Consider the following 69473-nt stretch of genomic DNA (forward strand, 5'->3'; position numbering starts at 1 on the left):
CTTTTAGAACCATTTGCCGGAAAAGTGGTGCTTTCTAGGACCATTTTGGAAAGAGTTCCGTATATATAGGACAAAATAGGTTCTTTAATGTCAAATCCTTTTTTCTAAGAGTGAAGAGATTGCTATTTTTTCAACTACCGTAAAACCTCGTCTACAAGCATATAGAGTGGTTTTGATGAAAGCTAAATTAATCCAGGCGCTATACATCGATAACAAAATCATTACATAATGGAGTTTGAGCAAATAATTACCGATACAAGCATTGACAAACAAGTATTATTGCAAGAACAATCTATTGTATTGGCATTTTGAAGCTGTTACGTATTAACTGAGCTTTCATCAAAAGCACTATATATAGGCCTACGCCTTGGCCTTTGCTTGTAAACGAGGTTTTACGGTAATCCCCAAATTTTGAATCTTGTATAAATTTAATTGCAATGTGCAAAATACATACCTTCCAAATATATCATCTGTAGTTTCAGATCACAGATCTTGAAAGCCTATGATCAGATACTATGAACATTTTTACCAATATTTTGGGTAGGCCTATAGGGTTGGGTGCAAGTACCTAGCAAACACAAAAACGTTTTGAAAACGTTTTAACGGATTTTTCGTTTGCTCAAAACATTTTAATGACATTAAATGCCGGGTTATATAAAAGGTCATGAAAACGTTTTAAAACGTTTGATTGGAAGAACACTGCAACAACATTAGTTGTCAAAATGTTATTATAAAATATATTTGGCAAGCATTTTTGCGAAACATTTTGCCAGCACTTACCAAAATTACATTATATTTATTAGAATGTTATGCAAAGTTAGCAAAAATATTTTTGAATGTTATTACAAAATACGAGTTTTCGAAAACACGAGTGCCTGCATTCATGGGCGTCAATCCCGGGGGAGGGGGACAGGGGGAACGTGACCCCCCCCCCCCCACCTTTCGGCAAAATTACCCATTTTTTGTTCTTTTCAGCCACTTTTTAAACAATTTTGACCGGGTGTCCCCCTCACACTTGCAATGGTGGTTCTTGGGAGTGATGACGTATCGGTTTAAGGGGTCTTTTGGAGCAGCATCCGAACTTTTTTCTCAGAGGGGGAGGGGGATGGAAGGGGGCGAGGAGAAGGTAACTTTCAAAGGGGGAATTTTTGATAAAATGAGCTAAAAAGTACAACAAGGCATACAAATCATATATCAAGGCAACTAGCATCCCACCGGAAGGCAAGGGGGAGGGGGTCACACTTCTCATAGGGATGGCAGCTGCCCTCTCCCCTTGACTACACGCTACTGGTCAAAAGGTCTGACTTGACCTTTTATGGTTCAAAATCGCCTTCAATAATAATATAAAAAAGTGAGCGGGTGGGGCTGAAATGATCAAACTCACGGGCCTTTTTTATTTAGTGCTGTTTTGGTCAAATTCAGTGGTCCAAAAACAGGGCACAAAGCTGACACTGGTCTTTAACTTTCCGGGGAACGTACCCGCATGGTCATTTATTTTTAGATTTAGATAGGGATTTGAGGTGGACAATATACCGATTTCAAATTTCATTTCATATTGACCGCTTTAGCTCGATCTACCGGACAGGAAAATTTAATACAGAAGGCAATAATATTAAAATAAGAAAATAATTTAATACCATGAATACAGGCACTACTAAAAGTATTAAAACAAATCTGCTATAGGCCTACAAACTTATTCTTCACTCAAAATTGGCATAGGCCTATTCCTAAATCAACCAAACCTACAATCTGCGGCACGGCAGCACTAAACATAAGGGTGGGGTGGGGCACAGTTAATCTTGAGGCGAGGGGATGCATACTAGTGTTTTTTTATTAAATTCCAATATAAGGTATTCTCCTCTCCCTAAAGTGGAATTTCCATGATTGTTTTTTACTTGAGGGTTGGGGGAAACTGAGGGAGGGGGAAGAATGAGGAAATTCCACTATTTTACCTGCAAATGCCTATTAGGCACACATGTTAGGCCTACAATATACACTATTGCAATCGTATAGTTCATTATTACAATGCAGAATCGTCACCGATTTTCAGATATACACAATTAAATTCAATCAAATTTTCTTGAGATAGCAATATTTGCCTAGGACACTGTAAGAACCCGCATCTTGCCCTGTATTCTACAATTTTATCACGTGACCGAATACAGAATACATCACACATTTTATGTCATTTAGGGGTCTATGGCAAGATTGACGTTATTGCAAGGACACGGCACTTTTTGAAAAATCGTATGAACACCACCATGCTTACATGCAGAAAATAGATTCAGCGTTATTACCCTGAAATATTTACAAATCGGTTTTTTTTGTGTCATTTTTCACAGGCAATAATATAAAGTACGAAAATTTAATATAAACAGTATCAAATATTAATAATAATAATAAAAAAAAAAAACTTAATATAGGCACTAAAGGCCTAGGCCTACTAAAAGTATAAAATTCGCTATATATTTCCCACTAAAAAAATAAACTCCTAAATGAATCAAACCTGCATTCAATAGCGGCATTTAGGGAGGGGGGGGGGGGTCACAGTTAATCTTTAGTCACGGAGGGGTGCATTTTTTTTTAATTCCTAAATTAAGGCAATCCCCCAAACGTGGAATTTCCATTACTTGTTTTACTTGTGGGTTGGAGAAACTGGGAGGGGACAGGGTAGCATGTTCCTCCACGACGGCTGCCATTACATGCAATATTTAAGGGGGAAGGTCACAGCAATTTTTTAGCGAAGGGTAGGAGTGCAATTTTTTTTTAAATTCCTACAATAAGGCAATCCTCCAAAAAGTGGAGTTTAAATTATTTTGTTTTATTTTTGGGTTAGGGGAAACTGGGAGGGGACAGGGTGGCATGTCCCTCCGTGAGGGCTGTCATTACATGCCGTATTTATGGATGCATATTATGTATTTATACACCAATAGGTCATTATTACAATGCAGAATCGTCACCGATTTTCAGATATACACAATTAAATTCAATCAAATTTTCTCGAGATAGCAATATTTGCTAAGGGCACTGCACTTTTTGAAAAATCGTATAAACACCATGCTTTCATGCAGGAAATGTACTATTTACAAAGCAAATCCTTTTTTTCTCTCTTTTTGTTTTTCACAGGCAAAAGGAACATTCCATCTACGTTTTAAAAGGTGAAATCAATCAATGAAATAGATAAATAAAATCGAGGTTACAATAATTAGATCCACAACTTTTTAATCGTGCAATTATGCTCTGCAAATTAATGCAGAGTTTAACCAATTAAAGGGGCATTTCGTGATCCACGGCCTCATCCCCCCACTTTTCCCAAAAAAAGTTGAGATTTTTACACCACTGGATACCTCTGGCTACATAATGTTTATGTACCAAATATTTCTTGCAGATTAATTCGTTTAGCAAAACGAAATTACAGAACGAAATTACAACACATTGTCTATGGAGCAGTGTAATACACATAATCATGCATAACTCGCAAACGCAAAATCGGAATCAACTGAAATTTTGGAAATAAGCTTTTTCGTGGATATCTACTGAAAAATATCATAAAAAGAGGATGCTACGATCACGAAATCCTCCTTTAATATGGGAAAAACTTGCGAGGGTCCGGGAAAGCAAGCAATTAGCCAAGTTTTTGTTACTGTGCAAAATGTAGTTTTTAGTTGACCTTAATTTTTAAATCAGTGGTGTGCCTGACCGGTTGCACTTACCCACTTCTGGCACTGAGCAGTCGTTACAAACATGTCGTTTGGTCCAATTTGGACATACGATTATTCACAACTTCAACATGTATAAACACGTGAACTCAGTATTTTTTTATCTTTGGTTTTTGACATGAAGAAGATAATGATCAAATAAAATTACCCATACTGACTTTCTTAAAACTTGAAGGTAAGGGTTTTTTCCCGGGCGTTTTTTACAACTTTTGTTCCTACATGTAGTCAGTGCATTATGGATTACAACAATGTACTGTCACAGGGTAATGATTTTAAAGCAGGACGGCTGTTAATTACAGCTGGAAGTTCGTGAAAATAGTTCTAAGGGCCTTTGTGTGTAGGTTGGGTGCTCCTGTGCGTACAGATAACAGTGCAGAATGTTGTTTGGCATCAGAGCCTTTTTCAGCATATTCTTGTTCATAAAATAATGTGGGGTACTCTGTAAGTTGCAGCAATAGCTTGTGGGGAACAATTTCTTTGTGGGATATAAATCATGGGTCCCACAAAGGCCATTAGGCCTGAAATGCACCGAAATGCAATTTTTAGAGGTACCTGATGGGCTGAGACTAGTATAGGTATACTAGTCTCAGCTGATGGGGGGTAAGGTGGTCTGTGTAAAAGAAACATACCCTACCAACTATTGGTGGTACGTTCTTTGTACCCCACAAGAATGGTGTGATAAGAAATATACCCCAGATAAAGAACCACTGGTCTATTTTATACACTCATAATGCTGTACCCCACGAGAATCCTGGTGTAAGTACGGGTATGTGTGTTGTATACTATCAGTGGAGATGTCAGTTCCTTTTGGAGACTTTATTTCCCCACAAAGTCATTTTACTAAATCATACTAATTTATGCATTTTTATGCATTATAGTAATGCCATTTTTATGTGTTATAGTAAATTTTTATGCATTTTAAATTTAAATATTCACATATAGGCTATAGCTCTATTCTGTGAAAATAAATATTTTGACCCATTGCTATACCAAAAGTCAAAATATTCGGCCAAATTTCATTGAAATTGACTAATTATTTACAACTTTCCCCCAATAGTTAGGCAAAATTGGGCAATTTTTCTAGAAAAAATGTGATAAAATGACCAATCAATATACGAAAATTGGCTTAAAAAAATGGGTTATTGATAATAGCAAATGGTTGAAAATGCGACTTATGCACAATTCTACCCATATGAACATAAAAACATTTGTCATCCCACTTCAAATTATGAAGGATATAATGTGAAACGATCTGCTCCATGGGGGCCAAAGGAGGCATTTTTAAAAATTGAGTTACTATAATTATTACCTTATACAAACATTAGGCTATCATATACTGATCACACCAAATGTCTAGCATACTCAGTTCTCGAGTTTTGTGATGTGTATTTCTTATGCATTGTTTTTACTCCATGTTTGCCTTTATCTCAATTTCAAATTTGTCACCTTTGGCCCCCATGGACCAGATCATGTTACATATTAGTGTTTTTTTAATTTATTTTTTGGGTGGAGGGTGAGGGTGTAATCTTCAGTGTTAAGCACCCCATGCTTTTGTAAGTAAGACACAACATTTGACAAGATTCGTTTTTCTTAAGTGGATGTGGTACGCGAATGCAAAAACCTCTGCATTTAGCATTATTTTCATAAGAAATGCCTGGTATACTGAAGTATCATATCCATAGTGCAGAGGCTCACTAGCAGGTCTATATTCTCTTGTCCCAAGGTCTGCTAGCCACAAGGTTCGCTAGTCCTAAGGGCCACTAGTCTGAACATCGGGGTTGTAGCTAGGATATTTTTAGTGCTGGGTGGCATTTGATGAAAATGTTGCATATTTGGCAATTTTTGCCCAAATGGATCAAATTCTTGACTAATTCAATCAAATGGTGCAATTTTGGCCTCTGAATGGTGGGCTCCAGTGCTAAAAATGCAGCTGAGTGGTGGGCTCCAAAACTAAGTGGGGGGGCTCTGCCGCCCACCACCGTCCACTGTAGCTACAACCCTGCTGAACATTCACTAGCACCCTAACCCTAAACCTTAACCCGTAACTTATGGACTTAATTTTTTCACACAAGCGAACCATTTCTTTGAACTAGCTAACCTTATTTTCGGACAAGCGATGAACCTTGGAGTGGTTAGCCGGGGCAGTCACTCCCGGATCTACATTTCATTACATCACAAAATGTGCTATTCCAGTTGAAATCCATTCACGCCTATGGAAGACACAACTTTTAACATTTTTACAGGGAGTGTGATTTTCAAATTGGGTTACCTGACTCCATTTGAAATCGGCACTCCCTGTGTGGGAGATTAAAGTCGTATTTTCCACACGAGGTGTTTAGAATTCAACTGGAACAGCCAAATTAATACTATTAATGACACATAATGATGTACCACGTCCACGTACCAAAAAACCCGAATCCCGTCAATTAATAACACATCAACGACTAGTATAAATACCATGCAATCATTTTTCAATGTTTTCACTTTTTTATTATTTCTTTTCAAGGTAGGTCAAGTGTTAAGGAAAAACACACAAAACAATTTTCTTGGTACATACAACAAAGTGCAAATTATTTCATACAGGCCCATAACAGACACACTGGGTATCAACAGGGCATGTTATGTAATCAAGGATGAGAGTAAGGTGGCTCAACCAGGAGCCACCCCTGGTGGTTCATAGCCATTTCATGTGAACCAGGATTCTGTTCATGCACACAACGATCGGAGGAGCCAGTCCATTTCAAACTAACTGAAATGACACACACTATATTTTTGCTTAGTTACAATCCAAGCTGATAAAATTACTTAATTTAGTTCCACCTTCCAAAGTGGACAAGTTGTTTAAATCATGGATGAAAATTAGAAATTGACAACATTTCTGCCAAAAAAAATGCCTCCTGGTTTTCAGGCTGATTGACAGGAGCCAGGAGTCATTTCATGGGAGCCGAATGGCTCCTGGCTCCCACTTATTTTCACCCGTTCAGTTAGCTTCTGCATCCAAGTGAAACTCAGATACTGGAACAGTTACTAAAGAGAACTTTAAACAAAAAAAAAAAGGCTTCCTTGATCAGCTTGTAATCGGCGGGCCTCATAACATCACAGATTAATATCAATATATTTTCTTTCAAGAATTGCCTTGTGACATCACAAATTATTAATTCAAGGACTGTACTTTGTCTACTTTTTTCAACATGCACATTATAGACCAGACAGGCCAACTATATCACTCTTAATGTGGGTCTTTTTTCGTCGTATTTGTAAAGTGTAACAATTCCTGCCGATTACGAGCTGATCAGACTATAGGATCATAATGCCCTAATCATGTCGTATGAAAAGTTGACAATATTATGAACATCTTATCGTCGTCTGCATATCTCAAAAGGCTGCCTTGTGTGAATTCTATTATCATTGTTGTATTTCATATTATTTTATATTTCAGCATAATTTTTTCTTTTAATGAATGCACATGAGATTGTAATATTGTGATAATACCTCAAAATTAATATATCAGGTTCATTTTACAGTTTATCTCATCACAATTAGATGAAAATAATAATAAAAATCGCACAAGGCAGCCTTTTGAGATACGACAGTATGTGGTGCAGACGACCATATTTCCATTTGGTTTGTTCCCCTGTATAGATGGTACTTCTAAATCAGAGTAGATATCTCACCCTTCCCAGAATCCTTTGCAACATGATACATCACCTTATTTTAATCAAATGATACTTCCATTACTTTGTACAGGTTCCCTTTGTTTTCATGTTGAGAATAGACTAGCTAAACATGGGTCGATAGTCAAGAAACAAACATATTTTACAAGATCTGAAAGTGCTCTGTTCATTGAAGTACATTTCGTCACTATCGACCCATATTGCACTAGATAGCAAACCAGTATAGAAAACCGAAATGGGAGAAATGCATTATGGGAAGGGTATGGTATCTTCTGCTTCTAAATATCTGCTATAGTTATTATCAAAATGTTATAGCACCGCAGCTTGTTCACTACAGTGAATTGAATATGGTTCAATTTGAGATCCATAACTACAGAATTACAGTTGCAAACTTCAATTTTAATCCAGCGACTTGTTTTGAAGGAACACAAAATAAAACACAAAATAAAAAAAAGCAAAAGTTTGCATAGAGAATTTAAGCACCAAAACTCTCACACAAAAGAGCATTTGTAACTGCATTCAAACTGTGGAGGTACATGTGTTTTGCCACATACCAACTGTTGAGCCTGCTCGCAACTGTGGAGCTCCACAGTTGGAGATAACCTCAAAACGAGGTCTTTGAGCCATAGAAGTGAGTCTACCACCTACTATTTTCTGATTTGTGTACACAAAATACAGTTCTATTTCTTATGGAAATGTTACAATATGGCTTTAAGTGACATGTAGCCGATGCCATGCTGAGGGACGATAAGTACCATCTACATAGGAAGAAATATGACTGCCACTGGTTAACACTTCATGAACCATTACGATACAATAGTTATTTGCTTACATGTAACCTGTTTTACACTGTAGCCAACACAATATTATTCAAAACCTGCATTAAGAACTATAAAACATACACCATGCATGTTTCAATGTCCCCACAGAAGGAAACTACTGCAGCTCTTCATTACTCTAATGCGCATACAATGTTCTTCCACTAACATGACGATGAGTTACGTCGTTGGGCAGGAAAAACCTGTACTTGTGGCCATTGAACATGTTTAAAAAACATAACTGCCAAGAGGTTACAATAGGAGGTTTTGCTTTAAACATGTTCAGGGGCCAATGACACATAGGAGGTTTTTTTCTATATGCCACATGTCACTTTATTTATGGGAAAGGTAAAGGAATCCCACACTCTTCTGTATTACTCACAGAGTACTACAGAGTACGTACCACCAGTCAAAGTCCCCGTGTATTATATGATGTAAGTTCTCGCATATTCATGAGGGCCGATTGTTCGATCGTGCCGTGTCTAACAATCACGCCAGCGCCACGTGCCTTCGCGTATACGCGATAGAGCGTTGCCTGCTTTCGCGATTACGCGATAGACCATGTAAATACGCGGTAATTGCGTAGCTGTCTCGCCTGTCGCATTTCATGGAACAATCGGCCCTCATTATCAGATGATGCCGAGACTTTGACTGGTGGTACGCTCTCTGTAGTACTCTGTGGTATTACTGTAAAAATTTTCGCACCTCATTTATTTTCGCCCTTTTTGGATCCTGATTGGTTAATCGAAACAGGTCAAGGGTCATCAAGATCCTAATGGCTAATCAAGCCAATCCACACATCATGTTTAGGCCATTTTGGGTTTTTTTTGTTCTCTTTGTGATGATCAGGGCAAAACATGCATTGGTCGTGCAAATATCTCTTGGGAAAAATTGAAAATATTAAGATGTTTTGAAGAATTCCTATAAGTAAGCCAGATTTATTTTTAAACAAGACACACACAAAACCCATTCAACATATAAAGTGCTTTGAATGACAATAAACATGGCACGGTATGACTCAATAGTTGCTTTAAACACTTTTTTTGACCATAAATTTTTGCACTCATTGTACAAAGAATCTTAAAAATTTTAAGGTGACTAAATATTTTTTTTCTCTTATCTACTTTTGTTTTTACATATTTCCATATTTATTAATTATCTACGTCTTCCATAGGGTTACTATTGCTAGCTTCTTCCGGTTCTACCGGAGTTTCTGATTGGCTGCTTTCGCCTTCTTGTTTATCTAACGACTCATTTGATTGGCTACCCTCTTTACCATCTATGCTCTCTTCCTCAGGCTTGCTGTCTTTGCTAGACTCTTCTTCTCCAGTCACTTCTGGATCCGATTGATTACATTCTCTCGTACTTGTTTCCGATTGGCTGTCCGCTGCGTCCAAGCCTGGCAGTGGCGGGTCAGCAGGGGGCGGTGTTGATGCTGTTGACGGTGGTGGTGGTGTGCTAGCCTCAGGAGGAGTTTCGGCACCTGTTAAAGTTGACAAAAATCTGTGTCACAACTATTCACATATTTAAAACTCTGTAAAATCTTACTTCCGGTTTTTCGATCTCTCTGGACCACCTATCTTTTAGAATACCCTACCATTTTTTACATTCACAGTGTATGTGTCATTGAAAATCTACAGTGGTAAGGTATTCCAAAAGAAATCCCCACGCTGAAGGGGCACGCTCCAGGTGTGGCTAAGCGAGATCGCATAGGAAGTATACAGCTACAGCACCTGTAAATGGTTTTGGGCATGGATTTTTTGAAATTTTGCTTAAAAGATGTGTGACAATTTTTTTTTCTTGTGAATAAATTACTAGTGCAGCACCAATTAGCAATTGTTAGCAGTAACTACACTTTGCTTCGAGGAGCAAGCGCTACATGGTCAAGTGGCCAATGTTTCACCAGCCGCCATGCCAGGGCTTCTGGACATCACTGTGTGTTGGGTCAAGAATATTGAGCGATTTTCTTTCTCCTCAATAACGAGAACCCAACAGAGAGGAAGTAAGGAAGGAGTTGATTGTGTATAATGCAGGCTCACACTCCATACAATGCGCAGTGCTTTTGGCCATGTTCATTTTTCCTTGCGGGTTGCTGCATTTATATTTGCTCGCAGGTTCCAACATTTTTATTTACAAATTTTGTGATAAAATTGCACAAATCACAGGATATTCTTCTCTTGTATGAAATAGGTTAATAAATTTCACATCACTTGTTGCTCGAGATACTGTCATAGGCATAGATCCCGGGGGATGGGGGATAAATACCCTCAATATTTTGCCTGGTGGGGGGGGGGGGGGTCCATAAAAACATCCCCCAATGTTGATGCCTGTATGTGGGTTTCTGATCAATTTAGCTTCAATATGGCCATTTTAGCCCCCAAAGTGCAAATTTTTGCACACTTTGCACGAATTTATTCTACTTTTGCACCATATTTATCAATTTAGCTTCAATTTTTCTTGCGCATTTGTACCATTAACTTATTCCATCACCAAAAGGTGCTGAATTCACTATACTTCCAAGAAATTTTTCCAACCCCATTCCCCCCTATGTCCAAAAAAAATCTATGCCACTGGATACTGTACAAAATAATGCACTTGTACAGAGATGTTGATGCGTCTAATGCACTGCCCTCGCGGTGTGGGTGCATAAGACGCAGTAATATCTCAGTATACATGCTCTATTTTGTACAATTTCACTCCCAACAAGTGATATGCTTAAATACAAACCTATAACAGGGATGTAACTGGGCAACATATCAATTTCTTGAAAATCCATCTGATCCTTGGACAGGTGGCCATGGGCTTGCATGCGGTATTGAACATTTGGGGGTTTGACCGGGGCATAGGCTACATGGTATCAAAACACTCCTAAAACAGTTTTTTTGGCTATTTTTATCATTAATTATCATCATCCAATTCCAGAAATGCATTTTTTTTTTGTACATTTCCGGATTTTTTTGGTGCCAAATTTCCGGAATAATTACATCCCTGCTATAAGTAAAATGGCCTAAATTTGGTACAGCGCAATATCAACTTCTCCCTTCTCGAATTCACCTACCTTCCTCGGCCCTTGCTTTGCCTAGTAGTGCATTACGTTCAGCCTGTAAGGCACGACATAGTTTCTCCAGTCTCATGATTTTCGTTCGTTGATCTCCCAAATCTTTGTCTCTTACGGTTTTCTGAAATGAAACAATACAACAGAAGTGGTCATAAAACAGATGTAGATAATCTTAGTATAATAGAAATAAGCCACTATTTTCAAAAGCTAATGTTGGGCAATTTAAGTTGAAATTCATACACCCTGTATGGAAGACATGACCTTATTATCTCACACAGGGGATGTAAATTTCAAATGGAGTCATCTATTCAGGTAACCCCTTTTGAAATTCATATTCCATGTGTGGAAGATTAAGGTCATCGCGGATTAACAGGTGTATGGAATTACTGGAAAAGCCTTTGGCCTCAAAAATCTATGTCCACTATACCTTGTATCGTGATTGCACCATGTTATTTGCTGTGCATGTGCGTGCACGAAAATGCTACACCCATTCTGTGCCTCTTGCCCTATATTTTGTCAAGCAGTCTTGAGATCTTTCTCGTAAACATATAGGCACCATTGAGATGTAACTAAAACATTAAATACAGCTCCATGATAGGCACAAGTGGCGGCACCAGGAATTTTTTTTTGGTGGCGGGGGGGCATGGCAAAGTGAATTTCTGTGGGGGAATCGCCGAGCGGAAACTTACGTAATTTGGGGGGTTTTGCCAATAAACTGGGGGGAAAACTGAGGGGGCAAGAAAAATATTTGGGGGGAAATGCCTCCTTGCCCCCCTCCCCGTAGCGCCGTCACTGCAAATGGCATGCCTGTATGTGATTTGTTTGACACGCGTGATAGAATGATTGGACTTCGAGAATATGTGAGAGGGTGCGTTAGCAAACTCCAAAATAGCGCAAATAGTGTGAGGGTACACAAAAGGGAGTTCGCGTTGACAAGATGAGCGCTCCGTGTATGCTCTGATGAGCAATGTCACCAGTCTGAACGCTGTACCGGCGACAGCTGAATTCCAGAAAGCACATAACTTTCAAATCTACAATCTACACACAACTCTCTCCACACAAAAAGTTTCAAAATTTCAGAATTGTACATTTTCATGACCATATTTGGAAACAGCAAAAAAAAATGGGTTATTCCAGATGTATTCCGCACCCCTCCCCCCATGGAATACACTTCCGAATTCAGGGCTAAATTGACAGCCGGAATTCACATGTCAGGAAAACCCGTGGAAGACCCTGCGGAATTGTGGTAATATGGCCAGCGAATTCAAGTAAATGTAAATGTCTTCCATAGGGTTCCAGCTGGAATTAGAACATTTTTCAGTTTCCAGCCAGAAAATTGTAAATGTCATTCATAGGTTAATCGAGATGGCAACCTTAAGTGAAGATCCTGCGAATTGGAGCATTTTGACCATTTTCCAGCGGAATATTAAGAAATATGAATGTCTTCCATAGGCACATCATGACCTTTCACAATCCCCACTCTTGTTTGTTTGTTAATTTTAGCAGCCGGAATTTCACCTAATCTCAATGTCTTCCATACCCTCCAGCCGGAATCTGTGTTAAAAATGACTGCTGGAATTCTAGACACATCTCAATTCCAGCTGGAATTGTATTTTTTTTAAATGTCTTCCATAGGGGAATGCGGAATACATCTGGAATAGCCCAATGCATTAAAATGAGAATCAACAAGCCTAGTATTAGTTCAGTGGTTCTTGAGATGACTCATGATATTTTGAGCAAATAATCTCAAAACTTGGGACTCTTTAGGTTGAAGCCTATGGCTATCACACAGAGCCTTTAAAATAATGTAAGCTTCTCACCTCTTCAGCCATTTGTAATAGTGACTTGTTACTATTCTCCCATCTCACCCTCCACATGTTGGTTTCTTTCTCTAGTTTCTTGATTTTCTTAGTCATCTGCAAATAATCAGATACAATTATTCATGAAGTTATTATCATCACAGAAAATACACAAATCACCAGAAGTATTTGGACACCTTGCACGAGAGCTAATAAGATGGGCTTCCTAAACTGTGGGTCACAAGCATTTCTTTAGGGGTAGCGAACCTTGACTGAAAAAAAGAAAGAAATGAATTACAAGAGGACGATGTATAATAAAAAAAAAAAAGAAGAGATTTGCCTCCTTAAGGTGGGTACACCTGTTGATAAATTTTGTGACTAATTTTGCATTTTTCTCAAACACAATGGTAACAAAATCAATTTCAGTGATTCAAGACCAGTGGTTCATTAAATATGTTAAGAAATGAGGTACATTCAAGCGGTATCTCTTTTCTTATCATAAATAACGTACCGCTTGTCTTGAGTCACTGAAATTCCAGTGTAGTAACTGGATTCCTTGCCCCTATACTTTTGTTACCATTGTGTTATTATTTTTGAGAAAAATGCAAAATAGTCACAATATTTATAATATGAAATTGGTTTATTTTTTCAAACCTGATTTCATGGCATATATGTAATGTTAACACATGTGCCAACTTGTACCTAAATGGAATCGGCAAATTGTGTTATGTTTGTAGGTCAACAGAACAATTTTGACATAAAGTCATAATTATGACTTTATGTCCGCCATAGAGGACTCCATGTTAAACGACCAAAATAGCAAGTGGGTTTTTTTTTTCTTTCCCTCGTTACTTAACCAACCCCCGTAAGATTTTTATCCGTCCTAAAAAAATGTACATATTTACGCCCAAACGACCCAAGCTAATCGTAGATCCATCCTTTGCACTATTAAATAGCTATTTTTAGCCTAAAATCAATTCTGCCTTAATAGCCAGAATTTCCCAAATTTTCATGGGTGCTCTGACATTATAACAACATAGCGACATGTGGAGAATTTATGATGTTAATAATTGAAAACTGGGGTGGTTGATACAACCTCCCCCCCTTCGCAGTCTTACAAAATATGGCTCACCAAATCTAGGGTTAAGCTTAAAATGGACAAAAGCCTTCCCGCCAGTTATACTAATATCATCATGGGTAAAGAATAACAAAATTAAAATCTGATGAAAATCATACATTAATATGACTTTAAAAGAGGAAGTTGAATAAACTTCCTGCAGCTGTTGTCTCTCATCACCGTACATTTAAATGGAGGGTACTATGGCGTTTTGGGTCAAGCTGGGAGAAAAAAATCCCAGGTCGACCAAAAATAGCGTATCCCACACGATAGACCACCTAAGTTATCGTAAATCGGTTTCTCCCAGGTCGACCGTAAATTTTGGGTTGCCCCATTCGGCGCGCAAATGCCAGGATCTTTAGCCAGGTCGACCCATGACAAGCATGAAAATAGCCCTACACGTGCCCCGACCATGGCGATATACATGTGATGAGTATAAACCATTGTACGCATGTACGGCACGATTCATTCATAACTTTGTTCAAGCGCCGGTGTGACTTTTACGATATGAGTTTCAGTGTCTTGGCATCTAAATTAATTCAGTCATAGGCCTACTCTCATTTTCGTATTTATTTAATAGAGTAGGCCCTATTCTTGTTTTAGTTTGCAAAATACAGAGGCAGATATAGTCCCGGGATATAGTCATACTTCCAAGTTGTCTACTTTCTTGAATTTGCGTCAACATGTAGGCCTAAGCGCTTAAAAGCAGCGCTTAGTTAGATGCGAACTTGGATGCCCGGCTTGTTACATCCAAGCCGGGCATCCAAGTTCGCATGGACGGTACTACGACTCGATGTTTCATGAAAGTAATAAATTATGAGAAGAGGTCACAAATAGGATCAAATAAAATAATCCAACAAAGAATCACCCTGCCTAAGTGCCGGACATAGGCTATGCCTACATGTTTTAAACTTTATTATTTAATATCCACCACGAATGGAGTGCCAATTTCTATTAGCCTAGGCTGTCTTTCTATCAACAAACGTGGAATCTCCCAGCTTGACCAATTTGGCGGTACTATGGTACTGGTCATTTAACCCCATTTCAGCATTAGGCCAAAAAAAAAAAGGTTCGTCTCAAAGCTTGCGCGCGCATTTGTAAAATCCCACGATTTGACGAAAAACAAACGCGGAATTTTTTTTAAATAGTTTTTTCCAGAAAAAATCGGCGAAAATCAGACTTTTTTCTCAAAATACCATGAAAAAAAGTCGGGCATAAAAAAAAATAAAAAAATATCGCATTTAGCATTTGTTTTTAAATTTCTCGTGAGCTTTGAGACAAACCTTTTTTTTTTTTTGCCTTATATCATACATACTCTTAGGCCTAGGTCTCAATTTCATCAGTTAGGGGGTCATAACATAGGGGTGGGGAGAAGAGAAGAGAGAAATGCAAATCAACATTGATACCGACCTTATCCATTTCCTGTTTAAAAGTCTGGAAGACTTCATTGCTTTTTGTCAAGGTGTTCTGAAATTCCTCAAACTTCTCTGTGTACACTGACAACTGAAATAAATACACATAAAAAATGCTGGTCATTATAGAATGCACTTTCCTGTACAGTAGAAAGGGCTACAGAGTCATTTAATTTTGACAAACAAAAACACAAGACGAAAGTAGCAAGTTTTCTGTTCAGTAATATGCTCCCACGGATGATCATAAAAAATCATCAAAATTCAGATTTTGGCACCTTTGTCATTGTCATAGATGTGCTAACATAGCCTGCTAGTGCTAGTTGTATTCTTGCATCTAATTCACCTTGAGTCATGCTATTTGTTTAGATAAACAGTTCACATTCTTCATTATAAATGCTTTGTATCTAACTCACCTGTGCTTTGAGTTGTGCTTCTTGCTTAGATAACAATTCACATTTTCTTAGCGCATCTGCCGCCTCGCTCAAAAGCTGTGAAACAAAATAATTTACAACATCATGTTATCACAAATCATGTTTGTTCTCTATTTTAAAGGTTTATGACCAGATTGAGTCTCATACCCCATTTTTTTCTCATCAAAACTAAAAATTTGGATATCAGAAGGAATCTCGCATTTTTCCTCATAACCCCGGTAAAATTTAATGCCTGACTTATTGCCCGTTGGATGGCCAAACAAAAACGATGAAATTTGCGATATAATAAAAATTTTATAATAATAATAATAATAAAAAAAGAAATTTATTAATAGCGCACTATTGCACACAAAGCGGCCTCTAGGCGCTGAATACATAATAGAAATAATAATGAAAATAATACAGCATTTATAAAACTACAATACTTATCAATATACAAAATATGAATTTACCTTAAAAATTAAACAATAAAAACTATGCATAAAAAAAAGAAGCAGGCCAGCTGCACAGAACACAACATCAAGGGCATAAAACAAAGCAAAAAACACAACCATCTCCATCCAAGGATGGAGACGCCTGTGTAAGAAGCATGAGAGACCCACCGATATAGCACAAGTGCCAATCCGTGGGCCTCACATGCCCCTCAACATAATTAAATATATGACACTGATAATAAAATTACACAGAAAAGAAAACACTATTCTCATAAAATAAATAGCATGGCAAATTATTAAATTATTTGACATAAACAGTCCTCGAAGTAAACTTTATAACTCTAATGATATGTACTTGAAATGCATGTAGCTGGAATTTTGACCTTTCGTATTGAAGATAAAGTTTCCCAAAAGACCTAGGTCTTTTATGAAATTCAATCAATGCGCTTAGAAACAGTATAATTATGATGAAATTGGACCGTCCATTCCCCTTTAAAACAAGAGTAAAGGAAAGCAATATCAGTATTACATTACCTAGGACCCTGCCAAGTAAGCAATAGATTAAAACATGACAGGGCAAGGAACCCTGGCAAGAAAAGCAATAAATTAAAACAGGACAAGCTAGAAGTATCAGCCTCAGGCCCCCCAAAAAAAGATGTTTGCTTGCCCTCAACCGACCGACCCTAATTTTGGAAATCAGAAAAAAGTTTTTTTTTTCTATTTACTGTACAAAAGAATACCGACCTTATTTTTGGAAATTCCCGAAAAAGTTTTTTTTTTCTTTTCAAATTTTGCATTCTGAAGATGTAAAAAAAATGGTTGTGTTCAACATTTTAGTTGTTTTGTAATGTTAGTTGATTCATTTTGACACCAAAATTGTCTGATTTTTCATATTTTGAGCATTAATTAATACAAACAGTAGAATTTCAAATTAATAATAAAAAAAAAAAAAAGAAATCCCGACCGACCGACCCAATTGTTAAAATTCAATTGAGGGCAAGCAAACAATTTTTTTTCTTGGCCTCATCAATAAATGACCGCAAAGAAATACATTAAAGGTGGACGACTCAATTGACAGTCTCATCTCCCCAGTTTACCCCGTCAGAATTATGATTTTGGCATCACCCCAGTAAAATCTAGCCAAGATGTTTCCTCAAAATAGTGGTAGCTGGTTGGTATACCACCTTTTAAGAGTAGTTTGTATGGGTGATGAGCTCCCATGTAAGGTACAATACATCTTGTGATAAAATTGGTACACCCAACTTTAAAGGAGGATGGTCTGATTTCATATGATATTTCCACCCATTAACTTGACTGGGCTCATACCTATTGGTGTTTCAAGCCACTATTTCTATCCCTTTAGATATAAGAGCCTAAGTTTCAAGCCCATATTTCAATTCCTTTTAGTACGAGAACAGAAATGACAAAATGCCTACTCTCTACCTATGGAGTTTCTCGCCAGTATTTCAATCCCTTTAGATATGAGAGCCAAAATTTTCAAAATTACATACAACTTCAATGGCACATAAATTGTCAGAAATAGAGTGCTTGCCAAATTTTGGTGTCAAAATGGACAAAAATGTTTACAAACAAGAGCGATAACCGCACCATAGCTGAACCATGTGGCTTCGGCAGTATATTGTGGTAGGCTTATACCACTGTCACCCGGAGTCTGTAATGGACATAATCTCGAAATGCTACGAAGGTATGACCGCCCGAGTGGTGTTAATGAAAGAGGAAAAGTAAAGAATTTAAAATTTCAGTTCAATTGAAGCATTTTGAAAACTTGACGTTTGACCACGTTTTTGCCCCTTAATGACCTTAAATGAATTTTAAAATATTTTCAACATGTTTAGAATGTCATCAGGATCATTGCGTTTAAATTTCAGCTCAATCGAAGCATTTTGGAAAACTTGACCTTTGACCCCTTTATGACCCCTTAATGACCTTACATGAATCTTAAAATGTTTTTAAAATGTTTAGAATGTCATAAGGATCATTGCTTATAAATTTCAGCTCAATTGGAGCATTTTGAAAAACTTGACCTTTGACCCCTTTATGACCCCTTAATGACCTTAAATGAATTTTAAAATATTTAAAACATGTTTAGAATGTCATAAAGATCATTGCATATAAATTTAAGCTCAATCTGAGCATTTTCGGTTAAAATGACCTTTTTGACCCCTGTGACCCCTGGATGACCTCTGACGTTTGGAAATATTTTTATTATATTCTTTATGTTGTCCTCTTTCATATGACACCACTCATGGCGTCATACCTTCGTGGCATTTAGAGATATGTCCATTTCAGACCAAATGGTTAGTCAGTAAGCTAGTAAGCTAGTAACATTCACTCATATAGGCTGATACCATTTCATGGTTCAGCAAAAATAGAGAGGGTTGGCACCTCTGAAGTTGTGAATAATTTAAGGCATATTTTCCTGCAACATCCAAACCATACATCTTTCAGCCCTAATATTCCGCAGGAAAATTTCAGGCTTTCCACTGATACCAAAATCTCAATGGTGGACAAAGAGTGGGATTAAGCTACTTGCGGTTCCGCCATTATGCACTATGTCTTGGGGAGAGCCTCGAACTGGCAGCATACATGAATGGGAATTGAACTAGTCATAACGTTCTGTGTAAGGTTACATAATTCTTCCTTTCATGTATGCTGCCAGTTCGAGGCTCTCCCCACATAGTGCATAATGGCGAACTGCTAAGTAGCTTAATAAGGTTGCTGATCGCACCATACTCCTTTCAACAACAATTCATTAACAATATGGGTAAGTGGTTCAGGGAGGTTCATTTGATATTACAAAAAGATAATAAAGTTGATAACCAAGTAACCTTAGATTTCCCCAAGTGTGCTATACATGTATGTCTTTGCCTCTGATAAACACAAAGCTATCATATGAGCTTGCAATGGCAACAATGTAACGAGATGAAATTACATTTTGTCCTCTTCTGATCTCAAATTTATATGTACTTTACTTTTTAAACACAAAAATTGTATATATTTGAAAAAATGTTATAATCTGAATCAGCAGAAATTTTTGGCAAGAAACTTGTTTGTTTTAGGGGTAATCATTGTGTTTTGACTATCAATTCCGCCAAGAAATAAGCCACAAGTATTTTGATGAGGAAACACAAACAAGGGGATTCTTGAACCATGCGTCTCGCCTGCTTTCGCGATCGCCTGCTCATGCAATGAACTTTGCCAACAGAAGTGTTATTGGTAGAATGGAAATACTGCATGGTTAGCCCTGGCCCACCCCTAACCCTACTCATACTGCATCCTCCTGCTCCCCCTAATTCTTATCCCACCCCTTCCGAGTTGAAGACCCCCCATACTATACCTACATGTATGCCCCAAGTTTGGTTGCAATGAGATTTCAACTCTTCACCAATTTTATTAAAACTTTAATATTGCTTCATGAATTTGAGCTCAAATGACCTCCTGCGACCTTTAAAATTATGTGAATAAACACAGTCATATGTAGACCCCCACACCTGAGTTTGAAAGTCAATGAGATTTGAACTCTTCACCTGAGAATATTTTATTAAAGCTTTAATATTGCAGTCATGTGCATACAGACATCCATACATACGAACGGACGAAAAAGTGATTACATCTTTCTTACCTTTGGCGAAACAAAAATGGCCAGCCTGAAAAGCTTTTTTTGGGGGGGGGGGGGATGATCATGGTGCACATAGCTCCACTTTCGAAGTACTTGCCAAACTCATTACGAATCGTCACCATACTACGACAATTGCCTAGGTCATATTTTGTAATTTTGAGAACAAAGTACAAAATGTGGTTCAAGCATGTATCAGGTATGTAATCACCCTAATTATTTCGGATTATTCCCTTTAATTTGTATTGTAGTCAGGGACTGTCTTTTTTAATTTGCAGGGGAGTATTAAATAGCTCTTCTGGAGCCTCCAAGGAGAGCTGTTTAGGAACATTTACAATAGAATGTAAGGCGAGAATAGTCAACTAAGGAGAGCTAAAATTACTCTCCTATATCAGATTTAAGGAGAGCAGCAGACAGCGGTTGCTCTCGCTCTCTCCTCAAAAGGCTGTCCCTGTGTTATCATTAGTTCTTGTGCAAAGATTGGTGAATATTTAAATGTATGTTTGAACCATATTTTGTACTTTGTTCTCAAAATTATAAAAAATGACTTAGGCAATTATCGTAATAGGCTTACAAAATGTTACGAATACCAAAGCGACTTTCTAGTCATCTATTTGCCACACAATTCAACTTACTATTGCCTTTTCCCTAAGATTTCTTTCTTTCTCTTCCGCTAGTGCCAAATTCGATTGCTGCAGTTTGGCATCGTAAAGTTGTGATTCTAACTCCTTGTGTTTAAATAACTTGTCGATATGCTGTGTGAAGAAAAGAAAATTATGGGAGAACGCATTAAACCCCTGAATCAACAGGCACACATATAACCAATGGGCTATTCCAGTTGAAATCCATATGCCCCCTATGGAAGACATGACCTTATTCTTCCACAAAGGGAGTGTGAATATCAAATGGGGTTTCCTGAATAGGTGACTCCATTTGAAATCTACACCCCCTGTGTGGGAGATTAAGGTTATGTCTTCCATAGGGGGGTGTATGGATTTCAACTGGAATAGCCAAATTGGCCATTCCATGGCTGCTGAATGCATATTCAGGGAGAAATTTAAGGGGATGTTGTTCCGTACAGTCACAGCTGATCAAGGGATTCTGGATGGTAAGTTAAGGTGGGTTGGAGCAGAGATGATCTAATGGTGTTTGCACTCTAATATTGAGACAAATAAAGCTGACACACAAGAAGAATGGTATGGGTTCTATAAAAGATATTCTAAAGGCTTGGTATGAAGAGCTTGGTTCCAAACCATGTTAAGTCCACAAACACATGTTTCTGATTTACATGTGCGATATTGCTATGGGTTGTGATGCTATAGGTATTATTATTTCAGTTGGATGCACCATTACAAAGCAAACAGTGGATGGATGCACAGTAACAATACTGTGTGAGGCCTTTGGTTCCCAAATGAGAATAATAGTCTGCATATTGTTAAGTATGGTACAACTCATTGTTGCTAATGTCAAACTTGTCAAAGTAATTGTGATTGTATCACACAAGTAAATGAGAAACATGTGGTTGTGGACTTATCTATATAAATAAAAGGAAGTCGCTAAATCTTGTCCAGAAGCAGGCTCCGAGATGCTTTCACTTTCAGCTCTGATTTTTTCGTACATTGATCGGGTACATATTGCCATTAAACCATCTGACGTTCATTTTTGGAAAACTATTCAATCACTATGAAAATAACAAAAAAAATGGTAGGTTGCTAGGCCGTTGAGGTCAATAACCTTACGGCTCAGGTCATGACCAAAAAGCGCGTCAAATGCACGCCGCATTAGTGGAGTGTCACGCACCCTGACACGCACTGCGTCTAGGTATATAGGTCGCTCGCCGTAGATAGGTCGCGCGCTGCAGATGGTTGTCTGGGGGGGGTTGTGTCCACTCAGAATTGGACACTTGATCAAAATAAAGGCCTAGGCCTAATTGAAGCCATTTCGGGGCCGTTTTTGTTGTTATCATTGCTTTAAAGTGTACAGGTGTCCAAAACAGAATCCAAAACGGACACCTCTTTATCCATACGCAGTGGTTGTCTGGGGGGGGGCTGAGTATTTCAAAAGAAAATCAAAATAAAGGCTCAATTGAAGTACCATTTTGACACTAATGTTGTTATCATCGTTTAAAACGTAAGTGTATCTGAGGGGGGAGGGGGATGTGGCCCCCTTAGTAGGCCCTATAAAGAAAATTCAAAATAAAGACCCAATTGAAGCCATTTCATGAGTTTGATTATTGTTACGGATGTCCCAAAGTGGCACTTCTTATCTATACGCGGAGGGAGGGTGTCTGATGGAGGGTGCACCCCGGGGGGAGGGCACTCGGATATGAAAGTATCGTACCTGTAACTACCGGAGTATGACACTAGGGGTCTATCGAAGGCGATTATGGTCAAAAATGGGGTCATTCAGTGGGGCTCCAAGAAAATGTGTGAGAACGCTAAAAGTGCCATTAACCGTAAAATATAACTTTCTGAGCAACGTTTTGTGAAAATTTGCCTTTTGCAGATTTGGTGTAAATTTCTATTAAAAAAGGGGGTAATTAGGTGTAAGCTGGTGAAAAAAAGGGGTCATTGGGTGACAGAATTTGCAAAATAAATGTGACGGGGATTGAGTGAGTAACAACATTATCATGCACAGATCTGGATATTCATTTAAATAAACGTTTAGCTTCTATACATGACAGGAGCTAACATGTGGGCTAACATGATTATCAACATCTGATTATTACTGGATGAATAATCTACACCAAGAGAGCATAATTATCATCACCGTTTACCATGTTTACTAACCAGTCCCGTTTACTAACCAATCCCGTTTACTAACTGCTCCCGTTTACTCAACTAGCGGTTTGCGCGCGTCTCCCGCTAGTATTAAAATATTTTGGACTATTCAGACAACATTCCTCATTCACAATGGACAAAAATAATATGGGCTTCAGTAGACTTTCCCGCAGTCTGTTGGTGACGTGTTCTTACCTCTTCTCTGCGTTCATACTGTTCTACCAGGTTCTTGAGTTTACTAGCTAGTTCTAAGTTCTCCTCCTTAAGCTTCAGGTTCCTTGTGTGGTTCTCTTGCATTTGGGCTGTGATTTCATTGATTGTTTGCTGTGGAAGGAGGGGAAAAAAAGATCCAAAAATATTTAAAATTCATAGCCAGCATATTTATTTGAAGGCTGATCCAATAAGATTGTTTGGTCGATGATTAACACACACACAGATGCAGGTCATTACACGTCCCGGGAGAGGGGGGATGGGGGCGGGCCACATCAAACATTTTTGGTGGGTATGCTCCCCTGGAATTTTGAGGTGGTGGGTCTTTGGGAGCTAATGGCGTACCGGTAAAAGGGGGCCTTTCGGAGCTGCAAACCGGGCTGTGAACAAGTAAAATGGGGTCTTTTGGAGCTACAAACAGTCAAAATCAAAGGTCTTTCTTGGCTTTTTTGTTGAAAATCGCCTGAAAAAACCAGAAATATGAGGAATGAGCAATTTTTTGGTCTTTTAGAGCTGAAACTATCAAAATCAAGGGTCTTTCGGAGCTCTATTTTGGTAAAATATAGGGGGTCTTTCGGAGCTGCGAAACCCCAAAAGGGGGGTCTTTCCGGGGGAGCATACATGTATGGTCATTTGTGTTGAGTGCCCCCCCTGTTACACGTTAGACAACTTTGTCCTCAAATTACACAGTTGCCAACATCTAGTAATAACTGTAATGATTACATGAGTATGCATCACACACAACCGCCTTAGCATAAAGCCACAAACAGGTGGGGTCTAGGGGCAACGACCCACCCCGGTGAGGCAGAGGCTCTTGGATATTGGCCCTTTGGTGACTCTCCTGTCAAGTATTTCACATAAAAACTATCACATCTATCCTGCAGAAAACAGGCTAATTGTCAGGAACTAAATTGAGTAAAACCAAAAGCTAATAGGCCGGGCCCAGAGGCCGTTTCTCCTCTACGATCAATAAAATTGTAATGGCTACAATTTGATGGTTGGCATCTATGCAATTGTTCCAATCCCCATCAATAACCAGCATTTGCATATCTCAGAAATGTAACCGACTAAAGATCCATTTTCTGAAAATCAATCTGGCCCTTAACCAATTTATTAGGAATATCATCCCAGAGAACATTCCTGACTTAAGGATGATTTGAAGTAACCTCCACTTCAGGTGAGTCTGGTATTTATTCCTAGTTATTATGTAAAAAGATACACACGCAGCAGCTGACAAGTGCATCCTTTTGACATGGATGTACACAATTATTCTGTTTTAGCCAGTGCAATGTAACACTAGCCGTGTTCAGACGCAGGGTTTTACACCTGGTGCAAGGTCGGAGTAGGGTCGGAGGAAGGATGGGTCGGCGGAAGGTCGTGGGAAACGTCGGAGTAGTGCCAATGTGAACGCTAGTCGTGTTGAGCTACTCCGACCTTCTCACAACCAATTTACTCCCGAATTTTGTCAGGAGTAACACGTACACACGACCTGGTGCGTCAGAGTAGCTACCCGTGTGAACAAGTATAACATGACCAGTCGGAGTAAGGTGACCTTTCTGGTGACTTTTTGTTTGATTTTTGGGAAAGATCACCATTAAGCAATATGCAAATAGTGCTCGATGCGATTTTCATGCACTATTTCATGCTTCTTCATCATTCTATTTGCCACTGAGCTCTGCTGCGCTGTTGATCATGTTAATGGGCAACAGTAGTGATGCAAGGGGTAGGCGTGGAGAAATTAGTAGTAAAATGTCGAAAAAAAGTATTAGGCCTAAAAAGCAGAAGAATAAATTGCAGCTGACAAAAAAAGTTTAAAAAAACTATCAGCAGCAATTTGTTTTGACTAATAAATAAACAAAATTCATTTGAAGCAACGGCGTGTATGCAGCACTGCCACTTTACATCCAGAAGTTACTCTGAGTATTCAATGGTCCCATGCGAAGTTTGTGTTAAATTTGTCTGCGAAACCCATGGTAAAGTAGTCGGAGTAAGCGTGTGTGGGGGTGTGCGTGTGAAATTAAGTAAATTCTTTGGAATGCCAACTGGTGTAAATTTACACCGACTGGAATCACCTAAACCACGTACATGTATGTCTAAATGCGTTCCTTTGGCACGGGATGGTATTTTTGCCTATTGAGTATTGGCCGCAGAGGTCCTCGGGCAGAGGTATTGCGGACCAATGTCTTGTAAACCTCTGATTCTCTTTAACATGCAAAACTCTCTCACCACCTTTGGCGGCAGTAGATTCCCTCCACCTTCAGAGGTAGATTCTCCACCAAACTATTTTTCCAGCACATGAGACTCTCACGCCCACTCACCGATCATGCTCAGTTCTCTATGATTAGCAATGTCAGAACAAAGAGTGTTGGATAGGGTGGTGGCCGTAGCTCTTATCTCAAATGGTCAATGTGTGAAATCACTGGGGTTTGTTTTAGGCCTTGGTATATTTCTCAGGAGCCTCACCTTGGCCCAAAACAAAACCCTCAGATTTTACAGAATGATATAATTTTAAATGGGTAACTCCATTAATCGAGGGCTTAGAGCCAGAACTAGCTATGTCCACAATTACATGTTACTCATTTTGGCAACAAATGGATGGGTAATTCTGCGCTCTATAATATAATGTAAGTGACTGTGGGGTATTTACATGGTCATTGCGTCTAACTAACCATGCTAACTGTTTAAGTGACCATACATATACCCCAAAGTCACTTGCATTTATTATGGAGGGAAGAATTAACCATCAATTTGTTGACGAAATGAGTAACATGTAATTGTTGACATAGCTAGTTCTGGCTCTAACCTCTCAATTGGAAATTCACACTCCCTGTGTAAAAGATTAAGATTATGTCTTCCATCGGTAAATGGGTGTATAAATTTTAACTGGAATAGCCCAATAAAGGAAAAATATTTTATTTTTTCAACATTGCTGATAAACACCCTATTTATTTGCATTATTAACCAAAGGCCATTTCATTTAATAGAAAGCGAGAAAAATAATGAAACATTTTGGATTTCGGAAAAGGTATTGTTGGTCCACCAGGTATGGGGTTTAAGCATTTTGTACGATCATTTTTACAAATTTCGCATAAATTTCACTTTATCTTTGAAAAGAATTCCATCAAAATTCAGTGCTTCTCAGGAATCAGAACCCTTATTGTGAAGTGCAATTACAAATCTTTCTGTTGCGATGGCTGAGAAATGGGAAAATTGATCTATTCTACCGGGAACCTGGGACCTCCCGTTTATTAAACAGACCCTTTTACCACTGAGCTATATGCTGATGGTATTTGAGCTCTAGATGTTACCTACAGGAATAGGTCTTGGTTCAAATTCTCTTATTTCAACCCCTTTCTCTAGGAACAAGCGTAAAAAATAATGATTATCCCTAACAAATTAAATATTCATGAGGAATTCATCAAGAAATTAACCTTTGAGATGGCAGAGAAATTAAAAAACTCATTCCTTGACCAGGAATTCATCCCTCGAAAGATCAGCTATTGCATATCCCACTTACCACAGGTACTAAGTAGCTTCTTTGTCAGTTGTTTTGAGGGCAGATACTTTGTCCTTGGAACTAAGGAATATTTCGAGGGCTTGACATTTGGAGGGGGAAGCATTAAAAGTTATGTCATATTTTGTTCCTTTTTTTCCCTTCAAATTTCAGACTATTTTTAGCCAGTGAATTTTGCTATATTATGAACTTTGGATGCAGTGCAATTTTACCCTATTTTGGCCCCAAACACAGCGTTTTCGAGGCTAAAAAGGAAGATGCATGCAGGCAATTGTTGCTTCTTTTTTTTATTATTTAAGGGCGATGTTTCTTCTAAGGAAAAATTTATGGGGGACATGACCCCTCCTCCCTTCCGCTGCCTATGGGCTTAAAGGAATTTTCTGATGTAAACTAAAGTAAATGACTTTAGTTCAAAATATACTGATCATATAGTCCGCAAGGACCAAAAAGTTAATCAACATAACATTCTGAGGGTTCATTGTCTGATTTTATTTATGGTATCACTGACAATTATGTACATATTACAATAGAATAGATGTAAGAAGAACATATCAGAGTTGTAGCCAAAAGGGACCCTTGTCTGAAAAACCTGGCTATGCCACTGCTGAGATTATTTCCCTGTGCAGTGTGCACAGGATTATTTTCCTGTAAAAATCCTATAAATACATGTATATGAACAAAATATTAAAATACAAAATTTAAAAAAAAAAGACAAATTGTGTGAAAGTTTTTGGCAACTTTGGAGAACCACTGGAGTCCTAGGATCATTCACAGTTAATTTGGAAAAAAAAAAATTGAAAAAAAATTCGAAAAAATTACAGTTTGTTATTCTTAATATGCAAAGCATTAAGGGTACTTGCCCATCAATTTCATTCAGGGGCGTGTTTGAAAAACGGCACAGCGCAATAGCGCATTAGTAAAAAGAATAAAAAATACTAAAATTTTCACCGGGGTTAAAACCAATTGCACCATGAATGCTAAAGATGCCTACTGTGCAACGGTGACTGTGGTTAACATTCGGCGATTTTAAAAGATATACATATCAACACGTTTCTAGTGTATTGAAAATCAGACTTTGGGAGGAATACGGTCATAGAAAGACATATGACTCTACTTGTCTGTTTGTTTTTCATTTAATACAAATTAATTTTGATGAATTGAACTGGTACGACTCTTAGGACTCGTGATAAACGACGATTAATTTAGTAATAATAAAATGAAAACGCTGGGTCATTCACGAGGTCATTTGTAATTCATGTCAAAACCTGGGGAGGACCACACACATCCTTGTTGCATGTATACGTGCGCAATCGATACTCAATGATCCAGACAATAGCGTTTGAATATACCGCCTTATGTCACTTATGGAAGATATACTATAGGCCTACCTTAATAGCTTACAAGAGATACCCCACCGTAAATAGCTCTCTTTATTACCTCGCTGTGCTAGTAAATACACGTAGCGTACACACTTTTGAACCATATTTTGTTCAAAAATGATAGGAAGGGACTGCTTTCAGCTAAAATGTTGGTTATCAGCAGATGCTTGATGATACCGGGAAGTGTTGCAGAAAGGTAAGCGTACTCTTTATTAGTTCAAAATATCACATATCAATTAATTTAAATTGGAAATCCAAAAACGAAATGTCAGGTCAAAATTTTCACCTTAGAATTATTGTGAAATAAAATCAAACCGAATTTAGGCTCCGCAAACAACGTCCAATTATTCCCATTGGTGTTTGCAACACGTGCATATAATAAATTATGATTTGGGGCTAATTTGAGAAGAGTTAATGCCTCGAGTTTCAACATACACCGAGTGATGTTTTTTGATCAAAAACATCGACAATTCAAGACACTGTAAAAACAAATCAAGAATTTTCTGGGATAATTGCAACTAAGTATAATGAAAGTTATGATCTAAGCTACCAGATGCATCATTAATTTCCTGACTATATTTAGTTGTGGCAAAAGATTACTTTAATGTTTTGGCGGGATTATTTCCCGCCAAAAATTTCAACCAAAAAGAGCATGTAGCCTTAACTAATGTTTACCTCTTCATGTATCACATATGTGACCCATCACATCGAAACATGGCAGTTGTCGTCAAAAATGAACTTGTAGATTTCTTTACCAAATTAAAGGACTGTTTTTAAGCTTTAAAGTGGTACCTCTTCCATTAATGTGGCATGTAGAATGGCGATTTTATGTGACAAATACAGTTCAAATTTCTTATTATTTTCTTTATTTTTCAGGGCACATTTTCTTTATTATCTTTAAATGTGGGTTTCCGACAACTGCCGTGTTTCGATGTGATGGGTCACATATTATAAATGCATTGGTTTTCCATGCATTTATAGTTATGTGCTACATGAAGAGGTAATGGTTTGCAGAATAACAAACTGTAAATTTTTCCCAAAGTTTTTTCATATTAACTGTGAATGACTCTAGCACTTCAGAATAGGTCCAGTGGTTCTTCAAAGTTGCAGAAAACTTTGAACAAAAAAAATATTTAAAAAAAAATAAAATTTAATATTGATATCAGGCTCATACTATATCTGATAGGATAATCGGTTGAGCCTTACTCCTTACAATTGATACTTACTGATTTTTTAAAAACTGTAATTTTTTCTTTTGTGAAATACAAATATTACCATACATTCCTTTTTTATTGTCTTTGTTTTTCACAAAATTTTTCTTTACTATCTTTAGGGGTTTCAGAATACTGCCAAGTTTTGATGCAATGGGTCACTTTGTCCTTTTCAGTGCACAAGTCATATCTTTTGCTAAATTATTTCAAAAAGTGTTTTTCCTCACTTTCCCACATTTAAATGGAAAATCATGTTTTCTTTGCCATGTCCAAATCCACCATTTACAGCATTAGGCCTATACCATTCCATGACGTTTAAGATGCATTGGCTTTTTAAATGATCTCAACAATGCAAAATCTTCATGAAATGTTATATTTTGTTCCACTCAATTCAGCATCACTTTGCAAAGTTTGCCAATCTGCACACAATTCGCTGGATATTTCTGTTGCATTTTCAATCAAATAAACATTTTTCCACATAGTTTCATAAATTTTTTTCCAATGCAATTAGGTTGGTTTTGTTTCTTTCTTTCTGTGCGGATTGATTGGCTCTAGACATGGCTTAAGTCAAAGCACTCAATATCAGGGTCAGAACTTTGTTTCACAGTGCGAGAACCAATCATGATTCTTACACAATAAATTTGCGGGAATCATTTGATTCTTGCAAATCAACTTCTGTGTAAGCTTAAACTACACTCAAATTTGTTCACAAGAATTCTCGCTGAAATTATGACCCTGCTCAATATGCCACCATCTATAATCACAAACCTGTCAGTATCATTGATGCTCAACTGAATATTTATATAATTGGCACTGACTATGGGAACTACATGTAGCTATGATCCCCTGATTGCTCTCATTGGAATATTTTCTTGACGATTCCTTTGGCGGCTACATATCTTGCTGCTTGGAATGAAAGAAGCCAAAGTGTACAGGAAAGGATTAATGGAGGAATTGATTGGTAACAGAAATGTTGCTATCCAGACATAGGCAATTGGGTTGACCTCAACCGCCCCAGCCTGGACCAGGATCGACAATATGCCTACTGGCACCCAGCAACAAAGATCTGTAAAGACTATGAGAGATACTTTTGTAGCCATTCTGATTTCCTCATTTAACTTGACAGAACGGCCAGCTTTCCTAGAAGTTTGCCTGGCAGAGATAAAAATAGCCAGGTAACAATAACCTACAACAAAAAAGCATGTCAGATTAAGGACCGTGAATATGGCAATTGAAAAGTACATAGCTGCCTTGCTTCCAGTTCGTACAACAGAGGAAGCTCTTACTATAATTCCAGACGTATATCCACCTTTACGTATCAGTGTTTCATTTGTAGTGTAAGAAATTTGTCTTGATATGGGTAACCCTACACACATTTCTGAGACTGCATAGATATCGGGATTGCCATATGATAATGAAAATGATGCAATGCTTATGCCTAATGCTAGGAACCACAGGAGGGCAACCAAAACACGAGCAACTTTAGTACCAATTCGACGCCTACTAAATGTGTACCTCACCCCCAGAAATCTGTCAATAGCAATCAGTGTTATGAAGAAAGCTGATGCCTCACTGGATAATACAGATAAGGAACCAGCTATTCTACACAATGCACTTGATCTCCAAGATTCAGAAAACGATGGGAAATAATGTGTGTAATACATGTCTGCTGAAATCAAAATGATTAGATATATACCCATACAGAAATCAGATATTGACAAGTTTGTGATTAGTAAAAACTGGATTTTGTTGCTTTGCTGTTTATGCATATATTTAACATAACAGGCCAACATATTTCCAAGTATAGCGAGAGCACCTACAAACCATATAGCTATACGAAGACCATTATATGGCAATAAACGCTTGCATGTGAGGAATGGAGATGGTGCTTTGTCACATTTGCAATTTACCAATGTAAAACAACAGATAGAAGGGTCACTTACAATTAAATCTACTGTTTCATTCAACCCTGCAAATGTATTTGGCTCAATCCATAAAAGTGGGTTGTCACGCAAGTCAAGATTTTCCAAATGGGAACAATGCAAGAATAGTTTGACAGGAATGCGAGCCAAGTTATTAAATGACAGGTTCAGATGTTGCAACTGGTTCAGGTTGTAAAAAATATCTTGTGGAAGGAACTGCAATTGGTTGTGATCAATATAAAGATACCGGAGTTCAGTTTGATTTTGAAATGCGCCAGAATATATTATGGAAATGTTGTTGTGTGACAACAACAGACGTGTTACAATATTATAGCTTGTATAGTTTGTATAGCTATAACTTGCATTATAACTATAACTTTGTGCGTAACTAGGCATGTTTCTGAATAATTCACAAAAGGTGCCAGATGTTACCTCCGTAAGATGATTATTTGAAAGGTCTAAATCTCCAAAGTGTGTCAATTCACTGAATACACCAGGTGCTATTACAGTAAAATGATTATTTGAAAGGTCTAACGCTTCCAAGCTTGTCAATTCACTGAATACACCAGGTGCAATCACAGTAAGATGATTATTTGAAAGGTCTAACAAACCCAAGCTTGTCAAATTACTGAATACACTAGGAGCAATCACAGTAAGATGATTACTTGAAAGGTCTAACAAACTCAAGCTTGTCAATTCACTGAATACACCAGGTGCAATCACAGTAATATGATTATTTGACAGGTCTAACCGAGACAAGCTTGTCAAATTACCGAATACACCAGTTGCAACCCCAGTAAGATGGTTATTTGAAAGGAATAACCAATCCAGGCATGTCAAATTACTGAATACATCAGGTGCAATAACAGTAAGCTGATTATTTGAAAGGTATAAGTCTCCCAAGTTTGTTAATTCACTGAATGCACCGGATGCTATCTCGGTCAGATGATTATTTGAAAGTTTCAACAACCTCAAGCTTGTTAATTCACTGAATACACTGGGTGCTATCTCGGTCAGATGATTATTTGAAAGGTATAACTGCACCAAGCTTGTCAAATTACTGAATACACCAGGTGCAATTTCTGTAATATGATTATTTGAAAGGTTGAAAACTTTCAAGCCTGTCAATCCACTGAATGCACCATGTACAATCTCAGTAATATCATTGTCCTCTATAAATAGATACCTCAGAGATGTTAATTTATTGAAAACTCCTGGTTGGAGATCTTTAAGGCTGACATTGTTCACATGCAATCCTTGTAATACATCAGCAAACATGAATAATGCTTGTGGTCTGATGACATTCAACACACTGTCAGCCCAGCTGAGGTAGCTCACATTGGATGGGTATGGGATTGCAGTCTCAGCTATGTCTCCATTAGTACAGTGGCTCATTACTGTGGTGTTACCAAGGATGCAGGTGCAGTCTATGGCACATTGGGTCTTACATCTTGTGCCAATACCATAGGGCTCCCAAGATTGATAATGAATAAACCAATCAGTAACATTTTCCTGTTCACATGTAATGATTCTATACTCTTGAACCTCCTGAGCAATGATTTTGTTATTAAACACTGTAAAAATTAGCAGCAGCACCATCCATGCAGAGATTTCACAGTAACCATGCCAAGCCATGATGGGAGTGATAAGCAGACAAAGTAGATTGCTAATTACAAATGTTTGAAATCTTGAATACCAATGCACCTCTGTTCAATACAATACAGTGCAAATACAAGTGTGAAACGGATGTAGCTGTCAGTGTAAAGTAGATCTCACAGCACTACACATCTTAATTCTTTATTCAGTCACCTCCGGTTAGGATGTGTGTATCAACGCTGATTCTCTCACAAAATTGTTTGAATGAGTTCAACTCAGCCGCAGTTTAGCAGTCAGTGCTTTATTGGTCTAAGTACATGTAGATCTCACAAAATATTTAAGTCTTCATCAGTTTACCACTTGTGCAAACTGCTCCTCTTGTGATAATCGCCAAATGCGAAAGGGATGTAGCCGTCAGATTACAAAAATGTAATGGTTCAAGTAGATATCACAACATCCACAATAATACGTCTTCTTTCACCTCTTGTGTGTAGCAACACTGCTCATCTCAATAAAACGGCTGAAACACAGGCGTGGCAGTCAGTGATTGCATAGTAATGAGTATATTCTGTCCATGGTTGATGTAAGAAGTAATTCCATACCAGCAATTTATTCTGTTTGTCGCATTCAAGTACACTGAATCGCTGCATGACAAGGTTCTTCTGAGCATGTGCCATAGTACAAAATATGATTTACAATGAAGATGAACTTCTGAGAACTACCACTCATTCAATAAGAGTTTATCTTATGTCACACATCAGATGGGACAGCTTATAACAATGTCATTATATTACCATTAAATATCAGTTTACAGGATGTAAACAAATGAGGGATAAATTTGATTAGCTTGAGTGGATATGGACATGACACTGATCCTGTTGTTTTTGCTTTGATCTTATAAAGTTACACCTATCATCAACAAAAAAGCTGAAACTGTATACAAGTCCTGACATGGGAGGTAAGTTAGTAATAATGTATTGCCTACTGCCAATTTTTTAATCAGTGGCTATCAGCAAGCTGGCTAGATGATATTAAGATTAAGAAGTTCACTGGCATAAGCATGACAGATGCAATCATGCAACAAGGACCGCTTTTAACCTAATTCGATGGCGAGCTCTCATAAGGACCACACCTGCATATAATTATGTGTATGCTATATGACTTACGAGAGAATGATCAGCACAGTTGCATGTAAGGTACAACGATAACAAGATAATATTTTGTGAGAGAATTTAACAAATTGAGTGCAGTTTTTAATAGCTTGTCTATTCAAAAGCGTTTTGGCTTCATGAGGTCTCCCTGTTTGGGTTAGTTTTGGCTGGGATATTTCTTGCTCTTTTGGGTGGAGTAAGGCATCTTGATTTAATTGCCCAACCCTAGCCATATCTTTTTTTTTATATTTATTTATAACATTCGGCCGAAGCCAGGCTAAACCCAATAGTGCTCAGGGCTACTAAATTCAGGGATGCCATCCGGATATGACGGGACAGGGATATGGGAAGAGGACCGATTTTAGATGCAGGAGGAAAACCGGAGTACCCGGAGAAATGTCAGTAATGTCACCCTTGTGAGGTAGTAAATGTGGCATTTTTTTCCCTCAGTATTTTTGATTGGCTGCCTTACAACTTTGCCTGGCTGCTCAGGCCAATCGGATTTCTTGTTAGCTAGTGTCTGGTTTTTCGCGGGGTTATTTCTTTCCCTTTTTTCCAACATTCATTTATTATGCCTTGTTGTACGTTGTTATAGAAATAAAATTTGCTAATGCTCGATCATCTTCAAAACTGAGCCTATGGCACAGATTTCACAAAGTTCCAAAAATGCACAATAAATCTTAATATTTATAAATTTTAGGGTGTTGTGGTCGGTAAATCCCTGATAATCCTTTAATCAACATAGCTGCACATAAAAGTGTGGTTTTAGGTTAAAGTCAGCACAGTTGCACATAAAATTGTGATTTATGATTAAACTAGTGCTTTTAAAAGAATGGCGACTTGTTCAATATGAGTTGATTTGATCGCACACAGCAGGCCAGGCAGCATATAGCAATATCATAATATTAAGATGATATCATCTTACATGGTGTAAAGAAGCAACAACAAAAAGTTTTATTGGATTAGTTTGAGTGAATATGGGAATGACATTGATCCAGTTGGCATAAAGTTACACCTATCATCAACAAAAAAGCTGAAATTGTATACAAGTCCTGTCATGGGAAGTTAGCAATAATTTATTGCCTCTTGGTAAGCAGGAAAGCTGCATATAAAGATACTGATCATACAACTCTTTGACACATTTAGAAATAAATATTTTGGGACCAGGTGCTTGGGAAAATAGCCCCATTTTCATGAGCATTTGGTTGGAACCAGTGGGTTTTGTTTTCTAAATGCATAGGGCTGAAGCTAGAAATTCATATAATTTTGCATCATGCTTTATAAATGAAACAGCAATTGTATTCAACACAACCATGCCTCATCAAGAAATATGTATTGTAGCATCTTTTTATGGATATCCATCAGTATAATGCACTCATCCGACACCATGACATTTGTGGTTTGTGGTTATCGTTGCACCAAATTGCTATGCTTTTCCACATGCTGGTTTGGACCCTATGCACCGCAGCCTTATTTACCAGGTCTGCAATGTAGTCTATACCAGGGGTTTGGCAGTGAAATGCGGACCAGCCAAGTTTGCACGCTACGGGATGCTGTACAGAAGTTGCCGCAAATCACAAAATTTGACAAACATATGGGGTCCGCCACGGGGTGGTAACAGTGCACCCGGGATGCTAACAGCGCGACAGTTAGCACCCCGCCTACTCGATCAGCATCGCGTACAGTACGTGTTCACAGTGTTAATGACCGTGAGCTTGACGACAACTTCTGAATAAACTGATTCCAAGCCTTACAAAGCAGGACACGTTATGATTGTAATTTAGAGCAATTTCTCTGTATTTTCTTTCTATTTATGGATGGACCTTGGTCAGTTTTATGTAAACCAGACTAAAAACATGACAAATTCACAAATAAAGTACCTTTTCAACATTTGAAAAAATATGCATATAGCAAAAATCACATAGTGGCAGATAAGTGGCAAAAACCATATTTGCGTAAGTGTGCTGTATCATGACATGTTCATTTAACACAGTGATATGTAACTTTTGGTAATTAAATATTATTAAAAATATGATTTCACAATATCTGGGTATCTTAAACTAACTTTTATGTGTCTACTTGACGGATCATGACATGACTTATGATCACAATAAGTGACTAGTAAACAATTGCATACCTACCAACATTGAAAACCTAGAAACCAGAATAGAATTATTCAGACTGACCAATAGAGCGAAGCGAGCAGAGTGTTTTAGCGGTGGGGGTCATGGGGCTGTCTTAGGGCCCCTGCCGGTGGTCCAAGGGGCAGTGTCCCTGGAAGCTCCTAGGTTTTAAGCCATTAGCAGTGCCCAAAACAAGCTATGTTTTATAGGGTTTTACAATGTACCAATTTATACATCATAAACAGCACATACTAAGTGACTCCATGAAAATTGGGAGTAGTCGCCAGGTATGCAATTGCTATCCAATACACTTTACATAATGTGTGTTTTTCGAAATACGATCACAACAAAAATGTGCTGCAACCCCTGCCATCTATCCACCACTATGTGATGCGACCCACAGGTTTAATCTAGTTGTGATAGTCACACATACCTGAAACTTGGCGGACACTTCTTTTCTCTTCTCCTCTTCTTCCCTGGCTCGCTGCAGACTCTCATCCTGTAAAAGAGAATTGAGCGTATTCAGTCAGGTTAAAGGTCACCTGGTTGAGGTCAAATTCAGGCATCCATTTTAAACAACATGTGATATCATAATGAGGCATCAATTTTGATATTTTGTCTAGACTGTCTTTTACTGGATACATACTGAAATGGCATAATACATTGGAATGTACAATTTAGTTTGCCCAGTTGAAATGGATTGGATATAGAAAGGTAAAATCGGTACTAAAATCACAAAAGTGAAGTTTATGAAAAACAACATATCTGGTAGTATATGTGGAGAGAAATGCTATGTTTTTTCAACATTGCTGTAGTTTGGTCATGGAATGTTTTTTACCTATGGCTTAATTAGATTTCAGTGAAATGATGTCACTGGTTTAAAATACAAAATATAGCTCAATATTGAAAATAGAAGCATTTTAACCAATTTGTTTTTTGATACGTGTGGAGCACTGAAAATCACCAAGTTCATAAGTCATAAAGAAATCAGGAACCACTTATTCCCATTTATGAACATTATTTTTCTAATGTGCGCAAATCCAAAATATTTAACAATTCTGTTGATAGTAAGCTTTTCAAAATGAAGTGAATTTAAAAAAAGACATGGTGCTTGAGTGTGGTAAAAAATTCAAACACTAAAGCGTTTTCTTTTGGCTCAGAATAAAACGATTACTAATATAAGAATCCTTAGACTTCTACCTTAAGATGCACAGTGAATTTGCTTCCTACAATATTTATTTTCAGAAAAAAATAATTTTGAATGAGGCTACCTGCATCAAACTTGAGGACAGATTTTGTCAAAACATTGTGTAGCCTTTTATGGTTCGGACAATCTGTGAGAGGCAAGGATTATTTTGGACCCAAAATCAAATGTGAGTTAAGGCTTTTTGGTTCTCAACCCTCGATACTCACCTTAATTGTTTTATTGTGACGCTGCAACTCCCTACACAAGCTCTCTAGCTTGCTCTTGGCTAACAGCGCCCTCCCGTGCTCGCTCTGGAGGTGGTCACGTTCTCGTTGCAATTGGGTTAGTTGCTTCTGCTGAACCTTCACCTCTCGTTGCTGGGCTTTGGTTTCTCCAAGCTGTGAAAGAAACAAAAACAAAACAGTGTGCAGGTTTTTTGCCAGTTGATTTTGCCAGTTCATGTTAGATTATTTGACACAGCATGCAGCAGCTCATCAAAAATGTGAGACAGTTGATATTGACCTTCATCTCTGTTCATGGTGGCACCCCTTCTCTTTCTTATCTCTATAACCTCCTTGACCCAACGTTTATATGTCTTGTTCTGTGACTCACTTCTTCCCCCCCACCAATGACATGCTTTTTTTCAGCGTATCAAACATTTTCGAAATGTACACAGTAAGTGTGATTTAGTGGATCAAAAATAAGAACCTTGATTGACTTTATCTACCAATCCTGAGGAGTTTATTCTTTAATCATATGTTCTGCATCTTTATCCTGATGAACTTATTCTTCAATCATGGTCTTTCTCCATAGTTGGCAGTGGTGATACAAACCCACCCTTTTTATTTTATACCCTTTATACAAAAACTCGGAAACCCACCCTTTCTAAGCGTAGTTACTGATCATAGATAAGTGGTTATGGTGGTCCAAGAGGTGCAGATTTGCATGCAAAGAGAATTACATAAGTTTTAAATGACCAAACAGAATCAGATTTCAATTTTTTTTGTGTTTCATTTAGTGTCATTCAATTGGAAATTACAGTAAGCTTTCAGATTGCAATTGTTGATTTCTAAACCCACCCTTTTTTATCAGTGACCACACTTTATATTTGGACACACATTTTAACCAGAAATTTTTCAAACCCACCCTTTTAAGCATTTTGTGGACCCCTTAAACCACCCTTTCTAAAGCGTGGGTTACCAACAGTGTTCTCATACACCGACTTACCAATTCTGCATATTTTTTGCATAGTGCAGCGATCTTCTCCTCTGGTGTTTCCAAACCATTCAGTGCTTGTAGAATTGCCCTGCTCATATGTTCTGCATCTTTACCTAGATAGAAAGACATCAACAGAGGGGGTTACCATACAAACTGAAACAGCCAAAGGCATTCATACACCCAGAATATTGCTTGAGCAGAGATGACACAGTAACATTCTGCAATCAGATTGCCAATATCAGTGGTGTGAGTGACCTCGGATCAGAAACGGAGAAATTCTCTACTCTCTAACTAATTCTGTGTTGAAACACTGCTCTCCATGCATGATGCCCAAGGGCCACGGTAGGGTGTACAAACAACCTGGTGTTACCCTGAATGGATAATTGAATATGCATTTTGTCAGGGATTGAACCAGGGCCTCTTGCATCAGAGACAAAGACTTTAACCACTGGACCACACCACTAACACTTTCTAGCAGTGACACTCCCACATTCCCAGTAAGTAGTGTTCGGTGTTTGCCTGCACAGGGATAGTCATTACAATTAGGGTCTGATGATTTTCCCCTAGTAGACTCTCACTTCCACATCTGTTTTTTCAAGTGATTAGGCTTTGGGCCCTGCAATAAGTTGCAGCCACACTGGGGATGGCTACACACTGGTAAATAGATACAGGCCCTTAGGAAAACTGCCATCTCTGTCTAGTGTATCCAACCATTTACCTTTCTTCCTTCTGCTCTTTCCTTCTTTCACTGATTTCTTCACTTCATCCGCTTTCCCCTCGGCCTCTTCTCTTGGCGGCTGCTCTTCCTGACTCTTCTCACTATCCGCAGGGGTGTCCGTATCCCCTTCTTTCTCATCCCCTTCCATTATCCCATTGACTGGACCAGGATCAGACTCATCCTCTGGAGTGGTCTCCCCTTTGGTTGGAATGGTATCTTCCTCCATGGGGTTCTGGTTGGTGGTGTCTTCTGTAGAGGGTGGGTCCTTGGTGGGTGACGGCGTTGGTTCAGTAGGTTTGTCCAAGTCAACATTCTGAATTAATTACAAAATATAACACACAAATGTTTAGAAAACTGTTCTCTCAATCCACAAAGCGTTTCTACCAAAATACAGCATTCTAGTATCAAATATCAGATGAATGGTCAAAGGTTCAATTTGGTGATTTCCGTCATTCCATGATTGCACATTAGTCTTAAAATTCGTAATGAGAAAACCAACAAAATGCTCATACCACATCCACTTCCACCGTGCATGGAAAACTTAATCTCAATATTGATTTAACCCCCTGAGCACTACCTGCAGATCTAACATTGCCACTGATTGGTCAATTACATTATATCTTCACTTTAATCACCAATCATAATGGAGCTTTGCAAATAATTCACCCCAATTTTTTGTGTGGTGAAATTATTCTAACAATGTTGCTGATTGGTCCAATTGATAATGAAAACTTCTTTTTGGCCAAGCAGGTAGTTCTCATGGGGTTAAGCGCACAGGGTGATGATTAGGTTACAGGTCGATAGTCTGCAGGGTCATTAGTCCTAAAAAACAATAAAAGTATTATAAACCCTAATTTTGACCCTAAACTTCACCTAATCCTAACCTATTGACCCTTTGCATGGTCATCTCATTGTGTGTGCATTCGCCTGTCAAATATGTGCTTGAAGGGGGTAGTACACCCCTGCCCAATTTTGATCCTATTTTTGCACTTTTCTCAAAAATTTTAGCACATTGGTGACAAGTAAGACATGAATATTATAGGGGCAAGGACTACAACTACTGTACTGAAAATTCAGCAACTCAAAGCAAATAGTTATTGATTTATTGATCAAATATTGGTTTTCCCTCATTTTTGGCTGTAACTCCACAACTGTTGTCTGTGCTGAAACAATTTCCAGTCCTTGCCCCTATAATATACATATCTCACTTGTCCCCAATGCGCTATATTTTTTGAGAAAAATGCAAAAATGGGCACAAAATTGGGCAGGGGTGTAGTACCCCCTTAAGTACCGCATGCGCTTTGCAAAAGCCTTCTGGCGCGTTGCTAGAAAAGAGAGAAAAATAAAAATGCACTTTTTGCACATGCATTTGCAGGGAGAACCTTGTTTCAGTAGCAAGATGGCGGATCCGTGCAAAGGGTGAATAACCTAAGCTCTATAATCCTAAACACAACCCTGACTCTAATCCTAACTCTGACCTAACTCCTAACATTAACCTTAATACTAGCACTACATTTTATAACCCTAATCCTAACCTAAATTGCCCTAAACCCTAACTATAATCATTTTCGGACTAATGACCCTTCAGACCAATGGGCTGTTTCCTATTAAAATATGGTACATGTAAACAGCTTTGTTAGTTTTTGTTACACCACAAGAAACCATTTATTCAGCAAGGGAATGCAGGAGAAATTGTTAAGAGTTAGGACTACAGACTACTACAGTAATCCACAAACACCCAACGTCTCGGTATCACCTGATTATGAATATGAGTGCCGATCGTTCTATGAAGTGCGACAGACGATACTGCTATGCACATATCGAGTATTTTATGGTAGTTTGTGTAAACGCGAAGACACACAATGCTGGTGTGATTGTTAAACACACACAATCAAATCGAACGATTGGCCCTCATGAATATGCAAGAATTCACAGCATACAAAGCACAGGGACTTTGACTCTTGATGATGGATAGTCTGTAGTAGTCTGTGGTTAGGACCAACAAGCAAAGTATTTGCAAGCCTTACCAAGTCCTGAGTGAACTCAAGCAGCCCAGAAGTGTTAGCACTGGAACCTTGCTCTTCCTCCTGGTTCTCTTGCAGTGGCTACACACAGGGAGAAAAATGGAATAGCAAGGAATGCTTGGGTAACTAAACGGGGATATCTACTCAAAAGATCCACATTAAAGGAAATATTAATGATACCCATGAAACTACACTATACCAGGCTTCCCGTTAGTGTGCGTCATTGCGTCCAGACACACATTTCACCAATTTGGACGCAAAGTTTCAGATGGCCGGTCGTATTTTGCGTCCATCTGACATGCATGTGGATGCAGACAAAACTTCGAAATTTAATTATTAATTGATGATAAAATTAAGAAATTTCCATTCTTTTATATAAATTTTCTAAAATAATAAAAGCCCCAAAATTTAACCAACCTGCTAAAAATTCAAGTAAATTCTGCAATATTTGTAAATGCAACGTCAGGAAATCTTTTTGCATGCTTTCCGTAACGTGGGTTTGATGGGGAAATCCCCCACTTGATGAAATTTGCTTTGTTTACTGGTGTGTCGGACTGACAACGTGCGGTTAATGTTTATTTAATTATTTATTACAACCTGACAATATTCAGAATTTAATGTTTTAAGTTTATTTTCTCATCAATAATCTACCTTTCCTTTATTATTGTTACGATGAATGAAAGCAATTTTAAAGACAAAATCAAAATGATAACTTTTTATTTATTTATTGTGGCAGCATTCACTCGGTCGGACATCCGGGAACTAAGGCTGGCATTTTCGGGCGGGCTAGCGGGTACCCGCCCGAGATTGATAATTTGTATTCATGTCATAGTCTATTAAGGATTTCAAAATGCATTGAATTTGAATGCATTTTGAAATAATTAATAGAGTATGACATGAATACAAAGTATCAATTTTCATATTAAAATACAAAATATCTTGAATTTTTTTTTTTTTTTAGGTCAACCATGAATGATCCTAGCATTTAGGTCTAGGTCCAGGGACACTACAAAACCGAAAAAATAAAGCATGTTTTTGCATATTATGTTTCTGACCATGTTTCGGACCAAAACTGACACAGAAATGAGAAAATTTATTATAGCGACTGGAGATGGAATATCATGAAAAATGCATCTTTATTTTTATTTGAACGATCGATGTTTGATGAGGTGTAGACCACGGGGTACGTGTAACAAGGGATTGCCGGCCGTTCTGATCATGGCATGCCACAGCGTTTCCCGGTATGATTGATCATGAATTTCAGATGGACGCATAAACATTTGTCTGGACGCAAGTTTTTGCAACCTTGTCATCATATGGACGCACATTTTTTAACCCTTAACGGGAAACCTGCACTATACTGTATAGTCCGTATTCTCTTTAATTAAAAAAATAAAGCTCCCTGGGGCAATGCATTTTCCAAAATGGAAAATTGAAGGTCTTTTTTGCAATTTTTGCCATTAAATTCATTGTTATATAGTGTCTCATCTCAAGTTGAGAGTAACGCCAAGTTGGATTTTGCAGTGGCAGATTCGAATCAGTGCGTTTAAGCGGTTGTGTGGCCAGCGTATGGACAAATAGCCCTTCCATGCATGTGTGTACGCCTCACGGGATTAGGTCAGCACGCGCGATTCAAATCTGCTACTGTGAAATCAAAACATTTTGATATTATATGTTAGAGTTAGCGAATTATTGACAGTGGACTGTGTGATTTATTAAATCATACAATGTGGGTGTTAGTTACCCGACAGTTCTTGCAATATAATACATGGACCCCGAGTTCTCTATCAGAACTTCCAGAAGTCAGTTTGAACTGAAATTCACAAGGTAACAGCCTAACAGGCCAGGGTTTTCGCTACCTCGAGTTGAGTGCCGGTCAGTGCCAGTTACACCCGACCGGCTCATTCACCCAGGCTTGTTGCCTTTGTTATTGCCATCACTGTTGTATTATGGCAAGGAATTTCGGTCAAAATGACTTCTGAAAAACAAACCAAAGATCCATGTATTGGTAGTTATCAACATGCATGCCGTAAACTATATTATGATAAAACTAAAAAGTTGAATGGATAGGAAACTAGCTATGTGTAGGGGAGATTGGGGTTAGTTGAAACATTTTTCACAAAATCGTCTTTTTAACGCAAACCGATTACTTTCAAGAAACACTAACCATATCAGTATAAACATATACATACATGCTACAAATACAGCCTTAAATTTTATTGGACCTGCTTATGATTATTCATATAATCCAATTTGAAAATTTGAAAAAAGTGTTTCAACTAACCCCACCCCTGGGGTAAGTTGAAACATAGGGTGGGGTTAGTTGAAACATGGCTTGTAAAAATTTCAAAATAATTATTATTGTGTTGTTAGGGTTATACTTCCCTTGAAGACACCCTTTAACATACAATCAGTGTGAAAAAATGAATAAATAAATATGTGGGAGCGCGGGTCAAAACTTTGGACACAAGGTGACGAGTGTCACCATGGACAAAAATATGAGAAGCCTAAAATATTATAAAAAGTACTTTCTGTGTGCACTTTTTGCTTGTATTATTGCTTTTTAACCATATTAAAGCAATATTGAAGAAATAGTGAACATGTTACAAATTTTAAAAAGTCAAATTTTTAACCATATTTTTCTATGCGATTTTCACGTTTCAACTAACCCCACCTCAAAAGTTTCAACTAACCCCGATGCCTATTTTTACATTTCAAAGTTCATTACACAAAATAAGAAATACAATAAAACTTTTATTTAACATTATTCTGGGACTTACTACTAGTGCTTATGATACTCAAAAAATAATCCCTGAATCTTCAAACAACATGGAGATAACGCATCTTTTCTGAGGGGTATAAAATTAGTCAGCAAGTCAAAAACAGATATTCCTTTCCCAAGCCAACACTGGTGGGGCATCAGTGCTGTTGCTAATTTGGTGGATGACCCTTACTAATACCTATTACTAGGTGCCAACATTTTACCAAATTAATTTTTTGTGTCAGAAAAAAATACAATGTTTCAACTTACCCAGTGTTCCAACTAACCCCAATCTCCCCTACTATTTGTATTATATCTCCTATAAAGGGTCAGTTTTAGCATTAAATTAAAACATAGATCCAGGGTGGGGTGGGGTGGGGTGGGGGAGTTGAGGGGAAGGTCCATGCAATAATCCTTGACATGTTACGCAAATTATGCATGTTTATATTCAAATTTTAGCTGTAGAAATTACATGTTTTTAGACCAAATCAACCTTAATATATTTGGCCATTTTAACCGTAGAAATTACATGTTTTCAGGGATTTTGCGCACATTTGTTTCAGTTTTGTCGTTTAGCAAATTCTTGTGCGTGAAGTGCACAATTTGTTCAGGAAAGTTGTTCTTGTGAGTTATTCCCTTCTTCACACATTTTACACCAACTTTCGGGTACCGTTATAATATGTTTTATAAACTGTGAAAATGAATTTCCTACCGAATCCATTTCTCTCTTCAAGAATTCATTAAGTGTAGCAGACATTGTTTCCATTTGTTCCTGTCCCTCGTTGGTGGGTGCTTCTGTCACCACCTGCAATGCAAAAATAAATTTGAGAGGCACTAAAAATCAATATTCCCTAGATACTTTAACCATATTCAACTCAGCCGTATTCACCACCATCCCGACATTACTTTGTTTGAATTGCAATATCTCAAGAAGATAACAACATTTGTTTCAGTTTAAACAACCAAAATGAGAAAAGCTATGGATGGCTGCTATACCCGTCTCTTGCGGAAGGCGCTAGATATCTCATCGGACACACACCACCAACAAAGAAATGTATGGGAATCTGTTACCAATCTCTGAGAGGCTCAGGATTTAGAAGGTTAAAGTTTGCAGGGCACTGTTCAAGAAGCGAAGAGGAAGCAGCTTCAATTGTTTGTATGTGGCAGCCCAAAGATGGAAAGCGAACAAGAGGTCCACCCAAGAAGGATTATATCAAGATGTTGGCAGATGATACGGGATTAACAGGCCCAGACTGAGAGACATCAAAAATTGTATGCTAGACAGAGCAGTTTGGAGAGCCATTATGGGAGTCTGACTACAAGAGTCAACATACATGTATAAGCAAGTGTTAAGTAAGCATCTCAAGAAGGAAATGTAGTGTAAAGTTGTTACTTTCCAAAATGTTAGCTAGATAAATTAGCAACAAAATGAGACCAAAACTAGAACTTTCAGTACCCCTCTCCATTCTTGAGATCTGGTAGAGAATATCCTTAAAAAAGGTACGGGATTAACAGGCCCAGACTGAGAGACATCAAAAATTGTATGCTAGACAGAGCAGTTTGGAGAGCCATTAGGCTAATGAAAGTTGATCCCCAGTTTCCCGTTACATAGTTTTTCATGACTGGGTAGGTGACTGTTTCATTATTCATTATTCATTATTTTCAAACTTTCGTTATCGGTGCAAAGTTAATTACGGAATGCTATGCTTTGAGGCCCAAATAAAATAATAAAGTATAGTTAGTAATGACCATGCTTCACTTCAAAACAAATTTTAATTAAGCACATCTTCTTTGGAATCTTCAAATTAACCTATAGGTTGTGCAACATATGAAAGCACCAGAAGTCCATGATAGTCTTTGGAGAACCACTTTTCCATATAAATACACGGTGTCTGTGTGTTCTATTGCACACTACTTTTTACAAACCAAACTTACTCTCCACTAGCACATCTTTGGAAGCAATATTTATACGGAAATTAGTTTGTCTACTTGCACAAACTGGAGGTTGCTGGTAAAAATCATCACAGGGTGCACATGTTAATAATAAAACAACCATGCAAGAAATTGACAAATAAATCATTTTATTTATAAGTTTATTTTATTAAATACATAAATATTTGTAAGAAAAGCAGAATAAATTTGACTTCAAATTTTGTTTATTTTATTTATTTTGATGTTGTCTATATATAGCGCTACATAGTGCACGGTAGAAATGCTTTCATATTTGTTCATACGCTGGTTCCCGCGAACTTGGCTGCCTCTCTTTGTGTTCGGTCTATCCATTTAGTGGTAGGAGAAACTTAGATGCAGGGAATTCCTAGTCTCCAGTAAATGCGACCTACGATATCGCCATTTTACCACGTAGTTTAACCCAGCGTTTGCAAAGACTATTCGGGCCGGTCAGGGTCGGCGTAAAAGTGCTTAAAATACGTGTCGGACGTGAAAGATGACATTAAAACTATCCTTTTTTTCTTAAAAACTTGAAAAAATGTGAAATAATGAAATAATGGAAAATAATGAAATATTTGATCGGCATTTTTTTCTGACCGGAGTCGGGTAACGGGAAACTGGGAGTCAACTTTCATTAGCCTTATGGGAGTCTGACTACAAGAGTCAACATACATGTATAAGCAAGTGTTAAGTAAGCATCTCAAGAAGGAAATGTAGTGTAAAGTTGTTACTTTCCAAAATGTTAGCTAGATAAATTAGCAACAAAATGAGACCAAAACTAGAACTTTCAGTACCCCTCTCCATTCTTGAGATCTGGTAGAGAATATCCTTAAAAAAAGGTAAAAATGTAACACTGCCACATTTTCCCCAATTCATGACACATGACCACACAATAAAAAAATTTGACAATGATTTTTGCTATTTTTATAACAAAATTGTCACTGAAGGGTTGGAAAATACACGCTAATATAAATGCATCAACCCGCAAGTTAAATGAACGCGTCCGAAAGCAATGCGAGTAGTACACAGAGTTTGTGCCTGTGCATTATAAACAATCAATGCATGGTTTGCATTTTTCTAACACTTGCTCTCCAGGATTGGTTCTTGCCATTTACATGTGTATGATGTAAGAGTGTATGAAATTAAAGTATTTAATATGTTATTCAGCAATCCTCAATTGGTTTTTAATTATTGTTGATGGAATAAATCGCATTGCGATTGGTTTAGGGCGATTTCACAAAAGGTCATTAGTTCAAATCTGCCTCCAAAAGACATGATGCGGTACAATTCCCGAATAGGGTGCAACTTGCTAGACTTGAGTCCAGTCCTCGTTTATGGAGTTTAGGGTTAGGGTTTAGGGTTGGGGTAGGGCAGTCTTGTAATAAGACTAGTACTAGTAGAGTTGCACCCTATTTGGCAATCGCTCCCATGATGCATGGAACAAGTAAAATGCAAATGTCAATCAATATCACTTCAACTGGGGATTTCTTTTGTGCTTTATTGGACATGCTGCAGGCAGATTTGTCTACATTTCCTGAAATCACCCTAGATTACGAACATGACAAAACGAGAACTCAGTAATCGCATGGCATTTATAGGATTGCTAATTTATTTGGTTGAAATTGATCAAAGTCGGTCAAACCCATGGCCATGCCATGCCATGAAACTCATTGCGCAGTAAAATGCGCACAGTACACCACAATCCTATAATAATGCATCTTGTTTCTTGTTCATGTGTTCCACTAAGGAATGTTGTATAGTATAAAAGAAGAACTATCCATGCACCATGCCATGATCCCCAATGGAAAGTGCTCCCGTACTGATTAGCAATGCATGCCATGGATGGTGCCGAACCTGCACGTCAACAGCCGCTTCCGGGGCGTTTTGTGCAGCAACCACATCAAGATCAAGATCAAGAACTAGTCCAAAAGCATGAAAACCAAACATGCAAAAGATTGAATTTTAATAGAAATAGAATTGACACTTGTCATGATTGTCGATGTCAAATATTTTCCATTTGCCTGATTTTCTTTCTTGACTGTCTTTACATAAATTTTGATCCACAATTCACTGCAGCAATTTGTTTAGAGTTCGGACGATTAAAAATAAAATATTTCACACTATTCATCTGCTTTTACCAAACACAAGCAATGATATCAATAACATGTTACATGATCACAGACAGAACGAAAACACGATAACAATTTTTGTTATTACTCATGTGCGTGTGGTTTGCCATACATGGCAATGCATTTTTCATTCCAAAAATGGACTGATCACGCAGTCGCATATCACGGCGTTCAAATGCCAATCGAAGACTGCCAGTCAACTCTCTCTTTATCGGGAAAAACTCAATCGATGTGTAAGATATTTTACTACAACTTGGCTACACTTTCTCCAAGTAAATGTGTTTCCTACTCTTTATTTTTGCGTTTATTTACCTGTTCAGCTGAGCGAGCGATCTCGTCCATGCTCTCCGCCATCACTGTGGGAGGAACTAGAAGCACCTCAATTTACCATTTTCTTTTAAAATTATCAAAATGAGATCCAACTTGTATTTTAAACTAAAAACAGTGATTGATTGTGTAAAACTTGCAATCAAGATTACTTAGAATATTTTGCTTGATTTCTTTATCTCTTTTTTGAGTGTGCAATTTATAATTATACTTTGCCATATCTTAGAAACACCAAAAGTAAAACGCCCTCTATTGTCAATTAAGATTTTTTTTTACTGAAAGGCCAGACGGCTACAGACAGCCACCTCAGTGTTGGAGGTGTGTGTCATCCCTCTGGCTCTGGCTTGACACTTTTGACAAGGGGATGACACTCTTATTCACATTTTCATTTTACAACGCAAACCTATATCGAATCCCGGTGGTTTGCGAATAATGAACTGGCCGCATCCCAGATCAATTAAACCCTGGTATGAATTATTTATTACCTTTCGCCACGATCCGTTTTGCAATAACATAAAAGCACTTCAAATAACAGCCCGTTGAGTTCAATGAACTACGCCCTGAAACCGATGGAGAAGTGCCCCGTAAAGAAGCTCTCCCATTGACCTCTATACAGGTCAGTGAGCTCTCCATACACAAATGAACAAGTACAATAGGACAAGGCCAGCACCTATGACCTGCTTAGTGACATGTTATGAGTCTTCTAAAGCTTAATATCTTGAAGATTAGTATTCGTTTGTACATATGGACTGCGCATTTATGATGCAAAATATTTGTTCTTATATAAAATTACAAAATATTGGTATTATGACACACGGTATAGGTGATATAAAACGACTAATAAAATCATGTCATCATGGCGTCATGTCAAAGGTTCATTATATCCCGTATGTTTGTCTAAATTAATTAATATTTTCAGAACAATTTCTACACCCATTTAATATGTACTCAGGTGGAACCTGACTTTTTTTAATTTTCATTTCTTTTTTATGTAACAAATTCAGGTTTTTCCATTGCGCGGGGCCGCCGGGCAATACAAATGTAATGCTAACATTGAATAAACGCGGAATTAAGAATATGCGTTTCTAGTATATACAGCGTCTGACTCTACCTGAGGACCTAGCCTGAGTCCCATGGGCTCCAAGAATGGCTCTCCATACACAAATGAACAAATACAATGAAGGGTCGCCATTGCTCTCCATACACAAATGAACAAATACAATGGAGAGTCCGACTGCCATGCAAATTAGCCAAGTGTCCTCTCAAGGTATGCTCAAGGGGGTGACACACGGTGACACTAAATTCACGGTTGTTCTATTAGCAACGCAAAATCTATGAAAAATTCAGCTGGTTTACTAGCTAGAAAGTGAGGCCAGTTATCGATCCGTTATAGCTCGTTATGAATAATTCATGTTCGACCCCTTGGAACATGTTAATTGAGTTTGGCAAATAACAACGTTGTTATTTTTGCGAACTTTTCCTGTTCAATGAGAGTATAGCGCGCCCCCAATACATCTGGGCACAAAACAGGCGAAAACGATCCAGTTTAATGAAATGGCGGACGGGTATTCCCATCAGGCACCAGTGATATGTTTTTTCAAAGAAAGTCTACTAATTTGATATGAAATGACATTTTGCAATAGCAAAGTCAAAATTAGGACTTGCTGTCAATAATATGAAGGAAATATGTGACAGAGGCAAGGTGGGAAATACAAGTAGTATTTAAGTTATAATAACCTTTGATACGCGACCTGACCTTCCATCATGGCGCCTTATTCGTCTTTATGTATTTCTATTATGCTCTCAAGTAAAATAAAATACCACTCTGCTCTGAGCAGACAATGTTACTTGGCTCCCAGCATGAATTATTGATTTTATACGGAAGTAAAGAAATGCACAGTGTATGTGCATGATGTGCAAGCATACTCCAAATATTTACGGTAAATCTGAATAGTGCTCACATGTTAACATATCATGTGCTCGGGAAATCACGTGGCAACATTTTAAGATTTCAGGCTTGTTTACTAGTTAATTGCCATTTGTACTCTTTATTATTTATCTTTGTTAATTAACATATATTTTAAATGCTGATAAATCGTGGTTGGCTACCCATGATATCTGTTAAATTCAATGTTTTATGAATATAATTCTACCACGCAGAGGGGGGTCACGCAGCAGAATTTCACATCACCTGACTTAGCTACATTTCGAAGCTCTGCTCTTCAAATTCATGTAAATTTCAAAGTTTATACATTTAATATGATACTAATTTTTTTTTATATTTAACTGGTACACGAAATATACTAGCTTATTACATATACAGAAAGGTGATTATCAGCCTTCACTCAGCAAATTGACATGCCCGGCATATGCAGCCATTCTCCGTCTGGATAACATGACTGTCGCCCTCAATACGTCTGGGCGCAAATTTAAATAACAATACGCTATTTACATATCAATGCGGCCTCATGCTAATTAAAGCTGCCCCATCCAGGAGTTCATCTATGGTATGCTCTGTGCTTTTGATGTCACATTGCACAGGCTGATCAGTGTCTCATATCAGACTCATGTGATTCTAAAGGATTCGTTGGAATGAGATTTCAAACTTTTTTCAGAGAGAATATCAATTTTTTTTCTTCAATTGGAAAGGACTGTCCCTATGCAGTACCGTAAAATGGGGGTAACTTTGGGCACTTTTTTAAACCACAACCAATAATATTTCTAATTATCTCTTTTTTATGACATTAGGGTTCCCTTCTACACCTTGAAGTGGAAAAAGATTTTTTAATAATTTTGTAAGGGTGCCCTAGGGGTTTAAAATAGCCTGACCAAAGTTACCCCGCATTTGGGGCAACTTTGGTACATTCCATGAAGGAAAAAGAAAATCAAAAAAATTGATCTTCGCTGTATATGGGCAAGTTGGTGTTTTTTGTGACATTTGACCCATTGCAAAATTAATCAAGCACACATTTTTGCTCACAAATATCGATTTTTATTTTTCTGAAAAAAATGTTTAAAAAAATTTCCGATTTTTTAAGGAAATTAGACATAAGCGACTATTATTTCTTCCAAATATATTTCTTAACAAATTGACACCACATATGACTAAAAACAATATTGCTGTACGAAAATATGACCATTTAAAAAAATATATTTGACCGACCAAAGTTACCCCGCTGACCGAAGTTACCCCATTTTACGGTACGGTACCGTAATGGGGTAATTGGGCAAGTTTTCAGAGTTTTAAACCACTGCTCGGGCCACTGCTTCCCAACAAAACCAATTATCATTATTTTTTATGACATTAGGGTTCCCTTCTACACCTTGAAGTTGAAAAATGATTTTTTAATAGGGCTATTTTTTAAGGTTGCCCTAGTTGTTAAAAATAGCCTGACAAAAGTTACCCCGCATTAGGGGCAACTTTGCTGAATTTTTTTGTAATTGATCTTCGCTATATATGGGCAAGTTGTTGTGACATTTGACGACTTCCCGGGGACGACTTGCAAAATTAATTAAGCACACATCCTTATTCACAAATATCGATCTTTATTTTTTCTGAAAAAAATGTAAACAATGCTCATTTTTGGTCAAAAATCCCAATTATTTAGTCAATTTTGAGGAAATTGGACATGAGAGACTATTGTAAAAACAATATTGTTGTTTGGAAATATGACCATTTGGAAAAAAAAATTGACCGACCATGTACCAAAGTTACCCCGCTGACCGAAGTTACCCTAAAGATTTGCCCAGCTTCGTGAGTTAATACATTTTTGCCCCCTGTACTACTGTACTGTATGTTTTGTGTGTCCTTTTTTTTCAGGATCGTAGGGTTCAAATCTCGGCAGACAAAATATTTGAATTCAGCATGCCCGAATTAACCAAATAATTTGGTTGCCAGATATTACCGTAAAATGGGGGTAACTTCGGTCAGCGGGGTAACTTTGGTCGGTCAAATATATTTTTTTAAATTGTCATATTTTCGTACAGCAATATTGTTTTAGTCATATTTGATATCAATTTGTTAAGAAATATATTTGGAAGAAATAATAGTCGCTCATGTCCAATTTCCTCGAAATTTACGAAAAAAATCAGGATTTTTGACCTAAATTGAGCATTTGTTTACATTTTTTCAGAAAAAATAAAATTCGATATTTGTGAGCAAGGATGTGTGCTTGATTAATTTTGCAAGGGGTCAAATGTCACAAAAAATAACAACTTGCCCATATACAGTGAAGATCATTTTTTCCCCTTCATGGAATGTAATACTCTGACCAAAATACGAAGTTGCCCCAAATGCGGGGTAACTTTGGTCAGACTATTTTTAACCCCAAGGGCACCCTTACAAAATTATTAAAAAATCTTTTTCAACTTCAAGGTGTAGAAGGGAACCCTAATGTCACAAAAAAGAGATACATGTAATTAGAAACGTAATGGGTTTTGTTTGGAAGCAGTGGTTTAAAAACTCTGAAAAGTGCCCAAAGTTACCCCATTTTACGGTATATCATGGAAATTTGCCACACATATTTCCAAAACATAACCAAATTATATAACTTAGGGCTTGAGATACGTTTTTAGATAACCTCAACACGGGACTCTCACCTTTTTGACAGGTTGGTCATGAATATAGCAGGCATGAGATCGAGAATACACATTCATGAAACAAGGCGGTTCTCGAACCACGAGTCTCGCCTGCTTTTGTGACCGCCTGCTTTTGCGATAACTGTTGGTAGAGAGGTAAATGAATTTGGCGGTTATCGGCTGGGCACGATTATCTGGCTGATGGTAACTGTACTGTACCCACCAAGTTTCATGCCCATGCAACAGTTTTTACTAATATGACCTCAGATGACCCCAGGTGGCCCTGAAATGACCTAAAATTTTGGCTCTAAATGTTGACTGTACCCTCGTGCTAAGTTTCATGCCCATACGAGTTTTTACTAATTTGACCTCAGATGACCCCTGGTGGCCTCGAAATGACCTTCCAAAAATTTGGCTATAAATGTTGACTGTACCCATCAAGTTTCATGCCCATACGACAGTTTTTACTAATTTGACCTCAGTTGACCCCTGGTGACTCCGAAATTACCTTCCAAATATTTGGTTTTAAATATTGACTGTACCCACCAAGTTTCATGCCCATACAACAGTTTTTACTAATTTGACCTCAGATGACCCCTGGTGACCCCAAAATGACCTTCCAAAAATTTGACTTTAAATGTTGACTGTGTACCCACTAAGTTTAATGCCCATCCGACAGTTTTACTAATTTGACCTCAGATGACCCCTGGTAACCTCAAAATGACCTTCCAAAAATTTGGCTTTAAATGTTGACTGTACCCACCAAGTTTCATGCCCATACGACAGTTTTCACTAATTTGACCTCAGATGACCCCTGGTGACCCCAAAATGACCTTCCAAAAATTTGGCTTTAAATGTTGACTGTACCCACCAAGTTTCATGCCCATACGGCAGTTTTTACTAATTTGACCTCAGATGACCCCTGGTGACCCCAAAATGAACTTCCAAAAATTTGGCTTGAAATGTTGACTGTACCCATCAAGTTTCATGCCCATACGACAGTTTTAATAACTTGACCTCAGATGACCCTGAGTGACCTCGGATGACCCCGTAATGACCTTCCAAAATTTGGCAAAACCAAACAACTATTTCATCAAAGTAATAAATCAAAACAGAAAGATGCTTCCTTTACGAGTTATCACTCATTGAAAGTGCTACTTTGCTATAGTTTACATGGAAAGCGACTATCTTAAAGTCGTTATATTTCGTTAATTACATGACCGATCAAGCTGTTATTTGGATATGTGATGCACAGTTGAAAATTAATTATTAAAAGATTTGGTGACCTCAGTTGACTTTTGACCTTGTATGTGACCTTTGACCTCACGAAATTGGATAAAGTATGTTGCGCTGAAAAATCAAATTTGGCAATACCAAAGAACTATTTCATGAAATAAATCAAAACAGAAAGATGCTTCCTTTACGAGTTATCACTCATTGAAAGTGCTACTTTGCTATACTTTACATGGAAAGCGACTATCTTAAAGTCGTCATATTTCCTTAATTACATGATCGATCAAGCTGTTAGTTGGATATGTGATGCACAGTTGAAAATCAGTTATTAAAAGATTTGGTGACCTCAGTTGACTTTTGACCTTGTATGTGACCTTTGACCTCACGAAATTGGGTAAAGTATGTTGCGCTGAAAATCTAATCAGGTCGAGTACCACTGGCCACACAACTCCCCACCAAGTTACGTCACTGTACCCCATACGGATCTCCAGATAATCTGTTCATAAGGTATATTTTGCTTATTACGCATATATTATGCAAATTAGGTACTTAATTACCATATTTTACGCTCAAAATCTAATCAGGTCAAGAACCTCTGGCCCCACTACTCCTCACCAAGTTACGTCACTGTACCCCATACGGATCTCCAGATAAGCTGTTCACAAGGGTTTTTTGCTTGATATGCATCAAATACGCATAAATTATGCAACTTAGGTACTTAATTACCATATTTTGCGCTGAAAATCAAATCGGGTTGAGATCCTCTGGTCATACTACCCCCTACCACGTTATGTTGACCGTACCCACCAAGTTTCGTGCCCATACGGCAGTTTTTAGTCATTTGACCTCAGATGCCCCCTGGATGACCTCGGGTGACCTTGACGCACTAACCAATACAAACTTGTTCTGTCTGGGGTGAAGATGCACCCACCCACCAAGTTTGAAGAACGTGCGACCCCTAGTCTCCGAGAAAATAGGTTTTTGCATTTAATGCATAAATTATGCAAATTAGGTACTTGATTACCATATTTTGCGCTGAAAATCAAATCGGGTTGAGATCCTCTGGTCATACTACCCCCTACCACGTTTCATCATCATAGGGCTTATGGATCTTACGGATCCCCAGATACAGCTCCATAAGGCGGATTTCTTCAGATTTCCAACCATATTTGTAGAATCGTTCCGCATAAATTATGCAAATTAACAACTAAATGGGCATACTTTTCGCCGAAAAACTAATCAGGTGATCAGCAGGTGTGTATCATTCCTGTCACCAGGTTTCGTTACCATGCGCCCGACGGATCTTGAGATAGTCTGTCCACAAACTCCGCTATCAATTTGCGCTGATTTTAGCATAATTATGCAAATTAGCTATGTTAATTTGCATATTTTTCACCGAAAACATACGGTTACGGAGCAAACTTGGATACCCTTCCTCCCACCAAGTAGCGTCGCCGTAAGTCTTACGGTTCCCCAGATACAGCTCCGGACGGACGGACACACATACATCCACACCCCCACCCCCACATCCACACACACACACGGACGGACAGACAGAAATAGTGATTACTAAGTCCCATCCTGAACAAAGTTCAGGCGAGACAAAAACCTGGAAAAGCGCGTAAAATTAGACAAAAACACCTGAAAATAAATAAAATTGCGTGAATTTTGACATCAACAAAAGACTGGTTCTAGTGTTTTGACGGGAAAATCCCATGCCTCATATAGGCCTACAAGGGCGTCATAGAATTTGGACACGAGAAAATAAGGGTGGTAATACTTTTTACCTCAAAAAATATGGGTCATGTGCTTGCGCTTGAGACTATTAAAGTGTCATTTAAATATTGACAAACACGCACATTCTTATTGTTCTGCCTGCATGGGGAGGGGGGGGGGTCAAATGCCCCAACTAACGCTGAACACTCTTAAAACGGACCTCCTCTTTTTTAATAGAAACTTGTCAAATTTAACAAGGGAATCAATTCAGATGGGGACATAACAGATTTCTCTTCAAAATGAATCGGCCATTCTTATCAAAATGACAAGAAACTCGTCAAATTTTGGCCTTATCATTTAAGGGGGTACTACACCCATTGATTTTTTTTTGCATTTTTTTTGCATTTTGTGAAGAAATTACAAAAAAAAATTGGACAAAGTGGTATGCAAAATGAAGGGCAAATCTTCTCGTTTTATTGGTGGCATCGGTATCAACGTAGCTTACATGCTTTTAAAAGTAGAAGCCAAAAGGTGGTACATCACTGATGATTTAAATTCACTTCATTTTGGAAAGCTTACTATCAACGGATTTCGTTAAAATTTTGGATATGTGTTGCTAACACGTTAGGGAAATAAAGTTGATATGTAAAATGGGAATAAGTGGTTCCTGATTTCTTTTATGACTTCATGAACTTGGTGCTCCACAACTATCAAAAAGGAACTGGTTAAAATGCTTCTATTTTCAATGTTGAGCTATATTTTGTATTTTTAACTTGCGACATTATTTCACTGAAACTTAATTAAGCCACAGGTAACAGGTTACCACAACCATACTACAGCAATGTTGAAAAAATTGTATTTCTTGTCACCCATACCACCATATTGGGTAGTTTTCCGTAAGCTTAACTTTTGTGATTTTGGTAACTATTTTATATTTATTTGTGAAATCAAACTCAACTAGGCATTCTAAATTGTACTCACCATTTACATCCCAAGGTATATTAGTATATCCACCTTGCACTTCTCGATATATATCCAGTTAAAGACAGAATATCAAAATTATTCCTCATTATGATATCACAAACTCTCACATGTGTATTCAAAATTGATGCTTAAATTTGACCTGAACCAATTGACCTATAACCTGACATACGGTGACCTAATAGCCTTTTCTTCTCCTAACAACACATTATAATATTATTGACTAATGACTATACATCCATTGTGTGTTTATATATTTTTGCATGCACCACTAGATTTTCTATAGAGAGTATAACAAAGGATTTCATGTATTCTATTCATGTACCCTACTTGAACATGCTGAATAGAATAAATCATGGTTTGTTATGAAACACGCATCTGAGTAACTAGGATACAGTAAACAAAATATATATAGGGCTAAAATGACTTACAATTGTTTAAAAGCACTTTTTTTCATATTTTTTTTTATTTCACATGATCCGTGCATATATCGCCTAGCTATAAATGAAAAAATATTTATTTAGACCAATCAAACCAATATATGGGTGTAGTACGCCCTTAAAAAAATAAATAGGTTCTTGTCAAAAATTATGACCCATTTTATATCATTATTATGTTTTGATGAATCCAAGTGTGTGAAAATATTGCATCCAACACATAATAATGATAAAATTGGATGCTTTACGCCCAATATTTATTGGTCTCGCTTTGAGTTCTACAATATTTTAAAACTCATAGCTCGACCAATAAACATGGGCTCAATCGATCCAATTTTATATCAAATTTGAGTAGTCCTAGTGTGGTCAAAAATCAAATTTGAAAAGTTTGTCTTGTCAGAGGGAAACATAACAGAATCATATCAAAATGAAAAGGGTAATCTTATCAAATAATGAGTTCTTGGAGATCTTGTCAAACAGAAACTATTCATTTTGATAAGATTGTCGGTTCAAAGTGATATGTACCTAATCACAATAAACAGTATATCTCTTCAAAACGAATAGTTACAGGATCAAGAATAAATTATTCTATTTATGAAAATGAGTAACACAAAATTAAGACTGTATGAACAACTATCCAGTTGAGTTTTGATGCAGACCCTGCAAAGAGTAGTCTGTACTACATTTGTCAATTGATGGTATTATTGTTTATTTCAACACATCATAAAATCAACAAGTTGACAACATTATATCTCAGTGATCAATAATATGGCTTCACACATCACTAGCTCAATTCACACATCATTATTCAAATATATGCAAATTAGTCATGAATAATTAATGAAGCATTATAATCATTATTAAGTAATCGGCTCAAAACATACTAGAACTTTAGGATGGGAAAATATCCCAAGTTGGTGTGAAGGGAATGTTTGCAATGGAATTGTGGGAGTGGGCTTGGAGGTAGGGGAGGGGCATGAGGGACCTAACCACATTAGCACAAAAAATTGTGCCTCTATGTCTCGTGCTGTGACTACATAACATAACATCACTGGGCGGGAAAACCTGGCCCTTGAACATGGATACAGCCTTGTAGGTGTAGACTTTATATTGAAGCGGTTGCTTCATCCATGTTCAAGGGCCAAAAGTACATGCAGGAAACACCTCATATTTACTTTTGACCCTTGAAAATGGATAAAGCCTTGCAGGTGTAGACTTTATAATACTATAGTCTATAGAATGATTTGCTTCATCCATGTTCATGGGCAAAAAGTACAGGAGGTTTTTCCCGCCCCAGTGACAATAAGCAACCTGAGACATTGTACTACATTGTGACATGCAGGGACAGCAGGGCTCCTCTCTTCAAAATATGGATGATTTTGACCCCATTTTAACAAGTTTCTGACTCAAAAATGGCCGATAAAGTTGCATTTGCTGTCAAATTTGGGTGAGTAAAGCAAGCTATAAAATGTTTTCCGAGTGGGCCCCCCTTTCAAACCCTAGATCCAACCCAAGTGACAGCTAGTATGAATTTCTTAAATTACGCTTCCATCATATTTATGTTGCGTTATAATGTGCATTATAACATCAATTTTACGTACTTAAAAATTGTTCGCAAAGTTCTAATTGATCTAGATTACATAAGCCCACATTGATGCGGATATTGGCGTTTAGTGTACACTGTACAGAGCCCCAATTGGATAACCAATCCAGTTTGTTCCGATCCAACCTTAAATTTTACAGTAATCTAGACTTAATTGTCTGGGCATATTCCATTATTGCACATAAAAAAGTAAAAAAAAACCAAAACAACAGAAAGCACATGGATAGCGCAGTAACAGTTCCCTTTTAAAGAGAATTTTTATCAAAAATTGACTAAAAAATAATACATGTCCATTTATAGTGCTCAAACTGGCGCATACATGTAATAGGGTAATAATTTGAATCCGTTTAATAAAAACCCATAATCCACTTCATTTTTATGGAAACACTTCAACCTTTGGCATTAGTTGAGTTGTTTTTCCCAAAGATAAATACTTGTATTCATGGTTTCCCACCAGTTGCACAGCCAGGGGCAAAGGGTGTAGCCCTGCCTGATACTGGCTGCACTAAAATGACAAAGTTTCCTGCAAGTTTCACACACATTACACATTTTATTTTGGTAATGTCTTGGCAAATTGAACAATTATAGTAATTGATTTTAAGATACAGTACATGTACTGTAAAAACTCAATAGTTAGCAAGTTTGCAAGTTTACTTGTTCGTTTTTAACTATATACATCGATAATTTGCTAAAAACCCTACTTTTGTGGATGGGGCACTTCATGTTTGCATGTTTTAAAAGCGCTCGAATTAAGCACATATGCTAACTATCGCGTTTTTACGGTATAATAAAATAGTTTTCATATTGGGCTATTCAAGTTGAAAGACAAGACCTTAACCTTCCACACAGTACAGGAGTCACCCATTCCAAATTCACACTCTCACTGTGCGGAAGATTAAGGTTGTGTCTTTCATAGGAGTTCATAGGATTTAATCAGAAAAGAGATGATAATATTTTGTTTAAAAAAATAAAATAAAATTCCCGAATGATTATGATGTTATATGTTTGGTTTTGTCATATCATCCATACAGGAAGCAACCTTGTTTAAGAAGTGTAGAAAATCTAAATAAATCTTAATCGGGTAACATCACATTGTCCTGACCCCCTCCTCTGTATATGGAACTGCTTGGGTGGGTTGATTGGATGTGCCCGCTTTCTTCATTGCAGGGGAAGCCCTACGGGTGCGCTTTTTAAAGCTTTCGGCTATGGGACCAAACCAAAAGATAAATGAAGTGTCCGAATGAAACTAGTTTCATGAGGGAGGAAGGGAGGGAGGGAGAGGGGGGAAGGTGAGGGAGAGAAGGGGAGTGTGGGAGGGATGGAGGGAGGGAGGATCAATGATATTTTGACCCACTTTCAGTTTCGTTACCGATGAGGGAGGGGGTCTACTATGAAAGTTAGCTTAAATAGGATTTCATTTATCTTTTGGTTTGGCCCCTAAATTTACAACACTTTCAATATGAAAGACAAACATTACATACTATTGTAATATGATTATAATATACACTATCACATTCTAAAACATTTCATTTGGACAAAATGTCTTAACCTGGGCCCATTACAACTTGATGATTCGTAAGTTAAAATATTAAACCCAAAGCACTCAATAACTGTGCCTCCATTACAGCATCTCTGGTCCCAAACTGTGGGCCGCAACCATTTTGGGGTCACAGCCTCTTCCAAAAGGGGTCACAGGCACTTGCCAAAAAAACCTCTGTTAAAAGTGTCATGCAAGTTCTTCAAGTTATGCAAATTATGCTTAAACCCTTGCTGATGTGCAAAATCACTGTTTCCTGCTATAAATGTTGCTACGTATTTTGACAATTACAGGGTCTGAATAACATCCGCAGTGTCATCACAAATATATAATAAATAAAAACAAAGATTTGAAATTATCAACCCAGCAAGCACAAAAATGTTTATTCAAAATGTTTCAATAACATGTATGTGTCGGGTTATATAAAGATCATAAATACAGAGATTCCAACATTAACATCCAGAAAATAGGGAGGATTCGAACAAATAGGGAGGTTTTCAAAATTACATGCAATTTCAAAGGCACAAAACTTGCCAGAAATAGGGAGAATGTTAAATTTGGGTGTCAAAATGGACAAAAATGTTTACAAAAATAGGGAGTCTCCCTATAAAACAGGGAGGGTTGGCATCTCTGTAAATACGTTTTAAAACGTTATTGTAAAATATTTGGGGCATACATTTTTGCAAAATATTTTGTCAACAGTTAAATAACATTATGCATCACATTTTCAAAAATGTTTTATGAATGTTATTAAAACATTTTTATAACCTTTATATAACCCGACATTTACACACCTTTTCTGTAAAACGTTGTGTGTTTGCTGAGAAGTAGCAACATTTTTACATTTCTAAAATTGCATTGTGTATGATAAAATTAAAGCAAGTTGTATAATTATTGTGAAACTCAAGGTGAAGGTAACAAAAGAAAATTAGCGCTGTTTAGACGAGGTGACACGATAGCAAACATTAGGCCGGCAGTTGCCAATGGGCTATATATTCCAGTTGAAATCCATTCACTCCCTATGGAAGACATGACCTTAATCTCCTGCAGTCCTGCACAGGGGGTGTAGATTTCAAATGGAGGCACCCCTACATGTATACCTCATTTGAAATTCACTCTCATGTCTTCCATAGGATCAACTGGAAAAGCCCATTGTTCTATGTTCAATGGTTCTTCAGCCATTGTCCCAAATCAGATAAAGGGCAATAATGATAATATGTTATGATCCAAGCAAAATCAGTCTGCAGTCGGACATATTCAATTTTCAGTTTCTTATAGGATTCTAAACAGCATTTGCAAAGCTACATCTTGCAGAAAACTCCATAAACAAAAGGAAACAATAGGGCCATGTGTCTTGAACTCGCCCCATTTTGCGTTGCGCAGCCTTTTTGAGCTTGTTTACGTCTTCCGAGGTTTAACTTGACATAAAATTTTAAATATGCACTCCACCCTATACAAACTATACATTTCCTGAAATGAAATTGCATGGGCAATCCAAATATGCCATTAAAACAATTGTAGGGGGTATTGTTAAGTTGTCCAGACTGAAATTGTCAGCTAAAATTTAACTTTTTCATTTTTTATATTTCAAGACATATTTTTTTAACCTCTGCCCCTATCTTTAATTGCTCATCATATTTGAACTCCCCATGAAATTTCCCTTCAGAAAATGTATACTTGTATAGGGGTTGGGCATATATACCTATTTTCTTACTCTTTCGGAAAATTACCTTAAATAACCTGTGACCTTTGACCCCGCCTTTGACCTAAAACATAGTTTATCTAGTACCTCTTTACTTATGGACACTTGGGTCCAAGTTACATGGAGAGGGGCCTAATAATTTGCAAGTGGGAACAATTTAAAAATATAACTGACAATGCTCATGATGCTGTGCCTTCCATAGGGATTGTACAGCCCGCTTCCTCAGCCACCGCTTCCTCAGCCACCGCCACCCTAAATAGTCCAAAAACTTATGGACATATCTCCAACACCCTAAAACACACATTAATGAATTTCGCACAGCATGTAGTATGGAGTTGCAGCTTTAAATTGACACCAAACTTATGTCTATAACTCATGTGGTTGTCAAGTTATAAACATTTTTGGCGAAAGAATCTGGAAAAATGCAACGTCGCCACCTTTTTTGCGTGGCGAGTTCAAAACACATGGCCATAGGAAATACTTCCTTTGTTTGACTATATCTCAAAAAATCAATATTTCTGCCTTCCGACTGATTTTGCTTGATCACGTCACATATATAGAACAGTGTAGTGGTCATTCCCACTGTATGCACATCGATATACACCAGTTGCTTACCTTTGTACCTTTATAAGCATTACTGTCACCTCGTCTATATAATATTTTGTGCACAATGTATGGTCCAACGACACTGTTAATGTGGTCCCATTATCGATATAGATTAATTGGAACACAGTACCTGACATCACTAGAAAACAGTCTATAATATAAATGAATACCTGAGTGGAAGAAGGGCCCAACTCCATCCTGAGTCTTGTCTCAGACTACATCAACACTTTTTTTTGAGATATATCAAAACAAAAAACACAATATTTGGAATAGTTTTAAGTGACAGTCTGTGTTCATCTTGAGGGCAGGGTTGTAGCTACGGTGGGCGGCAGTGGGCGGTACCACTCACTTCTGGAAACCACCACTGAAGGTTCATTTTGATGCTAGAGCCCACCACTCAAACTAAAAAAAACATGTGTATTTTTGCCAAATTTATCCTTTTGTTGGAACCGTGCTAAATCAAGCAAATTCTATAAATTGCCGCCCGGCACTCAATTTCTGCTAGCTACAACCTGCTTGAGGGGACCTTTAGTACCTGTACATGAACATACATTACAACATAAAGTCTGCACAAAAAGTAACTCAGCTGTTATAAATACGCCTATAGATTCAGAACTAATAATTGTTTTCACAATATTTCAACATAAAAAGAAGGATGATTTATTTACGCATTTTGATACCCCATTTGTCCAATTTTGTTCAATATTGACAATACAGCAGTGTTTTGAAAGAAAAATACCCCAATTTAAAAGTTGCAGTTATTTGTATTGATTTGAAGTAAGCGCGAAGATAATGGCGAGCTTTACGTGTTTACAGTGCTGGCATTATAACCAGTGTTCGAATTTAGGAAAAATAAATGGTTGTCCCACGGACAACCAGATTACAATTTCTGGTTGTCCGTCTAAATTTTTGGTTGTCCGTAGGCCTACAAATGTGACTTTTGACTAGATTTATGGTTGTCCGGCGGACAACCGAATCAGTATTTTTGGTTGTCCGGCGACTTTTTTAGTTGTCCCGGGCAACCGGACAACCAAAATTTCGAACGCTGATTATAACCATTGATCGCTGTAAACTGCAACTTTTAAATTCGGGTATTTTTCTGTAAAAGCACTACTGTGTTGTTAATATTGAACGACATTTGACGAATGGGGTATCAAAATGCGTGTAAATAAATCATCCTTCTCGCTATGTTGAAATATTGTGAAAACAATTATTAGTTCCGAATCTATAGGCGTATTTATAACAGCTGAGTTACTTTTTGTGCAGACTTTATAAGATATACATGTATGTTGCAATGGCAACGGTACAGGCCTTTTAAAACATGATAAACTCATTTGTAAAATGGAGTTGTGCCCTTCTTCCACTCAGGCATTCAAATGTCCTAGGGTTGCAAGTATGCTAAGGAGTACAAGGGTCAAGGGAACGATAAAATAATCAGGTAACAATGTTCACCCCCAGAAAAAACCCAACAACACTGTTTATCATGAAATTATTACATAACAATATCTCATAATATATATAAAATAATACAAACTCTCAGCCATTGCTCATTTACATAATACAAATGTATGTTTATACATTATACTCTTATAAACATATTGATTTCAGCAGTTGTACACTTCAGTATTCTCAAAGACAAACACAGATTCCATTTTTATCATGCAGTATCAGAATCATATTCCCATTTTCACAAGCATGTTTCCGTAAAAAATTGAAGTTTTGGTCAGGGCATAGTTGCACTGGTTACTACAATGCTACACATTTGATAAACAAAATACTTTATAATTACATTGTATAAGGTTGCATAACAGCTTTCACAATGTAGTGTTGTGGAAAAAATAATTGTTTGGTATGGATACCCCACATCATGCCACATGGACCCATATAGGCATTTTTTTGAAAAAAATGGGACCTTTTCGGGTAGCACATCCCTATACACTCCCCCCCCCCCAGCTATGCCACTAAATTCAAGTGTAACTGGGTCAAGGAGTGGCTGGCTTCACTTGGTATCAGAGAAGAACAGCAGTCCCTTGCTCAGAATGAGCGACATACACGGAGCTTTGTGTTCCCTTCAAGGGCACCGATCTGTGCCGACCAATGTTTTGACTTTTGACATATAATCGGCCAATCAGATTATCAATCTGATGCTATGAATGTCATGTCAGACGATTGATTCAGCCAATCAGAACCCCATTTCCATGTTTTAGGCTTTGTACTGTTCTTCTCTGCCAAAAACTGTAGGGCCTCAATCAACCACTGCATGACTATAACTATGTCATCATCTCAAAACCTGAACCAACAGTGGGAAACATGCTTATTGTCGCTATTACAACAGTTTATTAAGCTACTTGCAGTTCCGCCATTATGCACTATGTGGGGAGAGCCTCGAACTGGCAGCATACATGAAAGGAAGAATTATGTAACCTTACACAGAACGTTATGACTAGTTCAATTCCCATTCATGTATGCTGCCAGTTCGAGGCTCTCCCCGCACATAGTGCATAATGGCGGAACCGTGCAAGTAGCGAATACAAACAGTCTTTCCTTTTCATATATGTGTACATCCATATAAAAACAATGCACTTGTGGTTGCTACATGTGTCTCTTTTACACATAATAGCTGGAATAAATACCAGTCTCATTTCAAGTGGAGGTCACTTTAAATCATCCCCAAGTCACATGGTTTAGGAATGTTCTCTGTATTCCTAAACCATATGACTTGAAATGACCTCCACTTAGGATGAGTCTGGTATTTATTACTAACTATTATTTAAAAAGAGACACATGTAGCAGCCAACAAGTGCATCCTTTTGATATGAATGCACACATATTCCTATATACATGTATCTTTCAATATGAAATGCTATTATTATATTTCCAACATACAAATCGGTATTTACCATAATTCTTAACAAATCAGAATATGTAACCCGTTCTGACAAAACCATGAACAAGTCGCATTTTTGACATTTGATGATTTGAATAAAATGTAAGCACTAGACAATAAGCTTTAAAATGATACCAAAATTATATACACAGCATCGATACTTTTCAAGATATGATAATTTTGTAAATGATGCCTTGATATTTTTGCCAAATTGCTATTCTGAGTAATGGGCTAATAGTTTCCTGCCTTACACAGGATTGAATAGGGATTACCATAGTTTTAACATAATGTTAATTATTGATTAAATAAACCTTGTACTTTCAAGAATTTGAAAGTCCACTTAGTCCCACAGTCAAATACCATGAAATTAAGAATTCCAAAATATTTTTTTTTATTGGAATGTCATCTTTAAAGGCATATAACTCAAAAACATGCCTGCCGACTTGTTCCGGGTTTTGTTGGAGCTGCTCACATATACTTGGGGACAGCTTGACTGGATACTATTGATATTTGATAATAATGTCAACTCAAGATAGCTCAGTTAAGGCAAACTTAAAGATTGTCCTCCACAACTTTTTCAGAATTGGGTCGGTCAGGATTTTTTTTTAAATAATTTTTTTAAAGGTCATAGCCTAAACAGGACTGTATGCCTTTAATTAGCTTTAAAATAAATAGCCCAAATAGTCGTGAATTGGGATATTCCTCTAAAAAAAACTGTATACCACTTCATTTAAAACAGTTTAGAAGTGTGTATAAACTGTAACAAAAACTTTTCAGGATGTCAAAAATGTTGAAAGAAAAAAAACCTTTTTCCAGATTTTCCAGATTAGGGTCGGTCGGTGGAGGACAAGCAAACAATCTTTTTTTTTTGGTCTAATGTCAACTCTAGATATGGAAAACTTAACTTTTATTCCCTTTTTCTTAGGTTTTCTTGAGTTTTTTTTTAGACACAATATGTTGAATAAATTATTCTCGCTGAATCAATTGACCGATTCTGGTTTTGTTTGAATTCTTGACTGAGAGACCATATAAACAGGTCATATGAAAACTAGAGAGGTTATTTTCTTTATTTAACATGAGACCTGTTCTCACAAAATGAGCCAAAAGTCGCCAGGAAAGAAAAGGAGATATGGTTCATTGTCAGAAAACAATAGAAACCTTCATTTAAAAAAATACTTACTTTTGAACACCAAAAGTTAGAGAGCAACCCTGATAAGTTTGATATCATTAAAAAGCTGATGATCCAGATATTGTAAATCTGGACAGACCGCAAAATGAAAATGTGCAAGTAGCAACTTTCCCTTCATTTTGTGGGACAAGCTAGGTCTCATATTGCAAGTTTTCATACAGTGAATAATATGATGAATTGGGTGGGCACTATAGGGCAACAGCCTAAAGGTCTGTTGAAACTATGCCGCAATTGCTTTGCGGTGAGCTGCGGTGCCGCACTGCATTGTACTGCAAAATACTGCATTGTGGTATCGCAATAAAGTTGAATACATTTTAACTTGGAAATGCGACAAGTTGCGTTGAGTTTAGGCAAAATTAATTGATATATCAGCAATGCACCTCAAAGCAATTGTGGCATTGTAAGAACGGACCTTTATTTCCAGAGCCTGATCAACAGTTGAATACAGTTGAATACCGGTATCTAAGGAATTAGAAAATGAGAATGCAAAATACTGTTTCTGTACATTTTCAAACGCAACAATGCTAAAGATCCCGACTACTTGATTGATTTGATTTAACCCCCTGAGCACTACCTGCCGATCTAACATTGCCTCTGATTGGTCAATTACATGATATCTTTACTCTAATCACCAATCAGAATGGAACTTTGCAAATAATTCATCCCATTTTTTTTTTTTGCGTGGTGAAATTGTTTTAACAATGTTGCCGATTGGTCCAATTGATAATGAAAACTTCTTTTTGTCCAATCGGCAGGTAGTTCTCATGGGGTTAATTACATAACCGCAGTCATGCGCTTGGTCTCAGACCTTCACTTCGCTCCTCATCTGATCGGACTCGCCTTTGTGTGTTTCAAACACATTTCGAGGCTGGGATGCTTCATTTGCCATAGGTGCTCCACAACTTAGGAATCGGCTCCCTGTGGTCAGAGAGAGTTGAGGTCGGTGTCATCGGAGTTCGGAGTTCAAGCGCATCTTCAAGACTTTCTTTACCAATCTTTGCAGTGCTGTCTTGATATTTCTCTAATGTTTGCTTTGTTTTCCTTAAATTAATTCTGTGAGGAGATGATCAATGCTGTATAATTATTGGCCTTTCGACCATCTCCTCTTGTCTTTGTATCATTTCATGTTTCGATGTGTGATTTTGTGATTTCAATGTATTTTGCTTGTTTTTGATTATAGAAACTAATTAATTAATAATTCATTCATTCACTCATTTGAAAATTGGCTTCATTTAATTATTGTAAGTGTTTCTTGTATGCTGCTTTGTGCTTTGTACAGCAGTGTTTCTATAAGTACAGCAGTGTTTCTAATAATATATAACAATATGTAACTTGATTAACTTCAGTTCGAGGGTTGAGAGCCAGAAAGCCTCAACTCACAAACACCTGCTCCTACAAAATGAGCATCAAGTCGCTATAGACGATACAGTGCATTAATCATGACAAAATTCAATACAAAACAAATGACATTGTGAAGGAAATATTGATTTTTGAAGACCAAAGCAAGGAGCCAACTTTATGCTCATTTTGTGAGAGCTGGTAATAGTGAGTTACGTCTTTCTGGTTCTGAACCCTCGAGTTGTTCAATGATATGTAGAAATCAACAATAATAATATAGCAAAACATAATACGGTACTTACAAGCAACATAATCTGGGTTTTTGACATTTAAATAATAATATACTGACTTCTATATAATGATAATTGTCATAGTTAATCTCTGTAATATAATCTCCTCTTATATACATACAACTAATACCTGAAGGTATTATACTGGTATATATACATACTCATAAACGTTGTCGTTGGGCAGGAAAACCTTCTATGTGCGTGTGGCCCCTGAACATGTTTAAAACAAAACTGCCAACAGGTTACATAGGAGGTTTTGCTTAAAACATGTTCAGGGGCCAATGACACATGGGAGGTTTTTCCCGCCAGACGACGACATGTGGATACTTTCATAAAAATAAGGAGCATTTAACACCAGTGTTGGCACCAGAAACTTTCTTCTTGGCGTTCTCTGATTGTCTTAAAAAGTTAAAACAAACAGTATTGGCACATTATGCTGGAGTGGAGACATCATTCGCTGTTGAAGTTATGTAATAATTGGATTAACTACGATACCATAGCAATAGATGAATACAATTTTTGAATAGATCCCCTTGCACTACAAGCAGGTTGCATTGATCACCTGTGCATGTCTGCAATCATAGATTGAATACAATACTGCTCTTTTCAAAGATTCTAATCTTACAGGTGTGAGTGAGTAGCATTTCTTTGACATTTAGGGTTCAATGCACAGGTAACGTACCGTGTGACCGTTGTAGTACAGAGCAATCTATTCAAAAATTGTATTCATCTAATTGTTATGGCAATTAATCCTGTTACATCATCACTTCGACAGCGAAGTTTGCACCAGAGGTTCTCAATAGACAGCCTGCAGGCCAGATCCGGCCCGTGGATTAATGGTGATTAGCCCTTGTGCAGCACACAGCTCGAAAGTGTACAGTAAACAAAGCAAAACAATGTATATTTGGCCCTCAGATTTTTGACATTTGATTGGCCCTCCGTGGCCTGCGGGCAAATTGAGTACCCCTGGTTCACATGATAGACTAGGCCTCCACAGCATATCCTGTGGGTCTCCCAGCTTCAAATACACTTTTTTTGGCTCTCATATCAAAAGGGATGGTAATATACTATTTTGGCG

At 37.6% G+C, this 69473-nt stretch overlaps 1 protein-coding gene across 2 annotated transcripts; it reads right to left on the minus strand.

The window, feature by feature from the left end:
- Positions 1–6510: 6510 nt before the first annotated feature.
- Positions 6511–48420, minus strand: LOC140144538 (beta-taxilin-like). Of its 2 annotated transcripts, XM_072166359.1 has the most exons (14): positions 48284–48420; positions 44605–44697; positions 41135–41212; positions 39108–39420; positions 38399–38502; positions 37399–37569; positions 36419–36484; positions 23075–23203; positions 20735–20854; positions 16011–16085; positions 15596–15688; positions 13090–13185; positions 11270–11390; positions 6511–9694 (listed from the first exon to the last, which is right to left on the minus strand). In XM_072166359.1, the coding sequence occupies exons 1-14, from the start codon at positions 48323–48325 to the stop codon at positions 9363–9365; spliced, it is 1833 nt and encodes a 610-aa protein (XP_072022460.1). In that variant the 5' UTR covers positions 48326–48420; the 3' UTR covers positions 6511–9362. The 2 variants fall into 2 exon arrangements, with proteins under 2 accessions (XP_072022460.1, XP_072022461.1); XM_072166360.1 differs by lacking the exon at positions 41135–41212 and having other exon boundaries at positions 48284–48416.
- Positions 48421–69473: the final 21053 nt, after the last annotated feature.

Source organism: Amphiura filiformis, unplaced genomic scaffold, assembly GCF_039555335.1.
Source record: "Amphiura filiformis unplaced genomic scaffold, Afil_fr2py scaffold_62, whole genome shotgun sequence".
NCBI lineage: Eukaryota > Metazoa > Echinodermata > Ophiuroidea > Amphilepidida > Amphiuridae > Amphiura > Amphiura filiformis.

Coding starts and splice junctions, on each gene's coding strand:
- LOC140144538 (XM_072166359.1), bottom strand. CDS start 48,325: ATGGCGGAGAGCATGGACGAGATCGCTCGCTCAGCTGAACAG. Junction 38,503..39,107: donor AAAGAGCAGAAGGAAGAAAG/GTAAATGGTTGG, acceptor CTTTCTATCTAG/GTAAAGATGCAGAACATATG. Junction 13,186..15,595: donor TTAAACAGGAAATGGATAAG/GTCGGTATCAAT, acceptor GATTATTTGCAG/ATGACTAAGAAAATCAAGAA.